Source organism: Prionailurus viverrinus, chromosome A2 (genome assembly GCF_022837055.1).
Source record: "Prionailurus viverrinus isolate Anna chromosome A2, UM_Priviv_1.0, whole genome shotgun sequence".
In the NCBI taxonomy this organism is placed as follows: Eukaryota; Metazoa; Chordata; class Mammalia; order Carnivora; family Felidae; genus Prionailurus; species Prionailurus viverrinus.
Window position 1 is genome coordinate 72,783,714 of NC_062562.1, and position 72,089 is coordinate 72,855,802.

Below are 72,089 nucleotides of genomic sequence, written 5' to 3' on the forward strand. Positions count from 1 at the left end.
CCCTCATTTTCTGCTTATGTTATACCCAAGCCACAGGGTAGATTAAGGTGGAGAGACATAATTTTAAAATGTATGAAAGTGTGTACAATGTGCTGTAATCTACATTAAATCTTCAGAAGATGGTTTGCTGCAGCTTTAGGCTGTCAGTGAAACTTCCTGAATTTTCCTTTGGTTTTTGTTCAGCTGGTGACTGCCATATAAGTCGCGACCAAGCAATAGTGACTGCTTCTATATTTTAACTAAATACTGAGTTGGGTTTCTTCTAAAGTAGAGAAAGTGCCTCAGAACACTGTTCAGTTTCTTTAGGGGTTGGCTTATTTGTTAAACAACTGCGTACAATGCTAGGAGGTGCGAACGTACTAAGATGCCAAGTCCTGATGGGGGAAATCGCCTCTCAAATACAAAACAGTGGGCTGTAGATATAAACTTAGTATAGTCTAGGAACCCTGGAACAGATTACAACGTCCTCATAACAGTAGACAAACGTTTGGGTTCTTGTAAATTTATTTTGAACTGTCCTAGGACGTGGATCCTGAATGGCTTTTTCAATCACTGGCACGAGATGGGACTAGATGTGGTGCTTGCCAGGATCTCAGCGGGCTATGCTCTGCATGTGAGGTTGAAGGGAGAGTCCCTTTGAACTGTCCTAGGATTTTTTATTTTTGCCTTTATGCCGTCTTTTTCTTAAAAGGAAAAATGTAAATTGATTTTCCTTATGCCTTAAAAAATTCATACAAGCACGCTGGCAGGAAAGACACCACAATACAGTAAAATAGTGGTTATTGACAGCTTATAATAACCTGTTTTCAAAAAGTTCGGCAATGAAGTTTTATTACATCTGGGTCAGGGAATAAAAATATGCGCCCTTGAATTTCTCGAGGAAAGTCCATTGTTTATTTGCTTCGCATTTCAAGATAGCATCTGGAATTCTAATTGTTCTAATGCCCTGGGTCCTGTCTGTTTATTACCTCATAGAGCACGGGCTTTGGAGTCTAGCAGACTAAGGTTGAAATCTCTACTTTGCCTGACGAGAAAAGAGCTAACAGAAGGTGCTGGCTCTGGATGCCAAACCCAACTCGGGAGATGCAACACAAACAAGACAGGAGTTGAGGGCTCTCAGAGCTTAAAAAGGGTGCAAAACTCTCGAGGAGACAAATACGAACGGGAAAAGAAACATCAGGCAGGAACAGAAGCGTACCAAGTATTGGAGCGGAGGTAGATTCACGGGAGTTTTACCTTGGAGGGGTGCAAAACAACGGCACTGGCTGCTGGGGTCAGTCTCTGGGTATGTACATCTTGCACCCTGGAGAAGGTACTTATCAGGGAGAAAGGCCGATTTTTCCCCAAGCCAATCACCGTAAACTGGAGGTTCCTTAGGGGTGAGGAAAATGGGGAGAGGATGGACCTAAGTTTCCCGCTGGCCTGCACCCCTGCAATGAAACTACTCTGTATGATGCTGCAATGGTGGATACATGTCATTAGGCCTTTGTTAAAACCCACAGAACATATGGTACAAACTATAGACTTTGGGCGATAATGATGTGTCAGTGTAGGTTCATGGATTGTAACTAACGAACCACCGTGGTGCAGGATGTCCGTGTCGGGAAAGTCGTGTACCTGGAGGGAGGTATGAGAACCCAGTGATTTCCACTCAGTTGTGCTGTGAACCTAAAACTGCTATAACAAATAAAGCTTATTAATTAAAAAAGGGAAGGGTTTGTCACAATAATTTGAAATCGTTTAGTATCAGAAAATCTATTAACTTAATTGACCTTATCAAAGGTAGAAAAATGGGCCCATGGAAAAAAAAATCACATTATCTCAATAATCATAGGAACACATTGTTAAAGTTCAATGCCTATTTATGATAAAATTCTCAGGAAAGAACCAGACAGATATTTTCCAAACCTAACACAATCTATTTATTTAAAACAGCTGGGGTGCCTGGGTGTCTCAGTCGGTTAAGCATCCAACTTCAACTCAGGTTACGATCTCACGGTTTGTGAGTTCAAGGCTTGCATGTGGCTCTCTGCTGTCAGCACAGAGCCCACTTCAGATCCTCTGTTCCCCACCCCCTCTCTACCCTCCTCTTTCTCTATCAAAAATAAATAAACATTAAAAGAGCTATGAATATCAATTTTAATTAATAAGCGTTAGACACATTCTCTTTAGGTAGGGAGAAAGACAAGGATGCCTGCTCTCATTCTTCTCCTTCTATGGATGTTGAAGATCCTGCCAAAACAATAAGACATGAAAAAGAAGTAAGACATTTAAGAATTGAGAGGAAAGAGACAGAAGTATTTATTATTCCAGATGATGTAATTATTTGTATAGAAACCTTGGCAGAATTAATAAATTTATTAGATATTATGAGTGTAAGTCAAGCTGCCACATTTAAGATCAACTTATAAAAAAATCAATAGCGATTTGTTGAAAATGTTTACTTACTTATTTTGAGAGAGAACGAGTGAGTGAGCTGGGGAGAGGCAGAGACAAAGGGAGAGAGAATCCCAAGCAGGCTCTGTAGTGACAGTGTGGGGCTCCAACCCACGAACTGTGAGATCATGACCTGAGCAGAAACTTAGTCGGATGCTCAACCAGCTGAGCCACACAAGTGCCCCAATAGCCATTTTTTATGCTAATAATAATTTATTAGAAAACCTACCAGAATATAAGACTTGCCTCACAATAACAAGAAACTCTAGAATACCTAGGAATTAACATATTAAAAAAGCCCAAGAGAAACTTAAAAAAACTGAGAGAAATGTAATGCCTTATTAAAAGACCTAAAAGAAGACTTGAATAAATAATTATGACCACATCTTTGGATGGGACAACTTCCCATTTTGATATCAATTCTTCCCAAATTAATCTATACATCCATGCAATTCTAGGCAAAATTTAAGCAGAAGATTTTTCTTTCTTTCTTTCTTTTTTTTTTTTTTTACAGAACTTGGAAAAGTGACTCCAAAACTGATATATAAAAATAAATGTGCCAGTTATATTACCCAAATACTGAAAAAAAAAGAGTGGGGCACCTGGATGGCTCAGTCGGTTAAGAGTCCGACCTCAGCTCAGGTCATGATCTCATGGTTCGTGAGTTCAAGCCCTGCATTGGGCTCTGTGCTGACAGCTCAGAGCCTGGAGCTTGCTTCAGATTCTGTCTTGGGCTCTCTCTATCCCTTCCCCACTTGTGCTCTGTCTGTCTCTAAAATAAATAAACATTAAAAAGAAAAGAAGAAGAAGAAAAAAAGAATAGGAAAAAAAAAAAAACAACGAGCAAAATAGTCCCAGGATTTGGAGATAGTACAGAGAGCATACTTGTTCTACAAGTTATTAAGAAATACTACAAAACCAAAAGGCTTAAAAAATAATGTGTTATTGGCACAAGACTAAATAGAACCCATGCAATAAAAGAGAGGACCTAATATATATGGGAACTGTTATAAAAGTGACACCACAAATCAGTAAATAAAAAATGGATTGCTTAGTGGAAAGTCTCAGGCAAGCTGGCTCACTGTATGGAGAATAGAACTCATCACATATAAAAGTGAAATCCAGGTGAATTAAATGTGAAAGGAAAAATACCAAACTTAGTAGAAGAAAAGGCAAAAGTCATGTCTTTTGGATGAAAATTTGTAATCCAGATCCAAAAATCATGAATTTGTCATCCTGAAAAATTGATAAGTTTCACTATATTTAGAAAAAAAAGATTATTCTTCAAGGAAGGAATCTTAGACAAAGGTAACAAACACATGCATCACGGCAAAGAGAAAATGTTTAATGAAAATAAAAGATTAATAAAAGATTAATATTGCAATATAAAAGTAACGACTGCAAATCAACAAGAGAAAGAAAACTCCATAGAGAAAGGGATACAATTTAAATATAGGAAACACAAAGAAGGAGGAATTCAAATAGCTAGCAGGTGGATGAAGATATATGCAAAATCTGCAATAATTAGCAAAATGCAAGTTAAAACAATAATTAAATAAAACCTTACATCTATCACAGTGGCAAGATTAGAGAGTGCACGATACCAAGTGTCACGGAGAAATGGGGAATCATTAATCTTCATGCTCTACTGGTGAGTGTCCATACGTTTACAGCCATTCTGGAAAACTCTTTAGCAGCACCTAATTACATTGGTAATGTTGTATCATGTAATTCAGAAATCTCTTCCTGAGATTCCTGAGATCCTCTTTAAAAACCTGTGGCCTATAACAGGTTATGTGCGGGGTTGTTTGTGGTATTACGGTGATAGTGCTGATTTGGAGAAAACTGGCAATGTCTGGGAAAGAGGAGTTGACACGTGAGTAAATACTATGCGACAATAAATGATGTACAGCCTCGTGGATAGATCATGAAAGCACTGTAGCGTTAAAAAAGTAAAAAAAAAAAAAACCAAACAAACAGAATTTTAGGTATCATATGATAGAGCCCCTAGACAAACTTAAAACATACATTAGAAAATGATGTTTTTGAGGCAATGTAAATATCCAAGGAGTTATAGGACACTCATTAAAATAGTGGTTTCACGGGAGCGCTTCATAGCATTGGGGGTGGGGGAATGTTGAAAAAAAAAAATGATGACGTGAATCACAAGAGGGGTCTTGCTAAACTGATTGTTAGTGTCCCGCCAGCAGAGCAGCATGAGGGACTCCAGTCGCGGTATTGGAGCTCCGCAGCCGTGCTCTTCACGGCTAAGTCACTTAACCTTAACACAGCTTTCATTTCCTGATCTGTAAGAGGTGATGAAAAGAACTGCCTCATTATTTTAAATTAGGATTAAATGAAAGAAAGTACAGTAAGCTCATAGCCCCGTGCTGGAACATGGTAAACATCAGTGTGTGTCAGCCATTGGGAGGCTGTCCATGCGACTAGTGGGCTTAGGTCAGAGTCTTTGGCACCGGATGGGCCTGCAGCTTTCAGAACTGGCTCTGCCACCGGCCAGATGTGAGCTTGTCCTACTTACTGATACGCCTTGAATGTCATGTCTGTTCTCTATACAATGGGCGTAGAATAACAAGTTTTCAGGCGCGTTGTGGGGATCACTGTCTTAGTGTGTTTGCGCTGCTATAACAAAGATACCTGGCTTTATACACAGCAGAAACCTATTTCCCTTGGCCCTAGAGGCGGGGAAGTCCCAAATCAAGGCATCAGCAGATCCGCTGTCTGGCGAGAGCTTGCTTCCTGGTTCATGGCTGGCTGGCTGTCTTCTCTTTGTGTCCTCATATGGTGGAAACATGGGGGAGGGAGGGCTCTGGGGTCTCTTTTATAAGGCTGATGATCCCGTCGTCGGTGAGGGTTCCACCTTCATGACCTAATCACCTCCCAAGGGGCCCACCTCCTAATGCTTTCACATTAGGGGTTTGGAAGTAACAAAATAAGTTTCGGGGGTGGGAGGGAGGGATGAGACCCAGACATTTACTCTATAGCAATAATACACCAGAAATGTAAACAGGGCTGTAAGCTAAAAGTGGGCACAAAATAAGTGCTCAATGAACACTTATGATTTTTATTACTTATTATTAACATTTGAAAATCAAGTTCACCTAAGCATTTTATTCAGGTGATAAGTGAAGTAAAAATAATAGCAAATCAACTTTTATTTTTCATCTTCTATTCATCCAATCCAATGTTTCTCAAATTATTGATTCTATCCTTTTACACTCATAAAAATATTGGGGGGGGGATAAAAATTTTTGTTTATATGAGCCATGTCTTTCAAAATGTACCAAATTAGAAATTAAAAATGAGATATTAAAAATATTTATTGGGGTGCCTGGGTGGCTCAGTCGGTTAAGCATCTGACTCTTGATTCTGGCTCAGGTCGTGAGCTCATGGTTCCTGGGATTGAGCCCCGCCTTGGGCTCCACACTGACAGTGCAAAGCCTGCTTAGGATTCTCTCTATGCCCCTCCCCTCTCTTGTGCTCTCTCTCTCTCTCTCTCTCTTAAATAAATACACATTTAAAAAAATGAAAAAAGTTTATTAATTCAGCTAATATAACAATGGGAAACCCATATAATGTTAACAGAAATAACATTATACTGTGGTGAGCTTTTCACAATATATACAAATATTGAATTATTATATTGTGCATCTGAAACTGATATAATACTGGCAGTTATATTTCAATAATATATATTATAAAAATAACTATTTTATGAAACAAAAAGAGTAGTAAGAAGAGAAGCATTCTTACATTTTTGCAAACCTAGCATCTGGCTTAATAGAAAACAGCTGGAAGCTTATACCTGCTTCTGTATTTAATCTGCTGTGATATGTTGTTTTGCTTGAAGTATGTAAAGAAATTCCAGCCTCACAGAGATATATAGTTGGAAAAGAAAAGTGTTTCAATAGCCTTTAGAGGTAATTGTGGCTGTTTTTCTTTGTTGTTGTACTAAACCTTGATAAGCGGTAGTTTCTTCAAGGTTAGCTGAAGACTCTGGAACGTATGGAGTGAGTATCCGAAATTGTATCAATGACATTTTATTTTCTGTTAAATTAGAGTCCGCTCAGCTCACTGATACCTTGAATAGATTTTTAACTATTTGTGGTCTTGTGGTGTCATGCACTGGTCATTTGGAAAATATTGACTTACAGAGTTCACGTTGATACATTTCACCAAACGGCATCAAAAATCATCTCTATATGATTGTATATAAAAGAAATAATATAAATATAAAATATATAAACATATAAATATAAATATACAAAAGAAGAGGCAACAAACTAAGAAACGGTGCTTCATGGAAAAAAGTAGCTGCATCAGCTAGCAACCCATTTGCACGAGTTCTTGCCCTTGAGACAACCTTTAGTATGCACCAAAGGGCTACATGCGCACTTCCTGGGTCACCATGCAGTATAAAAAAACAAAAAACAAAAAACAAAAACATTCAAATGCTGAGACTACATAAAATTAATAATTTGCTTATTTTCTTTATTTTAGAGAGAGAGCATGCAAGCTGGGGAGAGGGACAGAGAGGGAGAGAGAGAGAATCTTAAGCTGAAGCTGAGCACGGAGTCCAATGCAGGGCTCAGTCCCACGACCCTGGGATCATGACCTGAACTGAAATCAAGGGTTGGACTCTCAACCAACCGAGCCACCCAGGTGCCCCAAAATTCATAAAGATATTGATTTTTTGCATCATAAGGATATTCTTTTTTTAATTTTTTAAAAATGTTTATTTATTTTTGAGAGAGAGAGAGAGAGAGACAGAGCTTGAGCAGGGGAGGGGCAGAGAGAGAGGAAGACACAGAATCTGAAGCAGGCTCCAGGCTCTGAGCTGTCAGCACAGAGCAGGACCCGGGGCTCGAACTCAGGAACCACTAGATCATAACCTGAGCCGAAGTCGGTGACTTAACCGACGGAGCCATCCAGGCACCCCCATCAGTAAGATATTCTAAACTGGTATTTCTTTGTGTATGTGGTGAAGAACAGAGTCCAGTGTTACTACCTTAATTCATGCTAAGGTGCCATCAGCCTTCCCCACTGCTTATTCTTTCAAATAATATTTTGGTGTTATTTTGAAAATAATGTGATGTCATGGACCCAAGGACATGACCTTGAACACTATGTGAGTGATTTCCTTTTCATGCCCCAAGGTGGTGTCTCTCATCTTAGACATCCAATCTGTACCCATGGTGGCGTTGTAAAGGGAAAACTGGAGAAAACAATTTGTCAAAAGCAGACAAGTGAGAGATGAATGAGAAGAAGAAAAAGACGTGTAAGAGGATAGGTTTAGGTTGACTGTGTCACTCTCCCACCTAAGGACACTGAGCCCGAGATGAGTGTTGGCAAAGGAAGTCAGTACAGTCCACCTACAACTCCTGCTGCATTTGTGTGCTGTGAGCATTGGGCCCCATAGCCGTTGACTTCTCTGTTTAAGACAGCTCTGCCGTTAGCATCCAAGCTGCAAAAGGGTAACAATTAACCTCCAATCCTTCCCCACTGGCAGACCATGCTCTGTCACTTAAAGCAAGGACTTTGTTAGGGAGCAAGGAAAGGAGATGCATGCACCCTTCTTAGGACCTTTTTGAATACCCTCTTATACTTCCCCTGAAGTCGATGTGCCATTTAGGAAATTCTGATTGTCCGCAACTCTCATCACCAATTACCTCCTTTATTAATGGACACCCACTGTCAGGTTCCACATTCCGTAGCGCCCATATTTCATGGATATGTATGTTGTACCACACATTTTTCTTGTTTTTACTCTGCCCTCATCATTGTCTCTCCCAGTCTCCCCATTCAACCCTGTAATTATTAGCTGCTTTGGTAATAAGGTATAAATCACTTTTTATGGCTTTTTCACTGTATTTCTGCTAACAGCTACCATACCACGTTAATGTTACATTATACACCCCAAAGGAGGGGGTATGACCCCCACACACACACTTTCTAGCAGATTTATTACACGGCCAGACTGCTAGGCCAATTACCCTATTCATCTTGTAGCACTAGGAGCTTAATATGTCATGCTATCGCAAACCAGCAGCATGGAAAATGTCAATGTAGGAACCCCTGGCAGTGCATAATCAGTTGAAATGTTTGACTTTTTAACGAAGGAGATAATGTATCTCCATTATTGTTTAATCCTCAGGCAATTACAAGACGCATTAAAATAAATCCTTTACCTTGACTTGACCACCCAACCCCACTTCCACGCATATACCCAGTAAGAAAACGCTGGGAGCAGGGTGGAGTTCTATTTGGTTTTCTTATCAGAGATGCATAATCTGAGATTTTGTTTCATTTGTGCACTTGACCTTGATCAAGGAGACACATTGGTGATGATAAAGCAGCTGCTGGGCAGACAATACTGGGAATGGCTTGGGGAAATTCACACTGTACAGGTGCAGAGCTGGACTTTGAGTTGAGTGAGTGTCCATGACAAAGAATATATGCAGAAGTTGATCTCAGGACATACGGGGAAAAGATAGGCTTGCTTTCAGACCCAAGAGTGATTCAAGAAAGAAATTTGGCCCCAGGGGCAGGAAACTTTTGTGGGACTCTGTGCTATTTTAACTTCAAAACTTCACAAATGTGACCAAAGAATGAGTTTCTGTGCCCTGGAACACTGAGCCAGGAAGGTAGTCCAGAGTAAAATCAAGAAGGGGTTAGACAATCGACAGAAAGTGTAAGAGACGAGGGTTTGGGTCCCCTTCTTGACTCTTCTCAGCAGGTGGTGGTCTCCTGGTTCCCAGTTTACTGGCTTGGCTATAACACTTTGGTGGGGAGGTGCAGAAAGACATCACACTAGTGAAGGGGAAGGACTCTGGGGGCACATGGTCTGCTCCTTCTGCTTAAAAGCTAACTATGGGAATGGGCTATATGAAAATGAGTGAACCTCGTGGGCATAACTAACCCCAAAGTCAAATGAGCACAGTGTATCATACATAATCACTTAAAGATGTTATTAGTATTATTGCTATATAAAACTACCTCCGTTAGCATTGCTGAAGTCGATGATCTCTCAAGATCTCTTATAACTGCTTTCGTGATTGTGCTTTTTTCATAAATGTGCTTTCGTGTAATAAAATTATTAATTAGTGTATAATAGTAATTGTACTTTCCTTATATTAGAAGCCACACTTTTAAAATAAGGAAGTTATAACAGTAAATAAAAATCCACTTTAGGAAACTGGAAAAAAAAATGGTAAATTAAACCCAAAGAAGCGGAATAAAAGAAATATAATTAGAGCAGAAATCAATGAAATTGAGAACAGGGAATCAATGGAGAAAACAAGCAATAGCAAAAGCTTGTTCATTTTTCTTTGGGAAAAAATGCTGAAAGCAATAAGCCTGTTGCCAAGCTAACTAAATAAAAAGAGAGAGGACACACCTTACTCATATCCGACGTGGAAGGGGGGACATAACCACAGATCTTATGGACATTAAAAGGAGACAAAGGAAAACTATGAACAACTCTATGCCCACCAATTTGACAGTTGAGATAAAGTGGATCAATTCCATGAAAGGCACAATCTGCCAAAACTCTCATAAGAAGAAATAGATGATATGAATAAGTTTATATCTATTAGTGAATTGAATCAATAAGTAATCGCCTTTCAAAACAGAAAGCATCAGGCCCACAGGGGTCCACTGGTGACTTCTGACAAACATTTAACAAAGAAATTATACCAAATTCTCTACAGTCTCTTTCAGAAGATGGAAGGAGAAGGAATACTTCCTAACTCATTCTATGAAGCCAGTGTTACCCTAATTTCAAAAACATATAAAGACATTATAAGAAAAAAACATTCTCATGCAAAAATCCTCAACAAAATATTAGCAAATGAAATCAAAATGTATAAAAAGAATCATACAGGTGATCAAGTGGGATTTATCTCATGTATGCAAAGCTGATTCAACACTTGAAAATAAATTAATGTAAACCATCATGTCAACAGGCTAACAAAGACCAATCACATGATCATATTAATAGATGCAGAAAAAGCATTTGAGAAAATACAATGGTTACGATAAAAACTCTCAGTAAGCTGGGAATAGAACTTTCTCAACTTGATAAAAATGTCTGCAAAAAACCTACGGCCAACATTGTACATAATGGCAAGAAACTTAAAGCTTTCCCACTAAGATCAGGAATAAAGCAAGGATGTCCCCTAGTCCTACTTCTTTTCAACATCATACTGGCAATATTAACTACTGCAATAAGACAAAAAAAAAAAAAAAAAGGAAAGAAAAGTTCTGGAACTGATAAATGATTGTAAAGTTGACAGGATACAAGGTTAATAGATAAAAGACATTCACTTCCTATATACCAGCAATGAAAAAGTGGAATTTAAAATTAAAAACATAATACCAATCACATTAGTACTCCCCAAAATGAAACACCGAGTTATAAATCTAACAAAATATGTACAAGATACATATGAGGAAAACTACCAAACTCTGATGAATGAAATCAAAGAATATGTAAATAAACGGGGACATATTTCATGTTCAAGGATAGAATGAGTCAATTTATCAAGATGTCAGTTCTTACCCATGTAATCTACAGATTCAATGTAATCTCAGTCAAAATCCCAGAAAATTATTGCAGATGTTGGCAAATTAATTCTAAAATTTATATGAAAAGGGGAGCACCTGAATGGCTGGGTTGATTAAGTGTCCAACTCTTGATTTCAGCTCAGGTCATGATCTCATGGGTTGTGAGTTTGAGCCCCACATTGGGCTCTGTGCTGATAGTGCAGAGCCTACTTGGAGTTCTGTCTCCCTCCCTCTCCCCACCCCCAATTGCTCTCTATCTCTCTTTAAAAATAAATAAAATAAAATTTAAAAAAATAAAAAAAATAAAACAAAAGAAAAGAAAAATTAAAACGCAAAATACCCAGAACAGCCAACACAATAGTGAAGGAGAACAAAGTCATAGGAATGACACTACCTGACTTCAAGGCATACTATGTAACTAATCAAAACAGCATGGCATTGAAAAAAGAAATAGATAAATAAAACAATGGATTAGAATAGAGAGCCAAGAAATAGACCCATGAAAGTATAGACAACTGAATTTTGACAAGGAAGCAAGGGTAACAATGGAGTAAAGATAGTTTCTTCAACAAATGGTGCTGGAGAAACTGGTTATCCACATGCAAAAAAAAAAAAAATGAAAACAAAAACAAAAACAAAATAAACTTTCACACCTTCACAAAGATTAACTCAATATGGATCATAGACTTAAATGTAAAACTATAAAACTCCTAGAAGATAACACAGGAGAAAACCTGGATGATCTTTGGGTTGGCAATGACTTTTTAGATAACAAACCAAAGGCAGGATTCCTTAAAGTAATAATTGATAAGCTGGAATTGATTAAAATTACAGACTTCTGTCCATGAAACACAATTTCAAGAGAATAATGAGACAAGACACAGACTGAGAGAAAATATTTGCAAAAGATACATCTGATAAAAAGCTGATAAATAATATTCTTGTTGTAAAACTTAACAGTAGGAACACTGGGCCAAAGACCTTAGCAGACACCTCATCAAAGAATATATACACATGGCAAATAAGCATATAAAAAATTCTCCATATCATAGGTCACTAGGGAAATGCAAACTAAGACAATGAGACACCACTATGCACTTATTAGAGTGACCAAACCCAGATCACTGACAACACCAAATGCTGGAGATGATGTGGAGGAACAGGAACTCCCAGTCATTTCTGGGAATTAAAAATGGTACAGCCACCCTGGAAGACAATTTCTCTCAAAACAAAACATAATCTTACAGTATGATCCAGTGATCACGATCCTTGGTATTTACTCACTGGAGTTGAAAACACATCCACACAAAACTCTGCACACAGATGTTTATGGCAGCTTTAGTCATGATTGCCAAAACTTGGAAGCAATCAAGATGTCCTTCAGTTGGTGAATAGATAAGCTGGTGCATCCAGACAATGGAATATTATTCAGCACTAAAAATCTGAGAGCTATTGGGCCATGGAGAGACATGGAGGAAAGCTAAATGCATGTTACTAAGTGAAAGAAGCAAATCTGGAAAGGTTACATAGTGTATGATTCCAAGTAGATGACATTCTGGAAAAGGCAACACCATGGAGACGACAACAAGATCAGTGTTGCAGCCGCTCTGGAAAACAGTGTGGAAGTTCCTCAAAAAATTAAAAATAGAACTACCCTATGACCCAGCAAGAGCACTAGTAGGAATTTACCCAAGGGATACAGGAGTGCTGATGCATAGGGGCACATGCACCCCAATGTTTATAGCAGCACTTTCAACAATAGCCAAAGTATGGAAAGAGCCCAGATGTCCATCAGCAGATGAATGGAGAAAGAAGATGTGGTTTATATATACAATGGAATACTACTTGGCAATGAGAAATGATGAAATCATGCTATTTGCAGCAACGTGGATGGAACTGGAAGGCATTATGCTGAATGAAGTAAGTCGGTCAGAGAAGGACAGATATCATATGTTTTCACTCATATGTGGATCTTGAGAAACTTAACAGAAGACCACGGGGGAAGGGAAGGAGAAAAACAATAGTTACAAACAGAGAGGGAGGGAGGCAACCTGTAAGAGACTCTTAAATACTGAGAACAAACTGAGGGTGCAGGGGGCGTGTGGGGGAGAGGGGAAAATGGGTGATGGGCATTGAGGCAGGCACTTGCTGGGATGAGCACTGAGTGTTGTATGTAAGCAATGAACCCCAGGAATCTACCCCAAAAACCAAGAGCACACTTTACACACTGTATGTTAGCTGATTTGACAATAAATTATTTTTTTTTTAAAAGAAAGAGATTTGACTACCAAAGGGCACAATATTGTTTGAGTTTATAAGACTTCTATTATGATTTGATTGCATTGGTCAAAACTTTGGTTGTACATTTGAAAGGTGAGGGCTGCCTGGGTGGCTCAGTCTGTTGAGCTTCTGACTGTGGCTTGGGTCATGATCTCACAGTTCGTGGGTTCAAGTCCCACATCGGGCTCTGTGCTGACAGCTCAGAGCCTGGAGCCTGCTTTGGATTCTGTGTCTCCCTCTCCCTCTGTTCCTCCCCCACTTGCGCTCTATCTCTCTGTCTCTCAAAAATAAATAAACATTAAAAAATAAAAAAAAAAACAAGATCAGTGTTTGCTGGAGCAGGGTGGGAGAGACGGATGAATACACACAGCGCAGAAGACTTTTAGAACAGCGAATGTACTCTGTATGATGCTATCATGATAGATACATGTCATTAGACGTTTGTCCAAACCCATTGAATGTACGATATCAAAAGCAAACCATAGGGTAAACTATGACTTTGGATGATAATGATGTGTCTGTGAAGGTTCATCAGTTGTAACAAATGTATCACTCTGGTGGGGGATATTGATAATCGAGAGGCTGTTCACGTGTGGGAACAGGGGGTATATGGGAAATCTCTGTACCTTGCCCTTAATTTTGATGTGAGCCTAAAACTGTTCTAAAACAATATATTCTATAAAAATATGTTCATAGAAGAAAAAACACCCTTAATAATCCTGCTGAGATAATAGTTAATATTATTTTGATGTATTTCCTTCTAGTTTTTTTTTTCTGTTCACACACACACACAGACACACACACACACACACACTTCTTTATGCAATTGGGGTCATATTTTCTATATATTTTGTGCCCTTTAAAAAAATAACAAGAGTGGGAAGCACTTTAGACTTTCAAATTGTGACTTTTTAAATGTCTTGATAATATATCAGATGGATACACGTTAGTGATACAAATTTAATGATGGATTAGGTGGATCATTCCCTTTTGATTGGACATTTAAGATATGTAGTTTCATTTTCCTAAATAATATGTAATAAACATCCCCATAAACAGCTTATCTATTTAATTGATTATTTCCTAAGATACTTTTTGATGCAGAATTATACAAAGTATATGAATTTTTGAAAGCCCTTGATAAATATTCACAAATTAATATTCTGTTTACTGTCACCAAGCAAATCATGAGAGTAGCTATCTTACTGCACCCTGATAGCATTTATTATTTTTCTTCCTTCTAAGTTTTATGGGCAAAACTATTATTATATTAATTTTATCTGAATAAGTACAATTACTATTGATTGAATATTTTTCTATAGGTTTTTTGTCTTTTGTTTTTCTTTTTACTCCAATGCTTTCCATTCAATGACTTCATTTCCATTGTTCATTTTTATGTTGAGAAGTTGATACTTACATCATTGACCTGTAAGAGCTTTTTATCATTAAAGGTATTACACCTTCACCTGCTCATTTGTTACAATTTTACACCTCCCTTGTCATTTTGTTGCTTAACTTTGTTTACTAAGACTTGCTTAGACGTTTGAAATTCTCAAAATTTTCTTTAACGTAATGAAAAGCGTTGTCCGGTGTCCTTTTGCTGTCATCTAAGTACATTTACATTTATTTTATTAAATTGATTGAGAATTGAGTTTTGCATAAAGTCTGAAATGAGATTTTATGTGATTTTTTTTCCCTAAGTGGCTATATTCCCCTCAACAATTTAGCAAATAATTCATTTCTTCCTCATTATTTGTTGATGTTTCATCTATTGTATAAGAAATATGTGTGTTTGAGAAAGATGAACTGTTTATTAGAATCTATTGATACCAACTGGTTAATTGGTTAGTTGGTAAATCAGGAAAGCTGAGTGCAGGAAAGGATAAACAGTAATTCTTACCCTCCTTGAATATTGCACTATATTAATAAAACATATCTGTCAATCTTTTAATGTGGTTCCAGGACCTTTGGTTTTTTTTTAAGTTTATTTCTTTATTTTGAGAGAGAGAGAGAGAGAGCAAGCGAGTGCTGGCGAGGGGCAGAGAAAGAGGAGGGAGAGAATCTCAAGCAGGTTCCATGCTTCCAGGGGGAGCCAAGGTCTTTCTGATATATGCCCACGTGATTGGAGTTCTCAGCTCCCTTTCTCGGGTAAGCTACACTGATACTTCATCATTTGCATTTTCTGGATTTAGTTTCTTTAAAGTGGAGAAACAACTTACAAAAACAAGCCAAGATCAGAAGCCTTGTCTTTTTTATGCTTTTATTTTTAGTGGCTTAGTTTTCTGTAGTCTTTCTAGAGTTCTCAACACAGCGTTCAGGACAGCAAGAACTCTACTTTCATACCCACATTTCATTGGTTCCACACAATAATGAAGTAAAGTAATTATAGTAAGAAAACAACTCCATGAACAGGTTATAGAGATGTCACTGTCTTGGGAAGCAAATAACTCTATCAGTGGCATCTTATGTGATTTATAGATTATTTGAATTTATGAAAATTATATATTGATTTATGTATTTACTTCAGCAGTATGTATATGATTTATATATTCATTTTAATTTATTAAAATTAGATAATGATTTATTGGTTTATACATTTATCTAACAGTAAATACACGGCTTATATATTTATTTCAATTCCTGAGTGCTCTGTGTTCTGGGCATTGGTTATTTTGCTTTATAGAGGGAACGGAAAGTGTTGGATTGTGCAAAGTTCATCTGAAGTGTCTATTTTGTGTTTCTACAGTCTGTTTGGGGCTTTTTTTTTTTCAATGATTTTTCATTTTCTACATGAGTCAGTAGTATTTTATTTTATTTTATTTTTTAGAGAGAGAGAGAGAGAGTGCACACAAGTAAGAGAGGGGCCGGGAGAGAGGGAGAGAGGGAGAGACAGAATCCCAAGCAGGCTTCACATCCATCCTGGAGCCCGACACGGGCCTTGCTCTCATGACACCGAGATCGTGACCTGAGCCGAAATCAAGAGTAGGAAGGTTAACCGACTGAGCTACCCAGGCATCCCAGAGTGAGTAGTATTTTATCTTTAAAGCACTTTTGTAGCTTTAAGAACAAGACCTCCCACTTCATTTTTTTTTTTATCAAATATTCTTAGTGAATCCCACCTGTGAAATCTTCCAGGTGCATTTTAAGATAATTTTGAATTTAGAATAATTTTACATATTCCATGAGATAAATCCCAATTGGATTTGATTGTAATTGAATCAGACCCACAGAAAAACTGGACAGATTTTGACTTTTTTAGGCACATTATCCAGCTTCAGTTACTCAGATCTCCTCTGGGAAACGTTGCTGTGTCCTTACTATGCTGTACTGGGGCTTTGGCCACTCCTTAACCTAAAGATGCCCTACCGAGGTCAACCAGGTGACAGCGTCTCAGCTCTGGGCCAGGAGCTGATGGTTTCCTGGCTCCTGTGGATGGAACAGGGCTCCAGTGTAGAATTCCCATTCTGTTGCTTCTGCAACCAGCTCCCATCTCCAGACACCACCATGGACGCCTCTCCCAGCCCACCTTACCGTCATGTCATTTCCCCTAAACTCTGTTCAAAGGTTCTACCATATGCCTTCAGGTTGAACTCCTCTCTGGGATGTTTGCATCGTGATCAGATTGTGAGAGATGAAAAAGCTTTCTGAATCATGATAGCCCACTTAAACATGCTGGGATTCAAACCTGAGAAGTCAGGAAGACTGGGCCAGAGAAAAGAGTTCTGGCTCGTGCGACGATATACCCGATGAGGCTGCTATTTGGGGTTGGGGAAGTCAGTTTTTTTCTCCTGATTTCCGGTTTGCTTGGCTCTAGGATTTGTAGTGAACAGAAATCTTAGGCTGCAAAATCCTAAGTGTAAGTGCTATAGCTGTATTCTTGTTAAATTCAATTTCTCTTTTACGCATCCAGTCGGCTGGTGGAAACAATTCCTCTGGGGTTCCCTCATCCTCGTCTTCCAGGTATGTGCTTACGTTCCAAATTCCTCCAAGACTTTAGGTGGGAGGGGGCGGGGGGAGAAGGACACCACTAGGACTTTGTACAAATTAGGAAAAGGTGCTGCTTCTGGAAAGACAGCTAGTTTTTCAAGCATTTTCTCCCATTGCTGTCAGCTCCAGGGCAGGGCCAATATGGCATGGCAAGTTGGGGGGGGGGGGCTCAGTTCCAGCCTGGGCAGTGCGCAGCGGGCTCTAAGGGCTGGCAGCCCTCGGGGGTCTGGGGCCAGCACCCCACACACTGCACCCTGCATTTATCTGTCGTCAGGGGTCAGCAAGACTGTGAAACGTGGTGGGTCCTTGAGGGAGAGCTCTGGAGCTCTGCTTCCCTAGCAGAGTCCGTGGGAGATGACTGGACCATGAGGGAGGACAGTCTGGTGCAGACAGGAAGCGGAGGAGTGGGGCTTGGACCACCTTGGAGAGATCCCAATGCCACAGCTCCGCTCGGTTGAGACTAAGCGCCGGTAGAAGACTTCTCCACAGTCTTACCTCTCAGCTACTCCAAGGCCATGTCCAGGAAGTGGCCGCAAAGCCTCCACCAATATTCCCACCAATATTTCTGTGGCCCTCGCTGTTCATACAGGGTCCAGCTTTAAAAGAGTGAGTGCTTGGAGGGGCCCCTGGGTGGCTCAGTCGGTGAAGTGTCTGACTCTTGATTTCGGCTCAGGTCATGATCTCAGGGTTCAGGTCATGATCTCAGGGTTCATGAGATCGAGCCCTGCATTGGGCTCAGCGTTGAGCCTGGCTGGAGCCTGCTTGGGATTCTCTCTCCCTCTCTTCATCTCCCTCCTCCTCCCCCACTTATGCGCTCTCTTTCTCTAAGTAAATAAATTTAAAAACTTTAAAAAAACCGATTTATTTAAAAACATTAAATTTAAATAAATTGAAATAAAAGAGTTCTGGGAAAGGTATATCAGTCTTTTCAAACATGTACTTGTTGAATTTAGTTGGAAGTGAATGACTATTCCATTTTCGTCACTTCTCATCTCTGAGGACTCCACTCGGCATGATAATCTTTGATCTTATGATATTACGTTTTTTTTCCCTTGTATCCGGGCCCCCGGGGCCAGCTTGTGAAGGAATCAGAATACTCACTTGTCCGTAGCTATGTACACTTATAAAATACTAGTTTCAACCACACGAAACTGCTATTTCTGGGGTCAAAATGGCCACAGGTCAGTGCTTTTAATTTGGCCTCAATGGAATAATAAAATTTTAAATGGCACAATAAAAACAGTAGAGATATCACGGTGCAGTGCTCTGTGATTTCTGCACGGTCTTCCATTCTACTTACTTGATGGTGGAGGCTGGTCCTGTGCCCGCTGCCTCGGGGGATGGATATGACAGAACCGAGTTCTCTCCAGCCTTGGTGTCCCCAAAGCCCAAGCGTTTGGACAGTGGCTTCCGCTGGGGTGGAAAGGGAGCACTGGTTGGCACACTGGCGGGTGGGGCAATGCCACTGGCATCTAGTGGGTAGAGGCCACGGCTACCGCCAAACCTCATCCGTGCACACTCGATGCCCCACAACAAAGAAGTGTCCAGCCCGAAAGGTCAAGAGTGCCGAGGTTGAGAAAACTTGCCTCAGGAGAATTTAGGAAACTCAGGAGCAAACAAAATATTTTGGCGAAACATCAAGGAAGGACAGATTCCCTCCCTCCCACACATCCTCTTTTTTCCACCAAGACTAGAAAAATATGATGACAAACTAAGGCTAATAGAGAGAGGGAGAGACAGAGCATTTTTTTCTGTTCTCTAGGACTTTATTCAGAATTTGAGTCCAGTGAACTTTAATGCAACTACAAAATCTGCTGGACATGTTTTGTAAAACATTTCTGGATCAAGTGTGAAGTGAACATTTCAGTTCGATTCTGTCCTAGTGATTGTTTATTCACTGACAAGTGGTTTCCAAATATCGCTTTCTGGCGTTTATGCGCGGTGATAGACAGGAACCAAGGTGAGGAGAGGCTAGGCTTCTAGAACACTTCCAGATTGTTGCAAGTACCTTGAATGTCTCATCTCTTATTTTAAACTGCACAGGTTTTTCGACGGCTCATAGTTTGACATGTGTTTATCCGAGGTAGAATTAACAAACAGCCCTGTTCATTCATTAATCCCACACCTCAAACCCAGACGCAGGCTCTTTTCATTAATCTTCTCCCTCTTCTCACGGCAGCAGCTGAAATGAACCACTCCAAGGAATTATAATTGCCTTTAAAATTTCATCATGCATTAGAAAAGGAGCTGAAAGATTTGGGGTAGGAAATTACGAATGCAAGAATGACGTGCATATTTAATTTTAAACATTCACAATTAACTTGATTCGTACTATTTGCATAAAGATTCTTATTTTTTTTTTAATATTGAAAACTATATTTTCCTAAGTGCCCTTAAACTAACACACAAAAAAAATTTTTTTCTAAGTGTGTGTTTAGGGCTGTGGGAGGGGAAAAAGAGGAGAGAGAGCAGGAATGGTACAAAGCTGGTATTTTTTTTCTCCAGAGGATACAATATTCTTCTGACTCATACATTCATATAAAAAAATAAATTGAGGGGCTCCTGGGTGACTCAGTCGGTTAAGTGTCCGACTTCAGCTCAGGTCACGATCTCACAGTTCGTGGGTTCGAGCCCCGTGTCGGGCTCTGTGCTGACAGCTCAGAGCCTGGAGCCTGCTTCAGGTTCTGGGTCTCCCTCTCTCTCTGCCTCTTCCCCACTCATGCTCTCTCTCTCTTTCTCAAAATAAATAAATAAATAAATAGGCAGGGGCCAATGTTCTAAATGACCGTCTTTAAAGACACTTCTATTTCGGTGGGGAGATCCCAGGGTAGGGCTGAGTAACATCACCTGTGATGATTATGCGGTGGGGTACTGACTTTGGCTTGTTAAAACTTCAAGGAGTCCTGCAAGCTAGCTGTTAAACACAGCCATTCTTGAAAATTAAATTACATACACCTAGAGCCAAAGAAATTATATCAGAGACAAAGGTAATTAATGCTCAACGTGTATCACTGACTATTTTAGTACCTTTCACGGTTATGTGTTTTATCTGGAGGGTGGGTATGTTGTCCAATGGTGGGCCACTGTACGTGTCTTCCTACTTCCACGTTCGGTGACATCCTGTTGGCAGCTTCAAATCGGTCACGCTGGGGCGTACGTAAGGCGTGGAAACTGTCAAATGCTACCGATCAGGTCTGCCTTACCCTACCCTAACTCTTCTCCACTGACAGTTAATCATTTACCAGCATGCCAGTGATTTAATAATTATGGTAACATGAACACGAGGTCCTGAGAAGCCTCTGCCATATTAATATCAGATAAGGTGGAAAAGCAAAGTAGCCTGACTTCACCCCGAGGCCTCCATTCTCGAGCCAAACACACACAGATTAGGCAGCGGATGGCAGCGCTCTTCTCGGTTTTCCAGCCTACTTGAAGAGACTAATTCTTTCTCTGATGGGAGGGAAGATGCCCTATATGGGGATTCCAACAGACGAGGAAGCATTTGGGAATGGAGAGACGGTGAGGTGAGAGTGAAAAGCTAAGAGAGTAGAGTCTTCGCCTCTCTGTGGTTGGTCATGTGACTCTGTACAAGCCTCTTGTCTTCTAGAATGGACATTCAAGGGTTTAGGGACAGCAATGAAATGAACAGATCTGCCCCTTAGAAAGACCCTTGCAGCGTCTGGATGGAGTCTGGGAGTCAGGGGCAGCCTGGAAAGAGGGAGATAGATAAGCTGTTGGAGATTCTCACACCAATGAGAAACTGAGAGCTGACAGCCGAGGGCAGGTCTAAGTGGGACTGGTTTATTAGTCTGGGTGTTGCAAGGCACATTGATGAGCACACTGTGAGCAGTTGGTAATGACCTGGTTGATAAACATGGTTCAACTATGCTATTTTCCCCACTCTATAGTCTCTCCTTAGGTTTGGGACTAACAGTTTCACCTCAAGGCAATACAACAGGCTGAATTACATCTGCATGACCTCCTAGACCATCTCTCAATTTAGGTTATGGTTATTTTTCTACAAAAGAAAAACTCAATGCATTCACACATATATTAAGATAAATTTTCTCATAATAAGTGAAGAAAAAATGAGTAGTTATAATTTAAAGCAGTGGCTTTTGAACTTTGGACCAAGATTTAACATAAGAAATACAATTTTTTAGCGTGACTCACTGTATATATATGTATGCAAATATACGTATGTATATTTAGAAAGTGTGTTTATAGATCAAAATGAAACACTTGCATAAAATACTACTTACCTTTATTGTGTGCAGTGCACATGAATATTTTTTATTCTATTCCATTTCACTATAAAGCGCCGTTCAAGGCTCTCTCACTTGATTTCATGACCCACCTATGAGTCAAAACTCACATGTTGGAAAATGTTCTTCTGGTCGGATAAATGTCATTTATGTCTTTTATTCAAACAGATCACTTTAGTCTGAACGGTAAGCAAACAATTCATAGGAGAGCTTCAAAGTATCAGAACGTTTGTGAGACAGTGAAAAGAAGGCACTGACAATATTCAGTCTAGTCATAGAAAAAGTTAGCCTGACATGTATAGCTATGCAGTTCTCCATCTTTGCCAGTGTGGTAATTTTTGGCAAGTGTCTCCTGCTCAAGAATGTTCCAAAGCTGATAGTGGCGTTGTTAGGACTCTGTGTCACCATATGTGTGTTACTGCAAGAGCAAGTGGTGATTCTCCAACTAGGCAAGTCCCCAAAATGGCAACCAACTTTTCCCGGCGTGTTTTCACCTACAAGTAAACCTGAACCAAAACCCCTTTAGAAAATCGTTTGTAAAAGAACATGGGAACAACACAGCAAGCTGTGCCCTGCACAGCTATCAATACATAGCTCCAGTGGCTTCCTGGCCACCCTGCAGCTCTCCTGAACTACAGTGCCTCTGCAGAACCCAACAGAATTTAGGGCATATTTTACACTTACTGAAATATGTGATACGAAACAGAAAATCAATGTCTTCATTGGCTTAGGTCACATAAGTGTAAATTAACGACATTATTTTGAAAGGCGGATATGAGCTAAGCACTAGGCGGTTATTCATTTTGATCACATACCTGAAGATCAATCCATTATAATACATAATTTTTCAAGCTCTCTAAGTCCCCGTGTGTCTTCCCTCCCCAGGTAGTACAATGCTCCCTATCCATCTCCTGGCCTCCGTCTCAACACCTGCTTTGCATAGACCCATGATGCCTGGAGAAGGAGGTCGTAGGTTCGGACCCATGATGGGCGATCATTGTGGAAAACCTCAGATTCCAAAAAGGATACAAGATGACTCTGTCAAGCCGCTTATCTTTGGACCCGGTTGATCTCCAGCGAGTGCTTCCACAAGAGGCCACCCAATGGTGGCAAAAGCTATTGCTAGCTAGGCGTTGCTCTTAGAGACAGCTTAGGGAGCAATTGCTGAGCGAGGCTGTGTGGTTCCAATTCCTAATGAGACAAAATTGCTTTGCTTAATTATATTATGTCGGTGGGAACTCGGGAAATGCTTCAGGTGGCTTGAAAGCAGTCCTGGAACTTTAAGTAACAAATGCTTGGATGAACTCAAGCATTCCGAGTTTTCCTGTGCTTAATACGTTACATTGCTATGTTGATATGTAATGTCACAGATGGTAATATTAGTCATGAAAGAACAAAGAAGCCAAGTTCATAGCCAAATGAAAGTTAAAAGGAGGGGACAAAAAGTGAACTTAACCCTACAAACAGGTTTTTCTTATTGAAAACATCTTAAACACCATCGAACACCTTCTCAAGATCCATGTGTTGGTGCAAGCAGATGGGGAAGACTGTAAATCTCGAAACTGGCTTAGCTCCCACTCAAGAACTAAAGCAAAGAGTGTGGTGAAATCAAATTCAGCAATGAATGGATGCTCCTAATTTAACAATGGGCAGCCTTCCCACAAATTCTCATGCAAACCAGTGGTGGCTTCCTCTTTTTTTAATTAACTACACAGCCTTTCCAACCAGAAGATTTAAATGTTTACTTCTGTTTGCTTTGCGTCATTTGCATTTCTTTCGATTCTAAAAGCAAATTAACCCCTTAGGCCTCCGAGGGCATCCTTTCGAAGCAACACACAAAATTGGGGGAAAAAAAAAATTACAAAGCGAAACTCTCTACTCACTGCACACATTCAGATTCAGCTCAATAAGATGGCTGGTATTTCGAATGATAACAGTAGCAGAACAATTTCTTTCCAACAGACAGTGTTCCTTGGAAAACTGGGACGTGGAGAGAAAAATCTAGACTCCAATAATGCTGCTTTTACCAAAAAAAAAAACAAAAAAAAAGGAATTCTTTACATTCCTAAGAAGGAAGAGCAGATTAGATATTGAGTCATGTAGAGGAATGTGAAAGGTAAATCCCTTTTCTACTTGAGAAATCGCGCTGAATTCTTCTCCCCCTCAACTTTCAGATGAAATGTAGGAGGTACAGAGAAAAGCGGAGTAGTTCACCTACTCAGTATGCCTCTTGTCGCTGCGTTCTCCTCGGCTTGGGCACCTGGGTTATGACTAAGAGGGGCGCTGTAGCTGAGCCTGACTCCAGGAGCTATATTTGGCGGCTGTAGCGACAGAGAAGGGCTGGCTTGGGTCCTCTAAATGGTTGTAGTACAGGATAATTAGATGGAATTGTACACGGAAAAAATTTGTTAGAGTTACCAAAAATATTTCCTAACGAGAAGCCTGTTGTGCTCTGAAGTAGTCAAAGGGATGCAATGAATATTTCATCTCTTGAAACATTTAACAGAGAAAGGGATGCAGGAATAGAAAGTATATCTTAGAGCTATTTTCTGTTGGGTGAGAGTGGAGATCATCCATTTTCCTGGCCTTTATTTCTGCCTCACCCAATAGGGTGCGGGGAGTGACGGCAAGGACACCAGAAACCGCATCATCAGAAGAGATCAAATCCTCGGATGTGAAGCCATGGAGAGAAATCTTTATTTCTGTGTCTTCCGTCGTGAAACAAACAAATGAACAAACAAACAAACAAACGTTCTTGACTTTTTCTGCCACTTAGCTGCCTTTGGTAGATCATTCTACTGCAAATGCTGAAGGTATTTCTAGTTCTTTGGTAGATCATTCTACTGCAAATGCTGAAGGTATTTCTAGTTCTAGGAAAATAGGCAGTAAATTTTGAGGGTGTTGATTTCTGGTGCAGATAATTTGTGGAACATGAAGAAACAGCACTCACGAAGTTTTGAGAATGAAATTGATGAGGGTAGCTTTGGTCACGAGAAAAGCATCATCTCAAGAGAAGGTGCCATTCCAGAGGACGAAAGCAAACCCCGGCCTTGTGGCCCACACCAGAACTATGAGTCAGTGAAATCAGGCTTTGTACACTCTAGTTTATTTGACTGAATGTTTTCTACATTTAGCTGCTTTGACTTTAACTCTCAGTGATGTGACTACTCAAAGACCCAATTAGCTCAGCTGTCTCTGGGTGTATTAGAAAGCACTTTTCAAACCTGAATGTGCATAGCATCATCCACGGGGATTTTGCCAAATTGCAGATTCCGATTCAGTAAGTCTGGGGATGTGGCCTGAGGAGCTGCAGATCCATGGACCACATTTTGACTGGCAAGGTAACACTGCCTGCTCTTAATCCCACTTTCTTCTGTGGATACCAACTAGTAAAAGATATTTTCCCTGTTCATATACATGAGGTGTGAATTAAACGTTATGTACTATTATTTTTCATTTTATATTTCCTATTTTATAGTTTCCATTTTATTTTCCCAAAGCACATCAAAACTCTGATGGCATATTGCAAAATCATTTGAATCTGGTGGTCCCCAACCCGGCTGCTTATTACAATCACTTGGAGACCTTTTGAAAAATAAAAACACCTAGCTCCCATCCAAAGCCAACTAAGAATTTCTGGGAGTGAGGCCAAGACATCATTTTTTCTCCCCACCTGTTTAGTGGAAAACCTTCAAATTTACAGAAACATTGGAAGAATAGTATATTGATTACCCATGTATTCACCATAGGTGAAAGATTAGCTTAGTGAATACCATATACCTAGATCCGACAATTGTTAACATGTTGCTATCTTCAAATTATTTAACTATTCAGTTTTGCTTTATCTAAGTCAGTGGTTCTAAACCAGGGACAGTTTAGGCCTCCGGGGAATATTTAGCAATTTCTGAAGACATCTTGGTTGTCACAGCCTGGGGCGGGGGCGGGGGGGAGCAGTATGTGATACTGATATCACCGGGGACCCTGTTAACCATCCTGTAATGTACTGGACACAGTAGTGTATTCTCCACAGCGAAGAATTATCCAACCCAAAATATCAGCGTGGCAAGGCTGAGAATCCCTGATCTAAATACGATGAACACTGAACCATTTGTAAGTTATCTTGAAGACGTCTTCACTTTTCATTCCTGAATACTAGCATCTCCAAAAACGGTGTTCTCTCAGGTAACGGACAATGTCAATATCACACTAATGGGGATGATCAATGAATCCTTATTTTGTCTAATAGTGAGTTCATATTTAAATATTTCCAATTGTACCCTAAACTTTCTTTTCAATATTTTTTATGGTATTTTTTTTTGAAACCACAATCCAATTAAGGTTTGTGTGTTGCATTTGTCTTTTGTTTTGTTTTTGTTTTTGTTTTTGTTTTTGTTTTTTTTGGTCTTGAAAAATCTAGATCAGTCTTCTGAACTTTTGTGGTTTCTTTTTAACTTTTTTTAAAACTTTTTTTCCATATTTTTGGTTTGATTTGATTGAGGTTTTTTTAATTGCTTAACTTGTTCATTTTTGGCAAGAACACTTACAGTGACACTGTGCCCCTTATGTTGCATCATAGCAAGAGCTACCTAAGTTTTGGTTTTGGGTCGAGCAGTGTTGCTAAATTCGATCACTTGGTTCAGGCAGTGACCTCATTCATTTTAATCTCTTTGTGATGAGCAAATACTTTTCAGGATCACTTTTTGGCACTTGAAAATTTCAGGATCACTTTTTGGCACCCCAGCAAATTTCACCTAATAGTTTGGGAATCTACTGAGCTTCTTTGCCTAGAAAACTGTAGGTTTCAGGCAATTCTATTTCTTCATTTATTAGTGTTATGAATTAACACAGATCCTTGTGGAATATCAACTGTTAGATGCAAAGAGGAATTGAAGGTCACCGAGTTGCAAACTATTTCACTTACTGTGAAGAAAATGATTTTTATTTATTTTTTTTTTTAATTTTTTTTTTCAACGTTTATTTATTTTTTTGGGACAGAGAGAGACAGAGCATGAACGGGGGAGGGGCAGAGAGAGAGGGAGACACAGAATTGGAAACAGGCTCCAGGCTCTGAGCCATCAGCCCAGAGCCTGACGCGGGGCTCGAACTCACGGACCGCGAGATCGTGACCTGGCTGAAGTCGGACGCTTAACCGACTGCGCCACCCAGGCGCCCCTAAGAAGAAAATGATTTTTAAATGTCATAATTTCCACTTGTTAGCTGGCATTCTTCTATGAGGAAAGCACCTTCTTAATCAGACATCAGCTACAGTTTCTTTTAAAAAAGGAAGGGTAGATGTTCAATTTTTTCCTTATATTTCAGTTTTCAGAATAGATTTCAGAATAAAAGTTTGACATTATTGCCACTTCTGGACTAGTTATGCCTAGTACTGATTTTTATGTATCACAGGATATGGCCCCAAATTGTTTGAAATAGCAGGGGCATTCACAGTCAGAAATAGGAAAGCTAGAAGATTTTCTTTAGAGTAAACTTTGAAAATACCATGTATATTAATATAGATTTTAGAGCATTTAGATGTGAACTTCTTTTGAAGTTGTAGACAGGGAATACATCTTTAGCAAAGACTCTTATAGACTATTAACTGTGTTTTGGAAGATGGACTGAAAGTCACCAAGCTGAAATCTCTTTCTTCGTGAGTTGGACTATGCTTGAATAGCCGGCTTAGTCTCTCCCGAATCCAGGGGTGGTAAGTGATGTGTGAAAGCCAAACTCTTTTCAGACAACAGTTGAACAAATATTCAGTCAGGTTCTTGGATTAAAAGACTGTTGTGTTTGGAAATCATCATTTTCCACAAGGGAAAACGAATATATTATAGGAAGCAACTGGAACCAGTTTTACCCCTTTGTTTCAAAGCTTCAAGTTCTTTATACCTCGGGCCCAGAGCTTATTTGGGGTGCTTTTCTTTAGGAAGAGCAATTCTAAGTCCGCAGGCAGTTTTTAATTCACTTTGATGCGTTACACTGGATTCTTCGACCCAGCCCAAAGCCTGTACCTGGGGAGGTAAAAGTTAGTTCCTTTAATTCATTTTCTGGCCTGACCTTAACGAAGAGTTCTGCCTTTGGTTTATCACATGGTAAATTTGTTTTTATGATGACTAAATGGGCACTTTGCACCAAACACTTGCAGGCTTCATCCAGATGTCTCAAAACTTGAGTGAGCCCATAGAGCCTGTCACATGGAGGCTTCTGTGAACCGAATGCACAATCTGGAGAGAAGATGCATTTCTATTTTTCAAGGTCTGGAAATTTTAACAGTATCTGGCAGCTACTTCGTTTTCCAGATAATCCTGTCACTGTTTCTGGTTATGGGCAGGGGTGGGGGGCAGGGGTGCCGAAGGCCAGGCTTTGGTCGCTTGCTGAAATTGGGTGGAAATGTTGTCATGTAGGCACGCCTTGAAGCTCGAGCACCGAGCACCGATAAGCTTTTGAGGACAGAACCTGTGATCCTGTTACTTTCGGTCACGTGAGGACTGAACTGGTGGGGATACGATGAAAGAGAGAGAGGGAGAAAGGAAAAAGAGAACAAGAAAAATGAGTTCTGGGAACACAAAAGCCATTGGCTAATTCCGTCAGACTTTTACTTTTCTAACAGTTGTTTGGCTGGTCCCTTAATCCCTAGCCAAGTGACTCCCAGAGGACCTATTAATTCATTATTTTATCTTTTGAAGTTGTGTCATCACAGCAACCATTTCTCAAGTCACAAAACCACCCTTCCAGTCAGCCTTCGCTTGGTCTGTAAGGTTTGGTACACTGATGAGTCTGCTGCCATGACTCAGCCAGGGCCATGTGTCCTCTCCCTCTCGTCCCTTGTCACTCACTGGTGGCAGGTAAATAGACGGTCACCAAATATTATTTGTTTATGCTCTACAAACAAAAGCACAAACTAAACACTGAGCAAGTGATTTTCAATTTAATTTAATTTTTTTTTTTTTTTTTTTTTGAGAGACAGAGAGAGGGAGAGACAGCACATACATGAGCAGGGGAGGGGCAGAGAAAGAGGGAGAGAGAGAGTGAATCCCAAGCAGGCTGCATGCCCAGCAAGGAGCCTATGCAGGGCTCAATCCCGTGGAACTGTGACACCATGACCTGAGCCAAAATCAAGAGCTGGACACCTAACCCACTAAGCCACCCAGGTGCCCCTCCAATTTTCTTTTCATTGAACTGAGAAAGTCCCTTTAATCCCCCTTACAGAACAGCAGCGGAAAGAGGCTACTCCCAGATACATTTAACACCGTGGCCATTTTGATCTCCTTGCTTGTTCTGATGAGACAGAATACTAATTTCAATTAATTTTGCCCTGAAATTAAAAAGCCCCATGATAGAATCAACCATCCAGATTGGTGTTTTAATTATGCATTGATATATATATATATATATATATATATATGTGTGTGTGTGTGTGTGTATACATATATATATACATATATATGTGTATATATATATACACATACATACATACATATATGAGAGCTCCTTTGGTTAATGAATGGAAGAGTATTAACTTTCAAGCATTTCTGTCTCCTCGGAAAGAAACGCATTCCCAGCGGAGAAAGGAACACAGAAATATTGAGGAGCTTGAACTACCAGTTAGAAGGATCTAACACTTTAACCTTTCCCTTTCAAAATTATATTTGTATCTAACTGCGTATGTAATATAATTCCTAGGGTACATTTACTTTATAAATTGTGTGTATTAGAAACACGTAAGTTTAGACTCTCTAATGCACAAAATAAAAGGAGTTATGATCCAAAGCAGAAGCATCATGAAAAACACAGTAGAAAACAAATAATTTGTGCAAACTGCAGTATCAGTTGATCAATGTTGTCTGTAAGCTTCACAGTAAAAGCTTGTCCTAAGACAAGAATGAAGACCATAATAAAGTTTCTCAGAGGGGTCCCCCAGTTTTGCCTTTGAGCCCTATTCCTTTCCATTTATTTGATGAAGTCACTCCTTGATTTAGCAAATATTTATTAGGTACCTACCATGTTCCTGGCATTGCAACAGGTTTTAAGGATTAAAAAATAAATAACAACAACAACAACAAGACAGCCTCCTGGGGAATTTCCATCAGATGGATACATAAGCTAGTAGATTTAATCATGAATCACAGATGCTACAGTAAGAAGAAAGTCCTAAGTGGTGGAGGCTTGAACAAAGGAGAGACAAACTGTGTTTGGGTGGGGGCAGCCTGGAGATTTCAAGTTGCTACTGTATCCGAACAGCCGGGGCTTCTTCCTAATAGTGGAAACAGATTTCTGAGCACAGCCTCCCATGTGGTCAAAAGTGAACAGTGCACATCTTTTTGTCGTTTTGTTTTAGTTTGACTTTTTTTTCCTTGAGCAAACGGTTGTTTTCACATTTCCCTTTACGTACTTCTGGAATTAACGGAGGTGCAAAGGACCTGGGGGGCAAAGAGAGGGCCGTGTTTGGCATAGAAGGGAAATCCGTGCCCAGGGAGCAGCAACCTGGATGTGACAGGTGCCCGCAGGGAGGGAGAAGCAGACCAAAAGGCCACGGAAGAAAAAGACAAAAAGGGAGAAGAGCCCCAAAAGAGACATTTAAACAACTAACTATTTAGAGGGATTTAAATTACAAGAATTAAAATTATGAACTGGGGGGACTTTTGCTGCTGGTCATGGAAGAGGGGGAACCGAAGAGTCGGGAACCTGAGCACGCTCTCTGTCGTTGGGGAAGGAAGTTTGGGCCAAGTCGGCGGTATGATACAATCTGTTACGAATTCTCTCCATCTCAACATCGTATTAACACACAGGGGCTCATTTTCAAAGGAGTCTGAGGGAAGGAAGTCACCGTACTCCCGCAAATAAATGGGAGTTGTGTGTCTGAAATTCCTCAGAGCGCTGAAAAAGTCAGCCCCGTTGAATGTCATTATGTATTTTAACCATTTGAAACCAATTTATAACAGACATGAAAGTATTTTGTCTACAGAGGACTTGGCGCACAGCACTTCCCACGTTAAACATTTCCAAGGAGCCCCATTCACGTGGCTCCCTTGGCCGGTGAACCTCAGGGCTTCTCTTCAGTGGTTCACTAGCGAGGAGGCATTTCTAAGGGGCCAGGGGGAGCATAACAGCAATCCATCTCCCATCGCAGAGACCCCGAGCAGCCCCTGAAATTGGCTCTTGTGTGTTTCAGGAGGCTACGCTTTAAGAACTAGCCAGGGACTTGCCAGGGACTTGTCAGTTCCACCTAGACGAGAGAGGAGTGGGTTTCCACTCCAGATCTGAGTGTCTCACGCTTAAAACCACTCCTCTGGCTGGAAGGCTGCAAGGCGACCAGGGGACTGAAGAGACCCGGGTCATCTCCTCCTCCTGGACTTTTCTCTGATGTCAGAGGAACTGGAGCGTTTTCTTCTAGGGCTGCCTCCTCTCTCTGCCTGCTCGCTTCTTTCCTAGGTCCCTCCCTTCCTCCTCTTTGCTTTTGTCCTTTTTATCACCTTCTTTTCTCCTTTGCCATTTCTTGTGTCTGTTACACCACGCAGAACAAAGAACAGTGCAGCTATTTTTATATGAAAATGGAAAGGAAAAAACTGAGAACGACTCATGCTTGCAGGGACACACGGGTCAAAGCCTCTCCAAGCCTTCTCCCACATGAAATAAAAGGACATGTTCAGGGGCGCCTGGGTGGCGCAGTCGGTTGAGCGTCAGACTTCAGCCAGGTCACGATCTCGCGGTCCGTGAGTTCGAGGCCCACGTCGGGCTCTGGGCTGATGGCTCAGAGCCTGGAGCCTGTTTCCGATTCTGTGTCTCCCTCTCTCTCTGCCCCTCCCCCGTTCATGCTCTGTCCCTCTCTGTCCCAAAAATAAATAAACGTTGAAAAAAATTTAAAAAAAAAAACAAAAAAAAACACGACATGTTCAAAGGCACGCGCTGCGGGGTCTGATCACCCTTAGACTGGAAATGCCCCTTCAAGGCAGGAAGCCCTGTTTAGTACCGAAGCCTTGACTCCAGTCGCCCATTCCACACTTTGCACGTTAAGGGCGATAACTGACCACAAAGAAGTTATGGTACTGCGACCCCACTCCACTTTGAATAACAAAAACTCAGTTCTGGGGCGCCTGGGTGGCGCAGTCGGTTAAGCGTCCGACTTCAGCCAGGTCACGATCTCGTGGTCCGTGAGTTCGAGCCCCGCGTCAGGCTCTGGGCTGATGGCTCAGAGCCTGGAGCCTGTTTCCGATTCTGTGTCTCCCTCTCTCTCTGCCCCTCCCCCGTTCATGCTCTGTCTCTCTCTGTCCCAAAAATGAATAAACGTTGAAAAAAAAAAAAATTTAAAAAAAAAACTCAGTTCTGCATTTTGTCACCTAACTGCCCTGAGGAGTCTCTCTGTCAGAGGAGAAACTTCGACTCACTGACCTCCCCTAGTTTCCGGCTGTCTCATGCTCTCCTCCGGTTCCATGGCCCGCTTCCAGTCCCCTCCTGTTGTGGGCTGCCATCCCATCGCCCCAAAGGACAGGTCCAAGCCCATCGGGGACACTCTATTGGCACAGGGTTGAGGGCACCTGCCAGGTTCGGGGGGACAGAGTGGTGTAAGGAGAGGCTCACCCTGGAGTGCTAGGAAAGGGATGCCACTCTCTGCTTCCCCAACACCCCTCCCCGCCCAACCGCCACAGGAGCAAGAAATCACATTGCTCAGTTTCCGCTGGCAGCCTCTTGGGACCACACAGAAACCAGCAGGACAGAGTTCAGGCCCAGTGAGCAGAGGAAGGAACCAGAAAGAAATGCGACATTGTCCAGACACTGGTTCACCCCACCCTGACACTTAGTCCCATCTCCGAACCCCTCTTACGTGAAATTGTAAATTTCATGAAAAAACAAAATTTATTACAAGGTCTATTAAATGAAGCCAGAAGCATCCAAGTTGATATCTTTTCTAATTTTAAAAAAGAAAAGGTTTTAATCTTTCCTCTTTCCTTTTTTCCTTCCTCCCTCCCTCCTTTCCCTTTCCCTCTCCCCATGATATTGGCTGGAGACAGGTAGCAGGATTTACAATGTCTCCTCACTCCTTTGAGTCTAGGGAGTGTTTGGATGCGAACTTCCCGTGTTCAAAACAGGATCGTCGGGCCAAGGATGGTGGGTCACCCTCTAAGATTAAGAAATAGAAAGTCACATACACACTCCTGAGGATTGGATGCCATGTTTCAAGAGGACAAGCTTCTGATCAAAATCTGCCACCCTTCTCATTAGTCAGAAATAATGAGAAATGAAATAGACACCAAAGAGGAACACTTGGGTCCTCATTCCTGGCCTTACTCCTTCTCTCACCTGGCCACTATGACGGCTCTCTGGGAGTGCTGGAGACCCTGGAGTGAAGTGTCTTGCTTGCAGTGTTGAAAGGAAAAAAGAGGGCAGGAGGGAGGAGGAAGGGAAGGAAGGAAAGAAGGGGGGGAGTGCAGGGAGGGAGGGAGGAAGGAAAGAAGGAAGGGAAGGAAGGAAGGGAGGAAAGAAGGAAGGGAAGGGAAGGAAGGAAGGGAAGGAGGGAGGGAAAGACAGAGGAAGAGAGGAAGGAAGACAGAGGGAGGGAAAAAGGAGAAAAAAAAAAAAATGAGACACAGAACCCGAGCACATTTACCAAAGATCACAGAGCTATGAAATGGCAGAACTGATATAAAATTAAACCCGCTACCTCAGCTTTGTTCTTTTAATATTTTCAGAAATGCCCATTCATTCTCATGCTCTCTACAAGGCTCCCGCTCCTCCTATTCTGAGCAGAAAATGGTCTAATAATTGGAAGAGGCAGGAGAACCACGTGACTCTGCCCCCAGATGATCCTGGGAATATGTCTGAGGTGGCCTAGCAGTCAAAACAGGTTGCTACTATCTGATTTCTCGCTCACGTGAGGAACTTCTATTCCAGCGCCTGCTTTCCTGCTTTTGCACCTCGTGGATGTCTAAACATGCACTTCAAAATTAATGCCTCCCCTCGCGAGGATGAAAGCCCGTGAGATTAGGGGTTTATTTACTTCTGTATCAGCAGCTCTCAGAACAGTGCCTAGCACACATTGTTAAATAAATATTTGCTGAACAAATGAAAATAATTTTTTTCTCTTCAGAACCCTCCAAAGGCTTCCGACTTCATTCAAAATAAAAACTAAAGTCCTTGTAACAGCTTTCGAAGCCCTGTGTGCTTCCAGCTCTGCACCACAAGCTGCCCTCACTTCTCCCCCGCTCACTCAGCCCCGACAGTGGGCCGTTTAAAAGTCTTGGACATGCCAGGCAATCTCCCGCCTCAGGCCTTGACCCTCTCTCCTTCTTGCTCCTGCTGCTAGGAAACTCCTTTAACAGACAGGTCTCCACGTTTCTCTCTCAAGTTCCTCAGGTCTCTGCTCAAATGACAGGGCATCAGAGCCTTCCCTGATCACATGGCACAAAATAACATTGTTTCCACTATGCCCTTCCCGTCCCCCTTAGCCAGCATGATTCTCTCTACAGTCCACCAGGAGCTTCCATAGGGTCTATTTATTGGATTATTGCTTATGCCCCTCCCCTAGCCCCGCCCCAAGCCCCCCTGCCCCGCCTCTGGCCACCTCCATCCCCAGCCCTCACCGTCCAGCCCCATCCCGTCCCCTTCCCCAGCCTCCACCCCCTTGTGTGTAAGCTTCCTGTAAGGAGCAATTTGGTTTGGTTGCTCCTGTGTTCTAGACTGACACCAATGAGTTGCTCAATAAATATTGGTTGGTTGGATGGATGAACAAATGGTTGGTTTTGCATGGCTGTTTTAGTTCTTCCTCTTTATTGTGACATTCATTACAAACATTTTTTCCCAGTTTCACATCTTACAGTTTTTATAGTTTAATGTAGACCAACAATTAGTCTTTATGTAATTCATTCTGTCTTTTCCTTTGTGAATGCACTTACCTGAACACTCCCCTCCCGACCCAAACATCTGTTAACAACAGACCCGTGTTGTCTTCAAGAACTTTAAGGTTTTGTTTTTTGCTTTCAACCTTTTAATGTACCTAGATTTCATTCCTTATGTGAGCTAAATGGGTTGTTTTCTAAAGAAAATTTTCTCGGTATACTATACTGATCAGGATTATGGACTAATTCATCCAATACTTATTTGATTCATCATTACCTTTCCATTCATGGATGGTTCTAGGTTATTTACTCTCTCCATGTACCCCTAAGATATTTTTTAAATTATTACAATTTTATGATGTGTTTTACTATTGTTTTTATGTTTCTTTGCTTACATTCATTTACTCTTAATTTTTAAGGCTAGTTCTAGAATTAGGTTAGCAAAGTTATAAAAATGATACTGTTAAGATTTTGCCTTAAAATATACTGGCTTTCATTATTAAGTAGAAGATTAGTGAAGCTCGTTACAAGATTCAGTGTTGTAATACACCATGATCACTGGGGGAAGGTATAATCTGCCATTTGTCTCCACCATAAATTTACTATTTTTTTTCCTTTTGTAATTAGTAAGTATTTGGGGAGCAAAATATTGATACTATGAAGATATCCTGTTTTTTCTCAAACTTTCGTTGAATAATTTTAGCATCCACTGGTAGATTACACTCGCAACCTTCATTACCGCGGTGTCCTAATGGTGATTTCCCCGTTCCTTCTACATTTATCTATTGGAATTCTTTTGTGAGAAGGAGTTGTTCCTTCTCCTCCATTTATTTGTCATGGTAGAAATTCATGGATATTTATTTTGGTTCACAGATTGTTATCCAAGTCTACTGTTATTTAGTTTGCTTCTCAGATTGTTTCAGCTTTGGCCAATGGGAGCGCTTCTCAGTTGGCTCTTTTGTTTCTTGAAATGCTGCCATCCTCTGGAGCACCTCCTTGGTTTCTGATACCACAAGGTGTTCCACGTTTATCTTGTCTTTTTCACGACCTAGCCCTGGAATTGACCATTTATCCAAAGGCTAATTCGTAATTGTTCAACATTTACGAAATACCCTACAAATTGTGGGTTCATTTTTTTCTGCATTTGCAACCGTATTTTTTTTTTAACTTCATTTATTTATTTTGACAGAGACAGACACAGAGCTAGCGGGGCAGGGGCAGAGAGAGGGAGAGAGAGAGAATACCAAGCAAGCTCCACACTGCTAGTGCAGAACCTGATGCAGAGTTTGAACTCTCGAACTCTGAGATCATGACCTGAGCTGAAAACAAGAAGCGGATGCTTAACCAACTGAGCCACCCAGGAGCCCCTCCATTTGCAACTATATTTAAGAGGCAGGAATGTTGATTAACCTGCTTTGACAAAGACAAAGCTCAGGAATCAGAAAGAATATCAATTTTTGTAATGTCTTCACATACTGCTATATGTAGGTGATGAATCACTAAATTCTGCTCTTGAAACCAATGCTGCACTATATATTAACTACCTTGAATTTGCATTTAAAATCTGTCTTCACATGCCTATTTTTTAATTTTTTTTTTAACTGGTAACTTTGGTACAACTTATAAATACAATGATCTAAGCTGCCAATTTCCATGCATAATAATACCTCTGCTGTCTATACCACAGAATGAGCTGCAAGGGACCCAATCTTCTCCATCTCTCTCCCTCATCCACTCTGCTCCACCCCAACACTCCATAGAGGCATATGTATGGATCTATTGGTAAACGGTTGACACTAAAGGAGTCCAATACCCTTATTTTACAGATACATTTTACAGGTAACCAAACTGGGGCTAAGAGTTCAATGAGATCTCCAAGATGACAGAGGAAGTGCTAGTTAACCTAGGGACCAAAGTCTGTGTTTGGAGCCCACGTGAGCTGTGTCTCAGCTTCACCACAAAGCAAAAGGATTGTTTCAGGTGCTAAAATGGACAGAACCCAAATTAGGCAAAAAAAACAAAGAAAACTCTGTTCATGCTAAAATGAACTGCTCTGGGGATAAAATTTTAAAGTAGATATTGGCCCTACTAGGCTAAAGCCCTTGGATGGTGGGAGCATTGAAACTCTATCCCATTATACTTGGTGAACTGAAATCCTACATTCTGTAAAGAGAGGCACGTTTGCCTTGGTGGTTTTTAATGTGATGGAGTATCACTAAGATCCCTACAGGAAAAACGAAAAAACAAAAACATCCAAATTCGTCTTCATCGCCAAAGCAGGTTTTCCCACCTGAACACTACATTTAGACATCTATGTGCATAGACACAGATTAATATTATGCCATAATTTTTCCATCATCCTTCTGAGGTTGATGAACTCAATTTCACTTCATAGTGTCATCTTGTAGGGTGACCATCACAAACCCAAATTAGAAGTTTCATCTCAGAGGCAAATAAGAAACAGAGTTCCTGTTTTGTTTTGTTTTGTTTTGTTTTTTAAAGATTTAACCTGTCTTTTTCACAGAGCTTACTTTTGGACCAGTGTCTTCTATTTTGTTCTAATGAAGCTTTCATTATGGTTATTGAATTTTATTTTAAATTTCATGTTAATTTCATTCAGATAGTAAACTGTAACAATCTGTTATGAGTTGGTGAGAGTGTGATGGGACTAACAAAGGCTGGGAAATGGTAAAGAGTATTTCTCTAGGGTAAATGATACACTATTTTAGAAAATGTATGTCTTCAGGAACATTCACAAACCATCAGTTAGAGTCTTGTGTTTATTTGACTAAAAGAAGAGAAGCTTATGGTACTATTCTTTAGCCAAATAAGGAAAGTCTAATCCTGAAACAAAATAAAGTCATGACTAGTGACTTTGACTATTTACACATATGCTTAGTTACTTATTTAGTGCAAAATAAAATTATCTAATAAGTTCTTGACTTGCATTTTTGTGGTAGGAAAAATTAATGGCCCTCAAAGATAACCCCCTACTAATCCTGAGAACGTGTGAATATGTCATGTCACCTGGCCAAGGGACATTAAGGTAGCAGGTGGAATTAAGGTTGATGATCAGCTGACCTTATTGTAGGGAAACCTTCCTGGCTTATCCAGGTGGGCCCCATGTAGCCACAGGGGTCCTTCAGAAAGGAAGGAGGAGAGGTCAGAATCAGAGAGAAATTTGCTGGATTAAAGATACAGGAAGATGCTATTCTGCTGGATCAAAGGCAGAGAAAGAAGCCACAGCCAAGGAATGTGGGTGGCCTCCAGAAGCTGGAAAGGGCATGGAAACATATTATCTCCCAGAGCTTTCCAAACAAACACAGACCTGCCAACACCATGGTCTTAGCCCAGTGACATGTTTCAGACTTTGACCTTCAGGGATATAAGACAATATAACCCCTAAATTTATGTCTTAAACCACTAAATTTATGATAATTTGTTATGCCAGCATTAGGAAATGAATACAATTTTGAACAAAGTCTTGCCTACGATGGAAACAAAGCTGTGGGTAGGCAATGATTATGAAAGGAAAGCTAGTGTATTAGTCAGGGTTCTTCAGAGAAACAGAATCAATAGGAGGTATAAATAGGCCAGCTTGCTGGCTTGCTCTGTGGATGCCAGCCTCCAAAATCATATGAGCCAGTTTTTCAGATCTTTCTCTCAATAGTTGATCTAGATCTAGGTAAGAGGAGATTTATTATGGGAGTTTGCTCATGGAGTTATGAAGGCCAAGGAGTTACATGACCTGTTCTCCACAGGCAGGAGAACCAGGAAAGCCAGTGGTATAATTCAGTCCATGTCCTAAGACCTGAGCATCAACCTGAGAGTTGAAGGAGCAGTTGATGGAAGTCTTGGTCTGAGTCTGAAAGCCTGAAAACCAGGAGCGCCTCTGTCCAAGGGCAAGAGAAGATGGATGTCCCAGTTCAAGCAGAGGGAGCAAATTAGCCCTTCCTCTGCCATTTTGTTCCATTCAGGCCCTCAACAGATTGGGGGATGACCACTCATCTTTACTGGTCTATTGATTCAAATGCTAATCTTTTCTGGAGACACCCTCACAGACAAACCCAGAAACCTTCACCAACTATCTGGTCATCCCTTAGCCCAGTCAACTTGACACATAAATGTAACCATCCCAATTAGGGATTAATGAAATAAATCATTCTTGAGAACCTGTCATCTGAGAACGTGTGGTATCCAAAGAAGGGAAGAATACACTCTGAGGTTTGGAAAAGCAGAACTTCTAAAAGTTTAGTGAAAAGTTTGCATTACTCCATAACATAAAGTTTTGAAAGGAAATATAACTTTAGAAGGTTGGAAAGTTCTCAAACGATGTAATTATGACTGTATAATCCTATAGATTGAATTGTATGAAGCCACAGAAGGCATGCTTATCAAATATGTAGATGACATGAAGCCTGGCAAGGGAACGAACACATTGTATGTCAGAACCAGAATTGAAACAACAAAAAAAATCTTGTCAGTCTGTAGCAATGGGATGAATCTCTAAAAAGATAGAAGTTAACAGGGATTAACATAAGATCCTACACTTGGGTCCAAAAACCCAACTGCCCAAATGCAGTTGGAAGTGATGTCGCTTAGCAGCATGTGATAAAATGTCGAGTTTTAATAAAATGAAGAGTTAAAGAGATGTGATAATGAAATAATAGAAGTGCTAACCATTTCAAAAAAAGTTTTTTTCAATTGTCTGCCAGTCAGATCATATCAGGTAATTGTCTGATTTTTGATCTGTTATGGGAAAGGAATCAGTAAAGCAAATATGCTTGACACTTAGTAATAAAATATAGTGGAAGATATTGGGGATGTTTACTTTGAAAAGGGGACAAATCCAAATTGAAGGTGAGAAGGGAATAATAGTTCTTGTCAAACAATGTAAGGACCTAGGAGTCAAAAGTTAGTCGCGTTTATTCTAATGGGGTTCAAAGTTCTATCCAGGATCAGTGAGAAGTCACAGGAACATAGATTTCAGCTCGAAATAAAAAAGTTATGGTCAAAGTCGTCTAAAATTCAGATGGGCTGCTTGAAGAGTGTGTTCCCCATCAATGGATACATCTGAATACAAATTGAACCACTACTTGGTAGAGAATGTTGCAAAATTCATTCAAACAGTGAAAGAAAATATAGTTCAAAATTACATTACAGTTTCTGATGCTATGTATAAGGATTGTCGTGAGAAGGAACTACTCCATCAGACTTCCCTTATATTATTCTTTACAAGGGCAAGATTCATTTGCTGGGTAGTATGTCTGCATCTTAGTAATAACAAAGTGTATTATATCAAGCTCCTGATTGGTACAACATGATAAACTTTCCTAGAAAAGAATGGAAAACATTATGTTTCAGGGAATTTTGAAAGATTTTCTTCGTCAAGCTCGTACTGCTGTTGGTGGTGATGCCGTAAAAATGAAGATGTTAAATTCACAAGGAGCTAGGCCCTCGGAAGAGCCGATTCCAATCTCACTGTTTGCAGAGGAAAAGAAGCTAACTACTCATATTGTAATAGTGAATGATTCTCTCAGACCTACCAAGCTCCCCTTTCAGAATCTCTAGCACTTCCCTTTCCATCCAACTATCAGAAGTTCCCAGCCGTGGACTTCCCTGTGGCCAGGACACACTGAAGCGTTTCCCAACTGGTGCCGCACAGCAAAGACTTTGTTGACATTCTTAGATCTCCAAATCCTCTTTCACTCTTCAAATATCCTGTTCAGTTCTTCTCTGAGTCATCATTTTCTCTCTTTTTCTATCTTACTTGTTTCATGCTATTGGTCTTCAACTCAATTGTTAAAAATCTCTGATATTCAAGATAATATATAAAAACTCCCCCCTGCCCCCCCCCCCCCCCCCCGCTGCCAAGTCAAAAGAAAAAGTAGAAAGAAAGAGGCTAGAGAAAGAGGAAAGGGATGCTTTGAATTTTGATTCTGGGTCTTCCTGGAAAAGATAGCTGAACTATCTCAGAGAGTGCTGGTGAGAATGTCGGAGAATCGGCTTACCGAACTGTATTTAGGAAAAGCAGGATCAGAGAAGGAACATCATTCAAGAAAGAAGAGAAATGATTTAAGAGATTGAATTTGTAAGTAGGTAAGTTTTCCCTTAGCCATCGTGTTGGTTAATTTTATGTGTCAACTTAGATAGGCGATGATACCTGGTTTTTGGTCATTACCTGTCCAGACATTGCTGTGAAGGTATTTTTAGGGATACGATTAACATTTAAATTAGTAGACTTGGAAAAGATAGACTTCCCTCCGTAATGTGGATAGGCCTGATCTAATCAGTTGAAGGCCTTAAGAGGTTTCCCACCCCCCTGTCCCAGGAGGAGGCAATTCTGCTTCTACCGTCTTCAAGCTTGAGACTACAACATCAACTTTTCCCTGGGTCTTCAGCTTGCTGGCCTGCTCTGTGGGTTCCAGCCTCCAAAATCATATGAGCCAGTTTTTCAGATCTTTCTCTCAATATTCGATATAGAGATAAAGAAATATAAATAAAGCCAAACCTTATCTCTACTTCTTTGTCTCTCTATTATCTCTATCTATCTATCATTAATCCTATACGCTCTGTTTCCCTGGCAACCGTGATAAACGCAGTCATGAATTTCTTCAATCTCATGTCTTATTCACTCACTTTTCTTATTTCTGTCTTTGAAATTCCCCTTCCTCTGGGGTAAGACCTAGCAATCTTCCCCCAAACTCCCTGTATCAAACCAATTCTACTCCTCTCCTTGATTTATACACATACTTTGTGTAAGGACACCAGAAAATCCGCATTCTAGATCGTACTGAAAAACCATTAACTCATGGATACGTATATCTTCTTATCAGGAAAACGGAAACTATAATACGTTCCCAAGAAACCTAGAGACTTAGGAGGCTCCATGAAAGCCTCACGCAGGATTAGTTGTAAGGATTATTTGAATAATATATGTGAAGAGCTTTCAAACAAAAACCTTATCACATTTTGTTTTCTTTTTTTCTGCCTTTCTTTATTCTCAAAGTCACATGTATGCTTCCTTACTGAAATGTTTAGAGTACAGGGTACAAATCAGTTTGGTGAAATCCAACACATATCCTGTGGGAATCTTCATACTATAGAAACTCACAAACTGATAGAGGGGACAGTCATGTAAATACTTGTATAACTCTAGGACAGGTGGATCTAGGGAAAAATGTTTTAAGATATTTATAAGCAATAGATGCACTAAGGGAGTATAAGACAAAATAATGACTTCTAGAGAAATTTGAATGGATTTTTGAAGGAGATTGAATATGTGTTGGTCCTTAGGGAAAATAAGAATTCAACAAATAAGTATCCAAGGAAAGGACATTCCAGGCAATTATAATAGTACCTAACGATTTATTTATCTTCTACAGTGTCTGGCTTTGTACCTAACATTTATTTATCTTCTACAGTGTCTTCTACAATGTTTGACACATTGTATCGATACTTCACATACATTATCTCATTCAACTTTTACAACACTGTAAGAGGTATACTATTAAAAGCCCCATTTTGTGGGTGCAGAAATGGAGGTATTGAAAGGTAAGCGAATGGCCCCAGGTCACATACGTGGAAAGCAGCAAATACTTGAATGCAGTATGTGTAACTCCAAAGACCAGGTTCTTAACTGTCATACAGCAATGCCTCTTAAATAAAGCAGAATTAGGAGACTTGGAAGTGCGAAATGTGCAATATGTATTTAGGGTGACTTAGAGCATGATTGGATTTCTACTTAAGGCAGTATGGCACACCAGATGTTCAGTAATATGCCTCCCGATACAATATACCTAAGACACTGGATTGCATTGAAATGTGTCCAAATGAGTGAGTCACTTTTCATTAAAAAATGATTTTTGTTCATAAAATTTAATTAAATTTTCATAAAAAATTATTTTTTAATGAAAAATTATTTTTCATTAGAAAATAAGGAATTCCTTCAGAGAATAGAAATCATCGTCAATATGGAAAGGTAAGAGAAATCCAGAGCTGCTTGGTATTGCCCCTGGGGATATCTGCCAAGGCCTGAGGGCCTAGAACTTGTGTTTTATCTGTCTGTACAAGCTGGGGACAGGAAAACAAAGCCTTAGGCTAAAGCAAGTTGGAAGATAGAAGACAGACCTCTGCATGGAGGTTAAAACACCTGCGCACTGATGCTCCTGATGATTAAACAATAACAACAAAACTGTTCAGAAAAGCTAATAGTAGGGATATGTCCTTCTCTTAGGCTGGGTTCTGGATGGGATAGGGAGAAAAAGAAAGCAAAATTCTTTTCTGAGAATTTTTAATCACAGGCATATGCATGCAGTTTAGAAGCTAGAATTCAAACATGTGTGAGGGCTAGGAAACCCCAACAGGTGGTGAAGAAAACAGTGGCTTTGAGGCCAAGAAGCTGAGCAGAGCTTTCAGCAGTTCAAGGGGGCTCACCAACAAGACAGGAACCCCAGCAATTATCCCAGATTTTGAAGTATGGAGCCTGTAGGGCTATACTCTAGGAGTAGTGGTTAGATGGAAGTAGACTAGCCTTCACAAGAGCAACTAACAACACTCATTCCAAATTGGCTCAATACCAGACCACGTGAGGTGATCTGCTTTTATCCTAACACATGCAATAACCAAAGCCCATCTTTTTCAGGTGGAAACTACATTATCAAAAACGTAAATTTACCTTTTTAATTTTTTGTCACAATATTTAGCTTTCCAGTAAAAAATTACCATGCATTCCATGGACAAAATAAGTGAATAAAAACTAAGAAAAAAATAGAAAACAGAATTAAATCTGAAATCAACTGACAAATTGGTATGAATAGATACGGACTTTACTATAATGCTGATTGCCTGTTCAGGGACATAGATGGGGAATTTAGTAGGCAACTAAACCATAGAGAATGATTAAAATGGAAATTCTAGAAGAGAGAAATATATTTTGTACAAGTGAGAACTCAGTAAACAAATTGAGACCAAAATAGTCTCAATTAAACTGAGGATTAATGAATAGGGAGATAAAGCAGTAGAAAATACCCAAACTGAAGAAGAGAAATAGAGATTTATAAAGCAATCAAGATAAACAAAAACAAGCAAACTGAAAGAAATCCAAAAATTTATCACAAAACACATGTGAGACATGGTGGAAACATCTGGTAGGTGCATTGGCATCCCAGAAGAATAATGAATTTTGAATATTGCCAGTTTTGAAGGGATACTGAGAATTTTTCAAAACTGATAAATAACATTAAATTGTATGCACAAATAGTATTGCAAAACCCAAACATTATAAAACAAAGCAACAGAAAAGGAAACCAAACAAATCAAGGCATATCACTGTAAATCTCATGGAAATCAAAGCCATTGAGAACATCTTAAAAGTAGACAGACAGGAAAAAAGACACATTACTTTCTTTTTTTTTTTTAATTATTAATTTTTAAAATTTTAATTCCAGTATAGTTAACATACAGTGTTATATTACTTTCAAATATATGATATAGTGATTCAACACTTCTGTACATCACCCAGTGATCATCACAACAAGTGCACTCCTTAATCCCCATCACCTATTTAACCCATCTCCCTACCTACCTCCCCTCTGGTAACCATCAGTTTGTTCTCTGTAGTTAAGAGTCTATTTCTTGGTTTGCCTTTGTCTCTGTCTCTGTCTCTGTCTCTCTCCCTCTCTGTCTTTCTTTGCTCATTTGTTGTGTTTCTTAAGTTCTACATATGAATTAAATCATATGGTATTTGTCTTCCTCTGACTGACTTATTTCACTTAGCATTATACTCCGCTGCTCCATCCATGTCATTGCAAATGGCAAGATTTCATTATTTTCTATGGCTGAATGATATTGAAGACACATTACTTTCAATAATAAAATACTTTATTTATGTTTAAGGCCACAAAAAAAGTGATTCCTCAATAGAAATTATGGAAGCCAAATCACAATCCCAGACTTTAGCCTCTACTACAAAGCTGTCATCATCAAGACAGCATGGTATTGGCACCAAAACAGACACATAGACCAATGGAATAGAATAGAAACCCCAGAACTGGACCCACAAACATATGGCCAACTCATCTTTGACAAAGCAGGAAAGAACATCCAATGGAAAAAAGACAGTCTCTTTAACAAATGGTGCTGGGAGAACTGGACAGCAACATGCAGAAGGTTGAAACTAGACCACTTTCTCACACCATTCACAAAAATAAACTCAAAATGGATAAAGGACCTAAATGTGAGACAGGAAACCATCAAAACCTTAGAGGAGAAAGCAGGAAAAGACCTCTCTGACCTCAGCCGTAGCAATCTCTTACTCGACACATCCCCAAAGGCAAGGGAATTAAAAGCAAAAGTGAATTACTGGGACCTTATGAAGATAAAAAGCTTCTGCACAGCAAAGGAAACAACCAACAAAACTAAAAGGCAACCAACGGAATGGGAAAAGATATTCGCAAATGACATATCGGACAAAGGGCTAGTATCCAAAATCTATAAAGAGCTCACCAAACTCCACATCCGAAAAACAAATAACCCAGTGAAGAAATGGGCAGAAAACATGAATAGACACTTCTCTAAAGAAGACATCCGGATGGCCAACAGGCACATGAAAAGATGTTCAGCGTCGCTCCTTATCAGGGAAATACAAATCAAAACCACACTCAGGTATCACCTCACGCCAGTCAGAGTGGCCAAAATGAACAAATCAGGAGACTATAGATGCTGGAGAGGATGTGGAGAAACGGGAACCCTCTTGCACTGTTGGTGGGAATGCAAATTGGTGCAGCCACTCTGGAAAGCAGTGTGGAGGTTCCTCAGAAAATTAAAAATAGACCTACCCTATGACCCAGCAATAGCACTGCTAAGAATTTATCCAAGGGATACAGGAGCACTGATGCATAGGGCCACTTGTACCCCAATGTTCATAGCAGCACTCTCAACAATAGCCAAATTATGGAAAGAGCCTAAATGTCCATCAACTGATGAATGGATAAAGAAATTGTGGTTTATATACACAATGGAATATTACATGGCAATGAGAAAAAATGAAATCTGGCCTTTTGTAGCAACGTGGATGGAACTGGAGAGTGTGATGCTAAGTGAAATAAGCCATACAGAGAAAGACAGATACCATATGGTTTCACTCTTATGTGGATCCTGAGAAACTTAACGGGAACCCATGGGGGAGGGGAAGGAAAAAAAAAAAAAAAAGAGGTTAGAATGGGAGAAAGCCAAAGCATAAGAGACTGTTAAAAACTGAGAACAAACTGAGGGTTGATGGGGGGTGGGAGGGAGGAGAGGGTGGGTGATGGGTATTGAGGAGGGCACCTTTTGGGATGAGCACTGGGTGTTGTATGGAAACCAATTTGTCAATAAATTTCAGAAAAAAAAAATAAAAAAAAAATAAAATAAAATAAAATGTAACTAAAAAAAAAAAAAAAAAAAAAAAAAAAAAAAAAAAAAGAAATTATGGAAGCCAAAACACAGTTGAAGTGTTGACAAAAAATAGTTGCAAACTTAGAATTTTATACCAAGCAAAACACTTTTCAAAAGGTGACCTGGTATTCTATAGCAGGAAAAATGTTTTCTTAAAAAAAGGCAAATAAAGGCATTTTTGGTAAAAAAAAAAAATTATCAGCAGCACACACACACTAAAAATAGAGAAACAAATATACAATCTAAAGTGAATTTAGTTTATTTAAATTAAAATCTAATAAGTCAAAGATGCATGATGTAATTTCTAGATTATTACCAAATGAAAAGCAAAAGAATGTACAACTAATAAGCTAGCAGGAGGTGGATTAGATTCATTTTAACAATTACTTGATTAATACAAAATAAAGCATTAAGAAGAAATGTCCAGGGAGGGTATTTATAGCAAGATGAATAACTAAAAATAAATATCTCTATTTATAAACATGTAGCAATCAATCTATGAGAAAGATAAACTAATTCTAAATTTGTATGGACCTAATAACATAGCTTCCATATAGTTAATAAAAATTAACAGAACTAAATGGAAACTAACACTAGCTTCATAAACGCAGCAACAGTAATATCTAGTTAGTGGAGTTAAAAAAAATCAAGCTATAATTAAAATCCAATGACTGGAGTGGCCGTGTTCTGAGGCTCTTGCATGCTCTAAAGGGGAAAATAAATATATTGATAAATTTTACACTTTCCTGAGTTAATGCATGTTAAAATTTCTGGAGTAATTTCCAGAAGAATAGACTAAATTGAGTAGAACTTCCAAACCAAGAGAGAGATAAAAATCAAAAGAAAGGGGATGGGACTTTAATATATTTGAAAATTAAAAACAAAAGGAAAATATAATAGCAAAAGAGGGGACATCCTCACATCTGTTAAGACGACTACCTTAAAAAAATGGAAAATAACACATATTGGCAATGATGTGGACAAATTAGAGCCCTTGTGTACTATTGGTAGAATTGTAAAATGGTGCAACTTCTATAAAAAACAATAAGGAAGTTCCTTCCCAAATTAAAAATTGAACTACCATGATTAGCAATCCCACTTTTGGATATATATCCAAAAGAATTGAAAACAGGATCTCAGAGATATATTTGCACACCCATATTTATAGTAGCACTTTTCTCAATAGCCAAAAGGTAGAAGCCACCCAAAGGGCCACTGATGGATGAATGGGCAAACAAAATATGGTATATAATATGATGGAATATTATTCAGCCTTAAAAAAGAGGTAAATCCTATCACATTCTATAATATGGACGCACCTTGAGGCTGTAATGCTAAGTGAAATAAGCAAGTCACAAAAAGATAAATAATGTATGATTCTACTTATATGAAGTATCTAAAACAGTCAAATTCATAGAAACAGAAAGTCGACTGGCAGTTACCAGGGGCTGGGGGTGGGGGAAGTGAGGAGCTGTGGATTGATGTTTGTAGAATTCTGGTTTTGTAAGATGAGGAAGTTTTGGAGATCTAATTCACAACAATATGAATATTTTTCACACTACTGAACTGTATACTTAAGAACTATATACTTAAAAGATGGTAAATTTTATGTTATGTATTTTTTTACCCCAATAAAAAACAGGGAAAATAAATAAGTTGAAAGGCACACATCCAAATATATTGCTTATCAAATCAGTGTAAATGAAATAGATTTTCCAGTTCAAAACAAAGATTGTTAGACAAAATTAAAATTTAAACTTAATTAAAAAAAATCCAGGTATTTATGCTTAAAAAAGAAATATAACTGAATGAAAAAATTATGGTCCAGGTAGGTACTAATCATATCAAAGTACTATGGATTTATTATCCAGAAAAAGTAGTTCTTATGGCAAAAAGGATAAGTAAAGACAATCATTACATATCGATAAAATGTTACATTCTTAAGACTTACAATTCCAAAACTATATGTAAATAATAGCATAGCTTTGACACAAATCAAAATGTTAACAGAAATAGACAGAAAACTTGACAAACCCAATATTATAGAGGGAAATGTAATGCAGCTTTATCAGGAATTAATAGATCAAGAATATAAATTTATTATGAATATAGAAGATTGGAATAACACAATTAAAAATTTTGATCTAATTGGCATATACAGAATATTGTAACTCCCCAAACTTTTATTTTTTTCAAGCACAGATGTTAATATTTACCAAAATTGACCATGTGCTTGGGCTATAAAGCAAGATTCAATAGGCATCAAAGAATCAGTATCATATAGTATAATTTTAAAAACTATGGTCTTGATGAAATTATTCTAGAAATCAATAACTCAAAGATAACTTAGAAAATACAACATATTTAGGATGTAAAACTACTTCCCAGATATCTATGGAGCCAAGAAAGAATCACAAAAGAAATGAGAAAGTACTTAATTCTGAACAATAATGAAAATATAATGTCAGCTTAAATAAAATTTAGAGAGAAATATATAGTCATAAATGCTTGTATTAAAAAGAAAGACATGCTGGGACACCTGGGTGGCTCAGTTAGTTAAGTATCCAACTCTCGATTTGGGCTCAGGTCATGATCTATGGTTTGTGAGATCAAGGGGTTCTGCGCTGACAGTGCGGAGCCTGCATGGGATTCTCTCTCTCCCTCCTTCTGCCCCACCCCTGCATTTGCCTTCTCTCTCTCTCTCTCAAAATGAACTTAAAAAAAAGAGAGAAAGAAATACTAAAAGATAATGAACTATTGATAAATAACAAATTCCCCCAAAATTTAGTGGCTTAAAACAACAAACATTTATGACTCCTGTGGGTCAGGAGTATGGAGTGGCTTCGCTTGATAGTTCTTTCTCAGGCTCTCTCATGAGGCTTCAGTCAAGATATTGGCCAGGGCTCAAGTCATCTGAAGGCTTGACTGGGGCTGAAGTATTTCCTTTCCAAGAATGCTCACTCATGTTGCCATAGGCTGGAAGCCTCAATATTTACCCAAATAAATATTATATAAATTACATATTTATATATAATATAACATAAATATAATATAATATATAATATAAATATATATAAATATGATATATTATATAAATATTGTAGTGACCAGTTATCCCAGTTTTTTTCAGGGCTGAACGATAACACAGGACTTTCAATGCTGAAACTGGGAAACTAACAGACAAACCAGTCTGGTCACCCTAAAATTTCCATGTGGCTGCTTGACTTAGTGAGTAATCCAAAGGATAGCAAGAAGTAGACCACAAAGTCTTTTTTTTTTTTTAATGTTTATTCATTTTTGAGAGACAGAGTAAGACAGCGTGAATGGGGGAGGGGCAGAGAGAGAGAGGGTGACACAGAATCTGAAGCAGGCTCCAGGCTCTGAGTCGTCAGCCTGACGCAGGGCTGGAACTCACAAACCATGAGATCATGACCTAGCTGAAGTTGGACGCTAAACCGAGTGACCCACCCAGGTGCCCCTAGACCACAATGTCTTTTATGATCTCGTCCCAGAAGGCCAACATCAGCACTCTCCCATAATCCATTCACCAGAAGTGATTCAGACATTTAAACAAAAAACAAAACAAAACAAAACAAAAAACAAACAAAAAAAAAAGAGGCACCTGGGTAGCTCAGTTTGTTAAGTGTCTGACTCTTGATTTTGTCTCAAGTCATGATCTCATGCTTTGTGAGATTGAGCCCTGAGTTGGGAGCCTGCTTGGGATTCTCCTCCCGACCCCACCTCTCTCTCTCTCTGTCAAAATAAATAAATAAACATTAAAAAAAAGAAGTGATTCAGTAAGTTCAGTCCATAATCAAAGGGAAGACTCCACCTTTTAAGGGAAAAGTATCAAAGAATTTGTGGGCATATTTTTAAACTGTCATACTATACATCCAACTAAAGAAATTAGAAAAATGCAACAAGGTAAACACAAAGTAAGCAAAACAAAGGAATTAATAAGGAAGAGTAGAAATTAGTAAGAAAGAGAGCAAAGCTATTACAGAATAGATCATAAGAAAGGCAAACGAAAGAAATGAAAGATGACCTAGATAAACGGAGAGACATTATTCTGTTCATTGGTTGGAAGTTTTGACATAATAAAGATGTCATTTATCTCCAAATTGGCTTACAGATCAATATAATACTAACAAATATACCAGAAGTTTTTATAGATGTATCCAGCAAATTCTAAAATATATGTGGGCAAAAGGAGTTGAATACTTGTTGTAAAGATACAGTAATCAAGACCATATGGCATTAGTAAAGGGACAGACGCATCGGTCAGTGGAACACAACAAAGATTCTAGAAATATATCCACACAAATACGGCCAATTGATTTTAAACAAAGGTGTAGAGTTCATTCAAGGGAGGAAAAAAAAAGTCTTTTCTAAACTGGTATTGGAATAATTGGACATCCCTTTTCAAAAATGTGAACACTGACCTATACCTCATACCTTATACGAAATCAACTCAAGATGAATCATAGGTCTTTGTATAAAACAAAACTGTGTAACTTTTAGAAGAAAAACACACAGAACAATTTTGATCATCTGGGGTTAGGAAAAGCTCTTAGCTATGACACCAAAAGCATGATCCATAAACGAAAAAAAAAAAAAGGCAAGTTATTAGATTTCATCAATATAAAAAAGTTTGGTCTGTGAAAGACGTTATTCAAAGCCTATGTGACAAGCTACAGACTTGGAGAAAATGTTTGCAAATCACATGTCCAATAAGTGCTTGTGTTCAGAGTATGGACAGAACTCTCAAACTCAAGAGTAGGAAAACAACCCATAAAAAGCAGACAAAGTACTTGAACAGACACTTCACCAAAGAGGATATATAAATCATAATAAGCACATCAGCCATTAGGGAAATAAATACAATTTAAAACCACTATGAGATACACCTGTTATAATGGCTACAATAAAAACTTGTGACAGTACCAAGTGCTGGTGAGTATATTGAGCAAATGGAACTCTTGATTGCTAGTGGGAATGCAAAATGCTATAGACAGTTTGGAGGTTCTTACAAAGTCAAAACTATGTATACCACGTGATCTAACAATCCCATTCTTGGATCAAGAGATAAAGCAAGCACACACAAAAAAAAGATCAACAAAATTCATGGTGAAAATTATGGAAATTGCAGATTTAAACTCTAAGAGAATATTATGAATGTCTTCATACCAACGTATTTGAAAACTTCAGTGAAATGGGCGCTGTTTTAGAAAAATAGATGCAACCCAAACGGACTAACATCTTTGAGAAAAAAAAAATCTAAAATAAGCAAATCCATAGTTAAAAATAATCCTAGTAGGAGCCTGGGTGGCTTAGTCAGTTAAGCATCTGACTCTTGATTTCAGCTCAGGTCATGATCTCCTGGTTGTGAGATTGATCCTGATGTCAGGCTCCATGCTGAGTGTGAAACGTGCTTGAAATTCTTTCTCTCCCTCTCTCTCTCTCTCTCTCTCTCTGCCCCTCCCCCACTCTCTCTCTCTCTCTCTCAAAATAAATGAATAAATTTTTTTAAAAAAAATCCTATAAAGAAAGCATCGGGGCCAGAGTTACAGGTGAATCTTCTCAAATAATCAGGCAACAAATAATTCCTGTTTTATTGAAATTCTTTCAAGTTAGTACAAGGGAGGACACCTCTCAAGTTGTTCTGTGCATATACCATGAACTTGCTTCCAAAGGTGAATGGAATATATATTCCGAGTAGAAAGAATATTAAGGATCAATGTAACGAGTGTACATAGTTATGAATAAGCTGAATATAACAAATGTATGGATATCCTAATTAAGTTGATTTGAGAAATACAAGGTTGGATCAGTATTTTAAAATTATTAATTGTAATTTATCCCACCAAGAAATTAAAGGAGAAAACTATATGAGTGAGAGTTGGGGACAGGGGCAGAGGAAGAGAGACTATTCTAGGCAGGCTCCATGTTCTGTCTGGAGCCCAGGGCTCCATCCCACAGCCCTGAGATCATGACTTGAGCACAAATCAAGAGTCAGACACTCAACCAACTGAACCACCCAGGCGCCCTGGAATGAGCTTTGTTGTACATGAAATAAATTGAACATGCGTCTGGCACAACACCCGAAAGACAATTCCAGGTTCTTTAGATACTTGCGGGCAAAAGGCAACAGTGAAACATGTTTAGGAAAAAACATGTGAGCACTTCCTTAAGACCTTTATCAAATAGAGAGGTATTTCTTAAAGAAAAAACTACATTTTAAACCATAAGAGATAAAGATTGATCAACTTCACCACAATAACTGATATTTAACTAAAGACTTAAGAGTGAAAAGACATGTTGCAAACAGGGACATTTGTGCAACAGATTTAATTGATACTGTTTACATAAATATAGACAAAGTACATTTAGAATATATACAGAAATGCTATAAAACAATGAGAAAATAACTCACGGAAGCACCTATGTTTGACCTGTTTAACAAAATACCTAGACAAGTTTGACAAAATACCTAGAAATGACATTAATAGATTTAGACAACTGATTTAGTTGTTCATTTTAAAAATTAATAAAATGTGCAACACTGACAGAATAATAAAGTCTTACATGTCATTAAAGCAAAAAATTGATTGAAAACCCCTTCATTCCTTTTTTTTCCCCCTAAAGAGTGTCTTTTTAAACCTCTTTTTCGGAACAGTTTTAAATATATAGGAATATGTGAATACCTTGGTTCCTCTTTTAGACTAACTTTGTTTGGTTAGTTACTTATTTATCCATACAAGAAATTTATTAATAGCAAAAGCCAATAGGAAAGAATATATATTATTCTCTATAATAAAAAGAACGCTTTTATAAAACAGTAAAAACCGTAAAGTATTACAAGTATATGTAAAATGTTCAAGACTTAAAAACTTATAAGATCATAAAGAACAATTTAAATAAATGGAAATTTAGTCCATGGTTCTGAATGTTTTGAAGATAAAGATATTTAACTTCTCCCAAATAAATCACAACAGGATTTACAATTAAAATATGACAGCCAATTCCACTATCATCTGGAAAGATACTACTAGTAAATACAGAAGAAATGTTTTAAAATAAGACAAAGATCTGTTTTGTCTAATTCAACCTTATTAATTATAACTTTGCCATTCTTTACATCTTCCTTTATTTTGGATGATCTGATATGCCAAAAGCTGAGAGAGGAACATTAAAAATCTTTGTCTAGGGGCACCTGGGTGGCTCAGTCGGTTAAGTGTCTGACTTCAGCTCAGGTCATGATCTCATGGTTCATGAGTTCCAGCCCCGCCTCTCTGCTATCAGCATGGAGTCCGCTTGGGATCCTCTGTCCCCTCCCCTCCTCTCTCTTTGCCCTTGCCCTGCTCTTTTGCCTCTCAAAAAAAAAAAAAAAAAAAAAAAAAAAAAAAAAAAAAAAGTAAAAAAGAAAGAAAAGAAAAAGAAAAAGAAGAAAAAAGAAAAAAAAAAAAAATCTTTGTCTACCTTTGAGCTCCTGTCAGTTCTTCCTTGTTTCTCTCCCAGGTTTTGCTTTCTATACCTGGATTCAGTTATTAAGCATATCAAGTGTATCTGTTTACAACTGAAACTTTGTATGCCTATACAGGGCTGCCTGGCTTTGCTGGAGTAAAATCCTTTAATGCACATCTGCATTTGAGTTCCTAGATTTTTGGTTTAGATTTTCTAGCCTAGACTTACTTATTTGCCAATTTTGTGTTTCTGTTTCAGGTGTGAATGGACCCAATCAGGTTTAAATCCTTCAGCACCTGTCCCCAAGACTTCCTCAGCAGGTGTCTTCAGTGTTGAACTACTTGTGTGTAAATTCTGGCTTTGTAATTCTTGAAGAAAAACACTGGAAGTTTTTGAACATATTAGTTGTGATTAGAGTTGTATTTTTCTCTTTAATATGGTTAATCTATGTACTTTCTCATTTCTAATTTACTGATAAACAGTGTACTCACCAGAAGGTTATGGGTGTTTTTTTTTATTAGTGTTTAGAATGAAAAGAATCTTAGCTGTATTTCTTAATTTTATTCTTCTTATGATTTTTAACTATTTGGTTTTGTCTTTACAGAAAATCTTTCCTTCTATTTAGCTTTGGGATTTTTTCCCCTAAGATTTTCCCTTTCCCTAACATTTTTTCCCTAAGTAGATAATTTCTTATTTTTTCTTAATTTTCCTCCTCCTCTTTTTCCTTCTCCTTCTGCTTCTTGAAAATAAACATACCCATAGAGTTATGCTGTGGTAATTCCTCATCAATTTTTATCTATAAGCTTTATTTATTTTTTAATGTTTATTTATTTTTGAGAGAGAGAGAGAGAGAGACAGAACGCAAGCAGGGGAGGGAGAGAGAGGGGGAGACACAGAATCTGAAGCAGGCTCCAGGCTCTGAGCTGTCAGCATAGAGCCCAACGTGGGGCTCAAACTCACAAACTGCGAGATCATGACCTGAGCCAAAGTCCAATGCTCAACCCACTGAGCCACCCAGGCACCCCTATGTGTAAGCTTTAAATTACAATTATTTTTCCCAAATATTCAGTTATTGTGTTGTTTATACTCTTGCCCTATTGATCTCTAAAACTCATTTGTTTCACGGTTATTAGAATTAAAGAATTGTTTCATTGTTATGCATTTGTATTTGTATGTATTATGTGTATTATATAATCCATTGTTAGACAAAATACATGCTTGTAAAACTTCACTCATCTTTCTTGAGGCCTAATATGGTATAGATTTTTGTAAACAGCATATTGACTCCGGGGAATAAGGCATACTCCCTGTTCTATGATCTAGAATGAGTTATAAGTATATTAGTTCTACTTTATTAATTGTATTGTTCATACACAACATGTCTTTATTTGTTTTTATTTATATAATGAGAATAAATAGCTAGCGGTCTGCCTCAGAGGGAAGAAACTAATATTTTGTTTCTGAAGACCCAGGCTACTTCTCCCACAGGTGGAGTGAACCATTTTCTGTCCCTTCGTTTTTCAGAACCAGAGAGAAGATGTTCTCAGTGAGTCCCCATGTCCCAAGGTTGGAGGCCTTGGCAGGGATTTCTGTGAGGGTAACTCCGGAACCTGCACACTCCTTCCTGTGGCTTTGGAAGCCTCCCTAGCAGATTTCTGCCTTGCAGCTTGGCACAGAGGGAGTGGAGCCACCAGCCCACTTCATCCCCGTGTCTCAGTCACAGGGTCCCCAGAAGGTTTTCCCTTCCATTCTGAAGCAGGCAGTAGCTTCTAACGACAAGGTCTTGGAGGTTTTAACATGTTCTGGCTCCTTAGTTCCGTATTGAATGGGATTTTCTTTCCTTCTTTTTTCTTTTAAGTTCATTTATTTTGAGAGAGTGAGACAGAGAGCATGTGAGTTGAGGAGGGGCAGGAAAAGGGAGAGAATCCCAAGCAGGCTCTGTGCTGTCCTCACAGACCCTGACTGGGGGCTCAAACTCACAAACTGTGGGATCATGACCTGAGTGGAAACCAAGAGTCGGAGGCTTAACCCACTGAGCCACCCCAGGCATCCCTGAATGGGGCTATGTTAGAAAGCAGGAAGTACTATCTTGAGGGCTGTGTGCCCTATATGCATGATGCTACTCTGGACTTCTGTAGTTCTAGACCCTTTGAACATACCAATCATGAGTGGGAAGTCATTATTTTCCTTTATTTCCATTACGTTTCACTATTATTCTGAAAGAAATCATAGTGCCTTGCCATGTGGTAACAAGGCACACGTTTTACAGATGTCATGCTGACATTTTTTGTGTCATGCTAGTCATTTTTTAAATGAGTGAGGGGCGCCTACGTGGCTCAGTCGGTTAAGCCTCCAACTCTCGGTTTTGGCTCAGGTCATGATCTCACAGTCTGTGAGTTTGAGCCCCATGTTGGGCTCTGTGCTGACAGCTTGGAACCTGGAGCCTGCTTGGGATTCTATGTCCCCCTGTCTCTCTGTCCCTTCCCCACTCACACTCTGTCTCTGTCTCTCAAAAATAAACATAAAAAAATTTTTAAATGCGTGAAACATGTTACTCTACAATGAATGGATGCCTCAAAACCCTGGAGAACTTGAACAACATTTAAATCAATGGTTCTACATTTCCTCAGAGTGCCTCCTACATTTTATTTATTTTTCTTTTTTTTTTAATGTTTATTTATTTTTGATGAAGAGAGAGAGCATGGGGTAGGGGACAGAGAGAGAGAGAGAGAAAGACAGAATTCCAAGCAGGCTCTGTGCTGTCAGCACAGAGCCCAAGGTGGGGCTCGAACTCACAAACTGTGAGATCATGACCTGAACTGAAATCAAGAATTAGACACTTAACCAACTGGTGCCCCAACGTCCAACATTTAACAATTCCCTAAACAGGGGCACCTAGGTGGCTCAGTCGAGTGAGTGCCCAACTTCAGCTCAGATCATGATCTCTGGGTTTGTAAGTTCGAGCCCCTTGTCGGGCCCTGTGCTGACAGCTCGAGGCCGGGAGCCTGCTTCTGATTCTGTGTCTCCCTCTCCCTACCTGCACCCCCCACCTCTTGCTCTCTCTCTGTCTCTCATAAATAAATAAACATTAATTTTTTTTTAATTTCCCAAACATATTTCATAGGATATGAAGATGTTAATGGAGAATTTTTTTATCCCACCTTTTGGCTTCCAAATTACTGAATGTCACCTTTGGTAATGGTACATAACATATCAAAATGCAGAAAGCCTCCACAACACCTTAACCTTTTGGGGGGTTAGATTTATTCCAGTTTGATGCACACACCAGAACTGCAACCTTTCAATTCTTTAGTTTCTTCTTTGAAACCTCGTAGTCAGGATTTGGGGGATTTCCTTACACTATCTCCTTCTTGGAGCTGACATCACACTGAACATTCAGTGAGATTCTTCCTAGACTTGTTTCCCTATGGCCTTGATGACAAGATTTGCCCACCCTGGGTCATCTTTTCCGTAGGCCTGAGAAAAGGCACTGGGGTCTCCCAGGGCTGAGCAGCATCTCTGTAATGAGACCTATTCCTGATGCAATGAAATCAGTCGTTTCGGTGGTAAATCCCGCTGCACTCTTGGTTTTCACTGAGATTTGTGTTAACTTTTCTAGGAAATGGATGCTACCAGCAGCAATACTAAGAACATTTTTTTCATTAGGATGCCGAGTGGGGTTTTTTTCCTCTGGAAATCTCTTTAAGTGAAATATGTTGTAGAAAACTCTTAGAGCATTTATTTCTGTGACAAATTCGGCCAAGTCCTGCTGTCTCCTCTCACTTAAAGCCAGGCCCAGCCCAGGCTCTGAGACCAACGTGGACCAACAGCAAGAGATACTTACAAAGTTTTACTATCTCAACCTTGATAGCTCAGTATCTGCTCACTCCGCACACCAGCCCTTTCCCTGCGCTCCACATTCAATTACTCAAGGTCCTAATTGGTGACCGCTGCAGTTTCTGTCTTGTTTTGATTGGTCTTCTGTCTTCCTCTGGGCAAGCCCCTGGAGGCCGGGGAAGCCTAGTTTCTGATGTGGGAACTCAGGAGGGCACATTTTTTTCAATCCATTTCCATGACCTGTGGCTACTGCTGGATCTCTCGCGCACATGCTGACTGTCCCCTCCATGTGAGCACCTTAACTCAGTTTTATCTGCATTTCAGTAGAAGGTTTTGATTTTAGGTCTTGACCCTTCTGCTTGCATTTCTTCTATCCTGTTATAGACAATGAAACCGAGACTGGGAGGGTATTTGCCTTCCAAACCCGCCTTTGCGCTGGCACATGTATACGTACATGTGTCCACGCACGCGCACGCACCAGGAGTTCCCTGTTTTAATACATTTGCTCATATCAGAAACTTGAGCAGTAACCTTGACCCCTCCTTCTCCCTCAAGCCCCACCACTCATCATGTCTCATTGATTCTTTCCCCTGAGTGTCTCCTGAGCCTGCCCACCTGTCTCCAACCTCAGTGCCATGACCCCTACCCCAGGCCTCCCCATGCTCTCCTGAATCCCTGAAGCTGCATGCCAGTGCTCTCTCCTTCCAGCCTTCTAGTGGTCTCCACGGTCAGAGACTTCCTCCCCACAGAGAGGCTACATGATCCGTTAGTTCAGGGAAGATTATTAGAACTGTAACTTGCGTTTTTTTTAATTCCAGGTTTTAAAAAGTTAGAATGGTGTTTTGTATATTCGATATAACATATTAGTATGTGAGTAAGTATCTACTTTATAAAGAAATCATTTACTCTCGGGAAGGATGCCCAGAAATATTTTACTCCTATGAGTCAACAATAAATACAATAAATTTAGAGATCACTGTTCTACACAGGATAACCAACTGAGTATAAAATTAGGGTAAGCTTGGGGCGCCTGGGTGGCGCAGTCGGTTAAGCGTCCGACTTCAGTCAGGTCACGATCTCGCGGTCCGTGAGTTCGAGCCCCGCGTCGGGCTCTGGGCTGATGGCTCAGAGCCTGGAGCCTGTTTCCGATTCTGTGTCTCCCTCTCTCTCTCTGCCCCTCCCCCATTCAAGCTCTGTCTCTCTCTGTCCCAAAAATAAATAAACGTTGAAAAAAAAAATTAAAAAAAAAAAAATTAGGGTAAGCTTTCCGAAATACACCGGGACAATAACACCACTGTTTTAAATACTACCATACCCAATGGTGGATTGGGTATTGGACGGAGGGGGAAGTTCTTCTTTCTTCTTTTAAAAAAAAATAATAAAGGCCTCTGTTGAGATATAATCCACATACCATAAAATTAGCCTATTTACATGGTAGAATTTCATGTTTTGCAGTTTATTTTCAGATACGTGCGACCATAACCACAAGCAGTTTTACAATAGTTCCATCACCTCAAAAAGAAACCTTTTCTGATCTTTTAGCTCTTTCCTCACTATCTTCCCCTTGAGCTCTAAGCAATCATTAATTGACTTTCTGTCATACGTATTTCTTTATTTTGGACATTTCATACGAATGGAATCATATACTATTTGGACTTTTGGGACTGACTTCTTCTACTTCACATTTCAAAGTTCACCCAAGATGAAGCATATAGAAGTGTTTCTTTCTTTTTTAGGGGCAGATAATAATATTCCATTATATGGATGTTTTACTTTTTTTTTTTTTTTAACTATATTCTATTGATGGGAAGTGGTTGTTTCTACCTTTTGTCTATTATAAAACATGCTGTTGTAAACATTCGCGTGCAAGTTTTTACATGGACATATGTTTTCACTTTCTTGGTTACACACCTTGGGGTCGAATTGCTAGGTCATATGGGAACTCTAGTTTATTTTTTATTTATTTATTTTTTTTTATTTATTTATTTTTTTAAATGTCATCCCCTCCAGTGGAAACTGGAAAGGATTCTTTTTTTTTTTTTTTTAATTTTTTTTTCAATGTTTTTTATTTATTTTTGGGACAGAGAGAGACAGAGCATGAACGGGGGAGGGCCAGAGAGAGAGGGAGACACAGAATCGGAAACAGGCTCCAGGCTCCGAGCCATCAGCCCAGAGCCTGATGCGGGGCTCGAACTCACGGACCGTGAGATCGTGACCTGGCTGAAGTCGGACGCTTAACCGACTGCACCACCCAGGCGCCCCGTGGGAACTCTAGTTTAATTAAAGGATGCCAGACTGTTTTCCTAAGTGATTGCACCATTTTACGGTCCCCCTCACAATGTATGACAGTTCCAGTTTCTTTACATCCTAGTCAGTGCTAGTTATTATGACTTTTTGATTGGAGCTATCCTAGAGGGTGTGGAGTAGTATTTCATTGTGATTCTGATTTCTGTTCCCTGATAACTCACAGTGTTGAGCATCTTTTCATGCGTTTATTGGCCATTTGTATATATTCCTTGGAGAAATGTCTATGCAGATCATTTGCTCATTTTTAACTAGATTACCCTTTTATTACTGACTTGGAAGAGCCCTTTGTGATTCCAGATACAAAACCTGTATCAGATATATTATTTACAAATATATCTTCCTATTCTGTGAATTGCCTTTTCACTTTCTTGATAGTCTTTTGATATGCAAAAGCTTTCAATTTGATGATGTCAAATTTATACATATTTTTCTTTTGTGGCTCACACTTTTTGTGTTATAGATGCGAATCCTTTGCCAAATCCAAGGTCATAAAGTTTTACCAATGTATTTTCTTCTAAGGTTCAGATAGCTTTGGCTTTTACATTTAGATCTTTGATCCATTTTTTGTTGATTTTTTTTATGTGATGTGAGGTAAAAATCCTTGTCATTCTTTTATTTTATTATTTTTTAAATATTTTTAAAGTTTATCTGTATCTCCAGTGTGAGGCTCAAACTCACAACCCCGAGATCAAGAGTCACATGCTTCAGGGACTGGGGCAGACACGCAACCCCTAACTTCATTCTTTTATAGATAACTATCCGTATAGTTGAAAACACTTCTTTCTCCGTTAAATGGTCTTGCAACCATGTCAAAAATCGGTTGACTGTAGATGTATGAGTTGATTTCTGGAAGCTCAGTTCTATTCTACAGATCTATGTGTCTATTCTCGTGCCACTACACTGTCTTGAGTCCTATTGCTTTGTAGTAAGTTTTGAAATCAGGCAGTGTGAATACTCCTACTTTTGTCTTCTTTTTCAGGATTGTTTTGGCTCTTCTGGGTCCCTTGTAATTTCATATGAATTTTAGAATTAACTTCTCAATTTCTACAAAGTAGTCAACGGAGACTCTGATAGAGATTTTGTGTTAAGTCTACAGATATCTTTAGGGATAACTGACATCTTAACAATCTTAAGTCTTCCAATCTATGAACATGATATCGTTTCCTTTTACTTAGATTTAAATTTTTTTAATTTATTGTTATTTTTATTTATTTAAATTTTATTTAGTTAACATACAATGCAATATTGCTTTCAGGGGTAGAATCCAGTGATTTATCACTTACATACAATACCCAGTGCACATTACAACAAGCGCCCTCCTTAGCACCCATCGCCCATCTAGTCCATCCCTCCATCAACCCTCACTTTGTTCTCTATCATTGAGAGCCCCTTATGGTTTGTTTCTCTCTCTTCTTTTCCCCCCACCCCTTCCCATATGTTCATCTTTTTTTTTTTAAATAGTTTTCTTAATGATTTATTTATTTATTTATTTTGAGAGAGAGGGAGAGAGAGAGAGAGGCAGGGCACAAGTGGGAAGGGGCAGAGAGAGAGGGAGACACAGAATCTAAAACAGGCTCCGGGTTCTGAGCCAGCAGCATAGAGCCCGACACTGGGCTCAAACCCATGAACCGTGAGATCATGACCTGAGCTGAAGTCGGACACCCAACTGACTGAGCCACCTAGGCATCCCATCATCTGTTTTAATTGTTCTCAAGAGTATAATTTTTTTACTTCGTTTGTGATTTCTGATGTTATTGTGAATAAATTTGGCTTTTTTTGTTTATTTTTTAAGTAATCCTTACCACCAACATGGGCTGAAATTCATAACCCCAAGGTCAAGAGTCACATGCTATACCGACTGAGCCAGCCAGGTACCCCATGGATTTGTTTTCTCAATTTCACTCTTGAATTATTCAGTGCAACTAGAACTACAAGTACTTTTTGCATATTGATCTTAATCCTACAACCTTCTTAAACTGATTTTTTAGTTGTGGCAGTTTTTTGGTGGATTCTTTTGGATTTTCTATTTTAAGATTATGTCATCTGTGAATAGAGATAATTTTATTTCTTCTTTCCAATCTGGATACCTTTTGTTTCTTTTTCTTGCCTAATTTGCATGGCAAGGACTGCCAGTACATTATTGAGTAGAATCACCAAGAGCAAATAGTTTTGTTTTTCATCTTAGAACAATCCAATCCTTCACCATTGTGTATAATGTTAGCTGTGAATTTTTCATAGACAGGCTTTATCAGGTTGAGGACCCACTCTTTTAAATTTGTTGGACTTTTTATCAAGAAATATATTGGGTTTTATCAAATGCCTCTTCTTTGTCTACTGAGGTGATAATATGATTTTCATTTTTTATGTTACAGATATAATGGGTTATATTAATCGATGTTTGGATGTTGAACAAACCTTTCATTCCTTGGGTAAATCTCACTTGGTCATGGTATTTAATTATTTTTATATGTTGTTATATTTAGTTTGACAGAATTTTTTGAGGAGTTTTGTAACTGTAGTCATAAAAAATACTGGTGTGTAGTTTTCTTATGCTGTTTTCATCCAGTTTTGGTATCAGGATAATACTGTCTTCATAAAAGAGGTTGGGAAGTGTTCCCTTCACTTCTATTTCTTTTTTCTCTTTGTTCTTTGGCTTGCATACTTTCTATTGATCTCTATTCCAGTTCTATAATTCTTTATTCTGCTACTTCAAATCTACTGTTGAGTTGCTCTAGGGAATTTGCTTTATTTTAGTACTTCTTATTTTATTTTATTTTATTTTATTTTTTAATTTTTTTTAACGTTTATTTATTTTTGAGACAGAGAGAGACAGAGCATGAACGGGGGAGGAGCAGAGAGAGAGGGAGACACAGAATCGGAAGCAGGGTCCAGGCTCCAGGCAGGGCTCGAAATCACTGACCGTGATCGCGACCTGAGCTGAAGTCGGACACTCAACCGACTGAGCCACCCAGGCGCCCCCTTATTTTATTTTATTATTATTATTTTTTATTTTTGAGAGAGACAGAGCACAAGTGGGGGAAAGGCAGAGAGAGAGGGAGACACAGAATCGGAAGCAGCCTCCAGGCTCGGAGCTGTCAGCACAGAGCCCGACAGGGGGTTCGAACCCACAAACCGCGAGACCACGACCTGAGCCAAAGTCGGACGCTCAACCGACTGAGCCGTCCAGGTGCCCCTATTTTAGTACTTTTAAACTACAGAATACCCACTCAGTTCTTAATAATTTCTACATCTTTATTGATATTCTCTATCTGATGTAAAGTTACCATCATACCTTCCTCTACTTCTTTCCTCATGTTTTCCTTCCATTCTATGAATATATTTATTCTGCCTATCTTAAGGTATTTTTTCTGTTGATCCTGACATCTTGCTCTCCCAGGCAGTTTTGATGCCTACTTTTTATTCCAGTGCATGGGCCTTACTTTCCTGTTTCTTTGAATGCCTTGTAATTTTTTGTTGGAAGCTGGATTTTTTTTAAGGTTATTTATTTATTTTGAGAGAATGAGGGGGAGGGGGAAGCGGAGGGAAGGACAGAAAGAAGAATCTCAAGCAGGTCCCATGCTGTCAGTGCAGAGTCTGACAAGGGGCTTGATCTAAGGAGCCATGAGATCATGACCTGAGCTGAAATCAAGAATTGGAAGCTCAACCAATGCCTGCACAGTGTTAGAGCTTTCTCTCTTTCCCTTACCACATCCAGCTGTTAAACTTCAGTAATTACCTTCTGATTGCTCTATTGTGTTCAACAAAACCCTAGGTGGGGCATAAATTGCTCTGCCAACCAAGTCAATCAAATTCTAGCTCCTTTGAAGGCAGAGTTTCTGAGGTCCCCGTTAGAGATTTGTTCTGACTCTAGGCATCCCCCCAACTGCCTTACTTCCCAGTTTTCCCAGACAAACTAACCAGCCTACCAGCTGGGCTGTATCCTCATTAAATCCACAAATCTTCTGAGTGCTTTCCACCACAACCTCCATTGTTCTTGAGAGTACCCTTAGGTTTGAACTTCTCTGTGCTCTTTTGCAAATTTCGCTTTTTCAGTTCTTTTGGAGGAGGTTAAGAGCTATGTGTCTTATTGCCTGCTTTTACTGCCAGGAAAATCTCGGAGCCAGAGATCTAGCGCTGGGGATGGGAATAATCACAAGCTTCTTTCCTAGTGACATCACCACTCTAGGGACTAAATGATCAGTGGGGTCTGGTCACAGCCTGAGGTTCACTCGGTTTGCCTCTCCCAGCATGAGGCCACCTTCCCAGAAGCTGGGCAAAGGTGATTGGGCATTGAGACCCTGAGGAATAGGCATCTCGGCTCACGAGACAACTGCTCAAGTCCTGCTTCTTGTGGAAGGAAAGCCCCCTGACCAGCATCCGAAAGTAGAGGGAGTCTTGAGTTCTTAACTGCAGCAGTTTGTCGTAGATCTCCCCCTCAACAAGTTGGGGACAGAGGGTAGAGGAAGGGACCAGTCCTGGTTCAAATACAATAGACTTTTGCCTTTATGAAATTTTCATAGATTTTCTTGAATAGTTGTTTCTTCATTCATTGTTTGCCCTTACAATCATTTCCAGAGGCTTGTTTTTTAATATAATTTTTACTGATTTCACTGGGTAGTGAACCAGCAGAACTCTTCACACTGTCTTGCTGAAAGTCAATCTTCTCTCTTATTTCTTAATGTATTTTATTTTATTCATTTATTTTTTAAATATTTATTTATTTTTGAGAGAGAGAGGGAGGGGCAGAGAGGGAGAGACAGGGTTCGAAGCAGGCTCTGTGCTGACAGCAGAGAGCCCAATGCGGGGCTCGAATTCATGAACCGTGAGCTCATGACTGAGGCAAAGTCAGATGTTCAACCAACTGAGCCACGCAGGTGCCCCATCTTAATGTATTTTAAAAACCTCTTATGCTCAGACCCCTATTCTATCTCTAGTCTCATTCTTCATCTCAAATTTTATGCCACAGCCACAGGAAACTGCCTTTCACTTCTTGAAGAAGCCATATTCCTTTTCATCCCCACACTTTGCTCATGCTGTTCCTTCAGCATGGGGCATGACTTTTTTCACACCGCTAACTTCTACTCCCACAGAAGAAAATTGTGCCAACTCCCCAACTCTCAGTTAGGTGCCTGTATATGTCTTTTCACAGCACCCTGATCTTTCTGTCCTATACCATTTACCACATGCTAATTGCCTATTTATGTATATATATATATCTCCCAGTAGACACTAAGGGCTCTTAAAAGAGTATATATGGATTGAGTTTGGCCTCATGTAACAGAAAATTTAAACAACAGTGGCTGAAACAGAAGAGAAGTTCATTTTTTCTGAGTAATGAAAAGTCCATGGGTATGCTGGTATTCGTCCAGTAGCTGAACAATACCCAGGCTGAGGCTACTGCAATCTTCTTGGCCTTTTCTTTCTGGGTGAGTGATGGGTGTTCCACCTCTAGCCATTATGCCTACATTCCAGGTACGAGGAAGAAAACAAAAGAAGGAAGAAGGTATGGTAATAATTTCTTATAATAGTCAAAATTAGCAGACTTCTGCTTATGTCTCATCGTTCTGAAGAAGTTGTAAGATCGAGTCTTCCAGCTGCACGGAAGCTAGAAAAATGTAAGCTTTTCCCCTAGTTTTTAACAGAACGAAAGTTCTGTTGGCAAGGCAGAAGGTACAAAGGACCCAGGCAAAAATAGTCTCTGGGGGGCACCTGGGTGGCTCAGTCAGTTAAGCGTCGGCCTCTTGGTTTTGGCTCAGAGTTCACGAGTTCGAGCCCCGCGTTGGGCTCAGTGCTGACGGTGCGGAGCCTGCTGGGCATTCTCTGTCTCCCTCTCTCTCTGCCCCTCCCCGTCTCTCTGTCTCTCTCTCTCAAAAATCAATAAATAAACAAAAAAAAATAGTCTCTGAAATGAGTAAGGAGTATATCTCTGTTATTCACCACTGTATTCCCATTGTTTCACAGAGAACTTGTCATATAATAAGCACTCAATAAATAATAATTAAATACAAGAGGAGAAATGGTCAGACAAAATTGTAATAAAGCATCTTCATATAACATGGGGTTGTTCACACAGTGGGTCTGATTACAAGGGGCCTTATTCATCACACCTTATGTATGATTCTTAACCTGAATTGAGATGTGCCTAGGGTGAAGGATGCATAAGTGTATCCATTGTACCTGGATGTGTCGCTATACTCCCTCGCTGAGACTCACTGGTCTGGTAAAATCCCCTTTGTGTTACAGATAAGGAAACTGAGGCTCAGTTCTATGACCTGCCCAATATGACAAGATTATGGGTACCTGATGAATATAGAATATGCTTTAATAACTGGAAAAGAATTTAAAACAAAATACACTTAAAAAACCCTAGCAGAATGAAAATTAATGAATTACAAATTTTACATTGGATTTTTAACAGACATAATTTTTAAATCATCGAAGATCAATGGGATGCATTTGAAGTTTGCCTGCAAACATATTCCCTGACATTTCACTTATGAAACGTGACTTTAAAAATCACAGCCTTCCTTTTCATTCACAGAAGAATAGAAAATTGTAGACAAACATCTGCAGTAAGCCCTACCAAAACTTTTTGCTTGAAGGATGGCGGTCGCAGAGGATAATTCAAGGCACATGTCTGAATGGTGGAATGGCCTTTCATGTCATTTGAATTAACATCTTGTCTAGCTAAAGTTCACAAATCAATTTTAAATTTGAGAACTCCTTCCGGAAATGATTTCATAGTATTCTGTGGATAAGAAGGTTTTCACATCATCCACCCGTCTTTGCTTACTTAATGAATTATTCTCTTTAACGGTTACATTCTCTGTATTTGGTTTGCCATCTGTGTCTTTTGAAGTCCAAGTTCCGTATCTCCCTTAGTCATTTTAGGGTTCAGCACTGCGTTGTCTCAGCATTGGTGATCTGTTTTGCTCCCTCTTTAACCGAAAGGCATTCAGTTACAATATCAAGGTGAATGCCGCTCCTCTAAGGTGAGCAGTCAGGCTTAAAATAGCTTAAAAACCTTGACAGAAGCTCAAAAGTGGAAGAAACAAAACAAAACTCTAACAGGGGTCTTCCCCATGGCGAGTCCTATTCCTGGTTCTCATCCACGTAAATGAGACTTGAGTGGCAAAGCTTTACAGTGCTTCAGTCGTGTCTTTAAAATAGTATGAGTAAGGAAATAAGTGGCAATATAGGACCCTAGGCTGCTTTAGAGGCAACCTAAAGGCAAAGTTTCCCATTTGGTTATATGGGATGGATACAGAGAGCTCACCAACATCAATGTGACTCAGTCGGTAGCACAGTCTTAAACCCTGGTCTCCTTACGATGCTGTGCCCATAATTGTATCTACTTTTCTCCTTTTTTTTCTTTTTTCTATAATTGACACATAACGCTGGATTAGTTTTACGTGTACACTGTAATGATTCAATATATTTATACATTGTGAAGTGGTTACAGCTATAAGTTTAATCAACCACCCATCATCATACAGTGACAACTTTTATTCTTATAACGAGAACTTTTAAGATCAACTCTCTTAGCAACTTGCAGATACAGAACAGGGTATTGTTAACTATGACTGCCAGGCTATGCGCGGCATCCCCAGGACTCGTTCGTCTTAGTCCTCGAAGTTTGTGCCTTTTGAGCACCTTCACCCACTTTGCCCACCCCCAAGTCCCCATCCCTGGCAACTACCAATCCATTCCCTGTATCTATGACTTTGCTTTTTGTTTTCAGAGTCCACATATAAGTGAGGTCATGTGACATTTCTCTGCACCTACTCCTATAAATCAATAACATACAAAGATGTGGCAAAGACTGCCGCTTCCTTCTCAATATATTTGATGGTCTTTTTCTGTAGTAATGGCGATAGAATACATTTTTCAGCCTCCCCGGTAACGGGCTATGTCCATGTGACTAAGCTCTGGCCATTGGGATTAAGAAGAATAGTGGTAAGGGAGTCTTGAGAACTTTTCTTGAGAGACATCAGGTGCATAACTGATGCTGCCAGGTGTCAAAATGTTCAGTTAAGATGAGGAGCCATATCGGAAGTAACAATCAATCCACTTACTGCAACCATGCAGGCAAGAGGGGAAAGACACCAGTTCCTCAGTGTTTGCTTTCCTCCCTGGAACCGCAGCAGTGAGGGTCAGATGGCATGCAGTGCAGACAAGCGAATCGTCACACTGCCCTGCAGACCCAAACAAATGCCTCTTGCTTTTTTATAGGAGCAAAGGCTCAAGGGGAAAGACTGGGATCAAAAGGTACTGAGTCCTTACGGGGAAAACACTTTCGCCAAGGCAGCTGGCTGATAATGAGGTCTCCTAAAGACGTATGGGAAGCGCCTCAACGAGGTCCAGACAAGGAGGCCTCTCAGTGGAGGCACCTGGGACTATGAAGCGGGTATGAGGTTGAGCACTGCCCACCTGGTCCAGGAAGGTGGGTGGAGGCAGGGAGGCTGAGTCCTTGCTTACAACTCCCTCCAGAGAAGTGTGAGGCACTTCTGTGCTCAGAGTCTGGCATGGCAAGGACAGCTTTGTCATTTGAGGCCCACCGATTACCATCTGGTAATTGCTTGGGGTTGGCCCCCGACAGAGCACACAGAATCCTAGCCTAGACCTGGACAATGACAAGGGTTTGTTTTTCTTGTCCCTCATCCTGCTGCTAGGAACGTGGATCTAGCTGCCACCTCAGATGATGAGGACAGGAACCCTATACTAAAGATGGCGGAAAGGTGAGCCGGAAGGCTCCTGGATCCCTAAGGAATTTTTGTGGAGCAGAATCACCACGTCAGCCCCAGAATGCCACGTAGGTCCCTCCTTCGATGTGACCAAGACAGAGAAAATTCTAACTTGCTTAAACCACATTTTTTCCCTAATTATTATTGAACCTAGTCTAATAAATACTGTAGTTTGAAAAGTGGGCATGTTAACCTTCAACCACGAATGCAACAAATGCTTTTGGGCTTTGTGGTAGGCTGATAGTCATGTATGTAGTCAAACATTATATGCACCTGGGAGGAATCATTTACCTTATGCCTTTGTTTTGTTACACCAGTCGGTATACAGGAGAATGCCCCTCTCTGGTCTCTTCCGATTTAATACTTCCTTTAAATTTACAATTTTATTTCACAGTTTCCCAATAGTCTTCTTAGGGAAAAGGGGTTCCTTCCCTCCCTGCCCCAGTTCTGAAAATTACCTCTGTCCGGATAATGTTCTTTGTAATAATTTGCATTTTGCCTCTACCCATTCTGAGTATCTAGTAAAATTCTTTTCAGCTCTGACCACCTTTCTATTAATGAAAGCTGGAAGGATCATATTTCTTCTATCAACAGCTGGTTCTAGTTAAAAAGGCATCCTACAAGTGGATCCATTCTCTGTGCTATGTGCCTTTGGTAGGACATGTGCCAACCCTGTCTTGGGTTCCTCCAGCAAATTCTCTGGTCTGACAGTGTTTCTTCTCTTTGCTTCAGGAGTGGAAAGGCTGTTGGCTCCCAGTTTATATTCCATGATGCCTGTTCACAGGAGACAGCCAAATGTCTCACACTCACTGCTACTAAGGAACCCTCCTTGATGCCCAGATGAGACCTGTTGCCTCTATGGCTCTTATTTGGAAAATGCATAGTAACACAGCTGGGCTTGAGTGGGGAGGGGCTGATAGCAGCCGGCCAAGTAGCTGCAATTCAACTTTCACCACTTAGTTCTTTACCTCATCCTGTCTACTTAATAACCAAGGATCAGTTGATTGGTACCATTTTCCTTTCTAAAGGGAAATTAGGTCTGATTCTTTTCCTGCTTGCAGGAAAAGAATGGTTCCTGGCTGATTCAGAACGTGGTCTAGTTGCCCCTTCACACAGTGTCTCTAGAGCAGGACTCTATTAAAGTGACTTTACCAGGGGCACATACTATCCATTGGACAAAAAAGTGAAGGAATAATCATAATGTCAGTGATGGGGCTTATTTTCCTGTGATTTTTTGGAAACATTACTATTCATATCTCAGGCATTTGTCAACGGGCTAAATATTTTATACAGGCATTCCTATCAACCTACTTTGAGTGAGACACTGTACTAACTCCTGGGGTTCTTACAGCTAACTAGAAGTTCAAAGTTGGGCAGGGGAGACAAACGAGAAACAAGAAAGTTAGTCAAATGTGACAAGCCTTAAAAAGACTTGTGTGCAAGGATGCTGGGGGCAGTAAGGGAGGTGAGACTGAGAAGGTCAGACAAGTCTTCCCAAGGGAGGTTTTGCTCCTCTAATTTATTAACTACAGACCTTAAAGACAGTTTTCTTGGGTCTTCATTTTATCAATTAACACTAATAAATAGTCTCATATATTACGAAATTAACTCTTCTCTCCTATATGCCAGGGATTATTTTAGGCATTTGGGGATTTATTTGATAATTAAAACTTGCAATCAATGAGGCAAATAGAGTGTGACTTTCTTTGGGAAAGAGAGAACTGTTAGGTATTTCACTTGGTATGGGTGCACTTGGATGACCCAAATGAAATTTTGAGCTGGTTAAGGAGAAAATTTTGTATGACTAATACCATATAGGTGGCAAGGCTGAAGGTTATAGTAAAGTGACCATGCAATTTAACATATTCAAGTCAGAACTCTTTGAGGAGTAAATGGAAGCACAATTAAAAATAATGATGTGGGCTAACGGGTGTAAGGCAGACCTGTCCTGGGCAGAAGTCTCTTTGGCCACACTTGAAATTCATAAAGTCTTCTCCACCCAGCCTAAATGTGAATGGAACCTCTTCATATCTGTTCATGTCACAACAAGAAATATACGGGAGTGAGAACACTGAACAAAGGAACAGGAGATCTATTTTCTTCTCTTGGCATCATCAAATTAGGAAAGAATTGTCAGCTCCTGTTGAGGAACTTTCTATTCTAAAGTTGCTCTCCATCCTAGGTTGAGAGCATACTAATGTAGACCTTCCAGGCTAAGGCTTTGCAGTCATGTGACTCAATGCCCAGAAGCATCACAAATGTTTTATCTCTCTGATGTTTATCTCCTGATAGTCCATTATGGGCTCCTTGAAGAAGGGCCACCCTGATGCTTACCTACCTCAGTGTCAACTGCATCTAATAGGACCTGGCACATAGTGTGTGTGCAGACAACGTGGGTTGAGTTAAAGAAGGACTCCATGGGAATGAGCTTAAGACTAAGAGGGCACAGGGCCTAGAGGTAGGTGTAATGGAGAGGGATAGAGAGGGAAATTTCTGGGGTCCTCCCACACTGAAACATGTCCTACTTCAAAAATGGTAAACAGTGATAACGCCTGCACAGTTGTCGGGCCGCCTTGCACCATCTGCATGACCAGTCCCACTACATTCACAACCTAGAACAGGAGTCAGCAGGTTTTCTCAGTAAAGGGCCAGGTAGTAAATATTTCTTGTCTTGTAGGCCACACAACCTCCACTGCAACTATTCAACCCTGCCGTCTACGTCATGTTGCGAAAGCATAGGCAATAGGCACACAAATGAGAATGGTTGTGCTCCAATCAGTTTTAGTCACAGAACATGTCACCTGCCTGGAGTTGGTTAACAGACCAGGGTTTGCCGACTTCTGATCTGGAACTGAAATGGACAATGCCAGTAAAGATAGCCTGGTGGCCACTCTGCCCATCTCCCCCAAGTCTTGCCTTCAGGACAGCTGCCTTGAAGACAAGCCATGGGCAAAATGCCCAAGTGAGTGAACAGAGACCTAAGTCTCCCCTCCCGAGAATCAAGCCACGTTCTCTGAAATACTGAACCTGGGAATGGTTGTGCATTTTTATCCTCTTATCTTTCTGAGATTTTTGAGTTGTGTGCTGTCTTAGGAATTTTGCACGATAAGCTTTCACTGTGATATTGATAGAAGGATTTTGTCTGTGATAAGAACTTTCATTCCAGGAGGATAGGTCTGGGCTAATGCGGTGGTGTGGGCAGACCACCTGAGTACTTGCCCTCATGTCCAGAGCATCAGGAGAAAGGTGATGGAGAGGAGAGGTGGGAATATCTACTGAAGGCTTACCAGTAGGACTGATTTCTGTAGTTTCAGGAGTTTCTTCAGATCACTTGAAATTAGGTTCCCAGCCTACCATCCTGGTAGGGAAATTCATTCTCAGCCATTACTATGGTTATTGATAGTGTGTGTAGTAAAAGAGGCCTCCAGTCCTCATTCTTCAGACTACACTGGTTGTCCCTAGGACCTCCAGTTTCTAGGAAATATGCCTGTGGTCCAGGAATGTTTGGTGTGGCTAACAGCCCTTCTATGTTTTGTATGGCTTTCCTTTGGGCACCCTCTGATGTCTTACTGCCTCTCCAGGGCACTGCCACATGAACGTCCATGATTTCTCTTTCATTTTACAGCCTCCAGCCTTCTATTCCTTCCTGTCATTCTCCTCTCCTATAGTGGCATCTCCTCTGGGAACTTCAGTAATGAAGGATGGAGTGTTTCTACTGAGACAAAAAGTTCTCCAAGCAATGAAAAGTCATTGACTTAAGGAAATGCAAAGATTGGATTGTGATTGTGTATGTGTGTAGGAGGAGACGCAGGGGCAAGATACAAATGAAAATCTCAAAAATTAATCTGCTATGTTTTCTTTGTTTTATGGAATCACCATCCCGTTCCTGAAAAAGAGGTACAGGAAGAACCTTCAGT